A 72,089-nucleotide genomic window follows, 5' to 3' on the forward strand; every position below is an offset into this window, starting at 1 on the left:
AATTTCTTTCATTCAATCAGTAAGTACAAGTAATCTTCCCTACGTTGTATTTGGTGAGTTTGCTTGTTGGCTTCTCATGATATGATTATTAAAAATCGTGCCCCTCGGTTAACCCCCTTTCATAATTCTCCTTCATTACTGCTTCGGTTTGTAGGATAAGAGTTCACGCTGTATTGCATACTATCAAAGAGAGAGAGAGAGATAGCAAGGAGAGGAAAGACAGGGAGGTCAACCAGACGAGCGTCCGGTTTGCTACCCTACACCGGGGGAAGGGAAAGGGGGAACAGAAAGAGGAAAGCGGGATAGAGGGAACACTGTCTGTGCACACAGCAAAGTGCATACTATCAAAGTACAAAAAAGCGAGAATAATGTAAATTTATTGTTTTAGAAAAGAATTCGCACCTGAATTGACCAGAAATTATTAAGGGGTACATACTGTCTTAATATATATGACTGAAGAAAGGACATCTACATGAAAAATACAATGACTTCAGCTACAACGTGTCTATGAAGGTAAATCCATGCAATCAAACTGCTTTTAGTGCTGATGTTTGAGCTGGTAGGATATCAGAAAAGTGATAGATGTTTAAGCAGAATATTTCGACGGCTAGTATAGTGCAGCAGGACATTAACTGGAGCTCTCCTCGACTTGCACACAAATGCAAGCGCAGCACACACAGCACAGTTGGAAAGGCAGTTGCTCTTCGTGCGTTTGTTGGCAACCTGGTTCCTGCATAAGAGAAGGGGTTGGTAATAAGCATACAATGACGTTAAAAAAGGTCCATGAAAACTAGCTTAGGTACTGTATTCGTTGTCTTTAGTTTACATTTCGTAATAATACATTCGTTTAAGAATTTTGTGTTCTAGAGCGCGATATCTTTTTACATTAATTAGCTCATACTGTTTTTATTTATTTTTATTTGCAAGAAAACATTTTTCAGCTGGTCCCGACATACAGCGATCTAACACTTATATAATGAACCCTATAGAGAGCTGGGATGTTCGCAAGAAAGGTGTACGATATATATCTGCTACCACTTGCTAGCACTGTCTGTATTAGGAGCTGTCACTACACTGCTACACCTTTATTTATCGGAACAAAAAATATTGTGATGTAGAAAAAATCTACTCTGTTGTGTTGTTATTCTGTCTCTTTTATTCAAACAAAACATTACGCTAACCTGTGTATACGTGCAGGTATAATTCTGAATGCCATTTCATGGTTGGTGACTTCCTCGTTGAGCTCGGATCTTCATCGGGATGACAAGCTAATTAAACTGAATGGTTCGAAGCAAGGATTACGTAATTATTGCTTATGACTTTAAATTGCACCAACTGCACAAGGTCAGCGCGAAATTACAGTACATTTCTTATTTTCCTTAGCGCAACTAGCCGCGTCAAGTTAAAGAAAATTGCAAAAATTAAAGTGAAGTCACCTGCTCCTTTACAGAGATGCTCGCTTTGCTGCGGTGTGCTTCGCCGTCCTTGGATTAGCGTAGGCAGTGCTGATGATCTGCCCGAGTACAAACAGCGCCGACGGGGCGACTTACGGCGCTCGCGCAAGCAACACACGCACACAGGCAATACACGCACTAATAACAGGAATCTTCGTAGCTGTTTTCTTTTTACAAGTTCGAAATCCACCGCAGTTATGTATCGCGCCGTGCTTGAACTGATGCGGCTTTCTACGATGAGCCGCGAGAAACACGTGAATGCACTGACGCCGATAGTAGTTTCGGAGCGCTGGCACGAAGAATACCCGTGTGCAGGTCATAAATTGGCTAATGCACGGAGTAAGACGACAGTCACTGCACTAGCTCGCAGTCTTCTTGACAGGGTGACCGATCTGTCTCGACGCCGCAGTGAAACGATTTCGTTGCCGATGCGCTCCAGACGACAGCACCAGTTCCTAAAATGTAGCCCTTGAGAATGCGCAGCACGATTAACCCAAGAAGAGCTACGGAGGCAACTGGCGTCTATCGGAAAAAGCTGACGAGGCGAGCGACCGATCGCAAGGCAGCCATGTTTACGCACTAACTTCACTCGAGGAGCGATTCAAGGTAGCTGCGAGGCTACCTTGAGATTCTGGAGTAAAGCGCTCGAGCTTTCCTGCACTCAAGGCGCTTTTCAAGTGGAGGGCGATTTTTGAAATGAAAAACCGCCCTCAAGGAGCATTTCGAGTGGAGGGTCAAGTCGAGGTGCGTTTGTGAATACTGGGGTGAGTTGCTTGAGGGATTGGCTTTAACGCGTGACCCTGACATAACAGCTATTACAGAAACATGGTTGAGAGATGATATCGCGAGCGATGAAGTTTTTCCTTCTTCCTATAATGTCTTGCGAAATGACAGATTAACTAGAGGCGGGGGCGTTGCGCTATTGTTAAAGAAACCACTAAAGTACAAGCCCTTACCGTCACTTGAAGGGCATGAAAACGCTTGGTGTCGACTATTTCTTGGTAATACCGTCTTGTTAGTGGGCGTCATCTATAGGCCTCCTGGCAGCTCTGCTGAATTCTTTGAAAGCCTCGATAATTACCTAACAGCGTTAAGTAAGAAAGCGAGAATAATAATCACTGGTGACTTCAATTTGCCTGGTGTAGATTGGGAGGCAAGAATCCCAAGTTCCATGGATAGGATTCATGCAGAAAGTATGTTAGAAACAATGGCTAAGCTCGGTCTTATTCAGGTGGTCTCGTCTCCAACGCGAGTACGTGCGGCAAGTTCGACGACGTTGGATTTATTGTTTCTATCCGAGGGAACGTTTGATTATGAAAATGAATGTAAACATGAGTCAGCGTACACATGATTGAAGATGCCGATCTAGATCAGGCCTTAGGAGAACCAGGAGGTAGGAGTAAGGAGCGCCCATGACGTCAGCCAGCTTAAAACCTCGAAACCTTATTGTTTCACAAGAACACGTTTACAAATTTACAGCAGTTTGGCACCTTACGTTTCAACACTTTCGTTTATTAGACATGCATGATTTCATTGTCGGCATGTGGCCACTCATGCTCAGCATTCAAAGAGAACCACTACTAAATACAAAACTATATACGCTCTAAATGTTGTGGAGTCATCCTCGCATGCACTTTCATGCATTCCGAAGCAACTGCAATCACATAGAATTTACGATAATTGCACCGGCTCCAGTTCAATCGTTCTTCTCTGCACGCCCTGTCCGAGTCAATACGATTCGCTCATGCTCCCGCCTACTCGGAGTCAGCTCGACTGACTCAGAATCACAACACTGCGGCTCATTCAGGCTCGCTAAAACTCACATTTGTGGGTTCGCTTGAGCCAGTCAGACTCCTGAGTTCGCCTACTAATGGCTCAAAAGGCTGCAGGAGTGTGTGTGTGTGTGTGTGTGTGTGTGTGTGTGTGTGTGTGTGTGTGTGTGTGTGTGTGTGTGTGTGTGTGTGTGTGCGCGTGTGTGCGTGTGTGTGTGTGTGTGTGTGTGTGTGTGTGTGTGTGTGTGTGTGTGTGTGTGTGTGTGTGTGTGTGTGTGTATGTGTGTGTGTGTGTGTGTAGGTGTCGCCTATGCTGCTCATTTCCGTGTTGTGTAAGGCAGTGCAAAATTACGCAAATCTTCAAAATGATGGCGATATATCGTTTAAATTGTTTTCTCATTTTCTGGGCGTGCACGACTCGTAAGCTCGCCTTGTAGAGAGGTAAAGTGATAATGGTGCTCACCTCTACATTTCTTGCTTTAGCCTTTGTGACTCTCGGCTCTAGCGAAATTTCATGGCATCTTTTATCATGTTCAGTAGGCTCAACAGACTTTCGCTATCGCCTCAGTAGCATATGAAAAACCTTTATCGCTGTTGGAATAAAGCAGGTTCGTTGGTGAACAGCTTCATGCGTTCATTGCATGGCGCGTCACTTTGGCGAAAGCAGCACTGGATGATTTCCTCTCGTACGCCATCACCGTCCTAGGCTAGACGACAGAAATGGTATTGACTAGCAGCAAATAATGACATCCATTAATATTATATTAGGACTCACGAATATCACTTTGCCGCGTTTTTTTCCTCTCTTAGTATATTGCTTAAATACTACTGCCAAATGCACTATTAAAACGCACGGAGCAAGAACTTCGTAAAAGTGTAGCTCGTGAAGGAAAAAACTTAAACAAATTTTGCTGTTGATTCAGAACAGTAGGTGGACTGCAGCCTAATTGTTAGAATAAATAAGTGAGAACATTTCCAGCCCTATTAGTAGGACTTCCTATTCACGGTAGCGCCGTCGGCATTTTGCCCTCTAATGTCTGTCGTCCATCGCAACAGTTTTCGAGGGAAGTAAAGTGGATATGGAGGAACACCTTTAGGCACAATATCGCGCCACTTGCATGACGCAGTTAGAGGATAGGGAGCGGTAAGTTGAAAATGACGCGTCTTGCCTTGTGTCTGATTTTGCCATACCCTACCCTAGGTGCCATCTTGAGCTACTTATTCTCGGAGTTCTACTGCGGATGCTATCTATTTTCGTGCATTCACAGAAACTTCAGAATGCAGCAATTTGTTGCTCTTTTTTATTATCGAATGAATGTGTTCTTTTGGACGCGCTGCTTTATTGCCATATCTGCTACTGCTCCGTATGGCTAAGACTTATTTAGCAACACATTCTGCGTAGAGAAGTCCGCCACAATATAATAGCCACACTTCCCATTTGAACCGCATAAAACGGTATTTCAACAACACAGATTTACTAAAGAAAAGACATGATACTGATAGCATACTGCTGCTTTATATTTCTCGATGGTGACAACCAAAGCAAAGAGCAGTAAGCGTGAACTAACACTAAAACGGAGAATTCTTGGTTTCGTACAACATGGACCACATCACATTTTCTACAAAAAAAATTTGTAATATCCTGAGAACTTGGGCAAGTACAGCTCTACCACCAGAGCACACGCACCTCTCCCACACATACTTTGTTCGTCTGCGTCTGCATATATTCCAAAATTCGTTTCGTGATTACATGTTCACTGTATACACAGAAATCGTAAGTAAAACATTCTGGTAGAACCAACGTTGCATTGATATCTTTGTAATTTAAACATCCCTCAGCACATTGCATCAGTAACGGAGACATGCAAACATATAACATACAAGTAAGTATAACATATTTAAATAGTTACATGGTTTCTCCTTTTTACAATAGTCAGAAATAAATAGCCACGCCTTCTTTCTTCTTTTTTTGTTGCGTGGTATTTCTTATGGTAACTGCCTATGATTTATTCTGACAATGTGTGGTGCATATGTAATGAAACACTAAGAGTGGTTTGGTTTGGTTAATTTTGATGAGTTTTATGTCGGAATAGTAGTGGGACTTGCTCAGTCACGAAAATTGGCAAAGAACACGCTAACACGCAAAAAGCAGTTACTGAATGGCTAAATAAAAAAACGAGTAACGCGAAGAGTCTCTTAAATATAATTCACCACGCTATTAACCAATGGCTATGCTTTGGAAATGCCTGTGAGCTGACCTTATATGTTCTGGTTTTATGCAGGAAATAATTTTTCCTAGCGTATAACAAAGGTGCACCATACTTGGTCATCATAAGATAGTTATATGGTGCCGTCCGGTGCTACTTTCATTCGGCGCCTAGTAACACCTAGTGAAATCCAGTGTTCACGAAGCTGACAGCAAGCAATGAAAAACTGACAGATCGCAAGAATACGGGAAGAACCACAGAGAGCTATCTCTTAAAAATGACGTATAATGAGCATGGCGGCTGGAACTTGTGTTCAATCCAGAGTTCTGACGGCTTTCAAGAGGACAGAGCCGTCACACGAAGCTCCTCGGGAGGCACAAAATGCATACTGTGTCCCGTGTACGCCAGAGTGAAGTCACACTGCTGCACTGCATACACTGGGGAAGTAAAGCTTGTCACAGGGAGTACGCAGCGGGGAGTTCTGTTGCATTGCAGATATACTTCGGTAGAACGGATGGCGCTTGTACACTGATCTTCCTCTCGCAATCGCCGAGATTCCATCGCCTGGACCGCTTGGTCGTCTCTACTAGGCGAACTGCGATCCAAATCAAACCCCCCAGGATGACTGCAGATCCGCAGATTATGAAGAGCTTGTCATAGGCTCCGACGACGTCCCTGAAATAACCTGAAAAGAACGGAGTACTTTATTGCATTTTTAGGCCGTGTGCTCTAATATACAGCAAAAATCTCATTTTGCGCCTACTATATGAGGGGCGGATTCTAAAGCCAATGAATTAAATACATATGCCATGTGCATACTCTGTGTCTCCATGGAATACATTTCCAGATATTCTGGCTTGCGTGAAACCTTTAGCTTAGTCATCCCTACCACAGCCACTATGTTGTATTTTCGCATTCTTCTTTGCTAGCCGCACAGTGATTGAATGTATTAGTTCTATCACGTCAACGCCATTCCGTGTTCACGTGATCATGGATGGATGGATGGATGGATGGATGGATGGATGGATTAATTAAGGCTATGGGCGCCACCAAACTCTTTTTATTATTTTGCCTACTGTGCTACCTATCTTTTTTTAAAAAAGAAAGACACGCACACAAAGAATTCACAACATCGAAGTTTCTGAACCACGAATGGGAACTTCGTTTTTGTACGCCCCCGTTGTTTGTGGTCTTCTTTCTTTCCTGCTACAAAACCTCCAATCACCTCTGACTCAGCTGGTGCAACGCGCCGCCATCGTACAGTCCTAATCACAGGCCCCGCAGTCCTGTCATTCGATGATCATGACACCCCTTCATTATTGTGATAGGAATTATCTGAGCACTCCAGGCTCATTTTTTCCAACGTCCTGGCTGTGATGTTGTGTATAAAGTCCAAGCGTGATAACATCATCGTCGCGCGCCGTATGCTGTGTGTGCGAGTGAAAGCAGGAGAGGGTGAGTCGATGATGGAGGCTCGATCTCGCGTGCGCAAGGGAGGAAAGTAGGGAGAGTGCGCATCGTCGTCCGTCGCGCGCAAGGCAACGAGGGGGGGAGGCGCATGAAGGGGAGGCGTGTTCCACTGCGGCGGCTGCTGCGTATCGTGCGGCCGCACGGGCCCTCTCTTGAAAGCGATCTGCGATGACTACATAGTCCAGGTGCACCAAGGGATGATAGCTTCGTGGGCGCTACTTTCCCGCCGCTTAGTTCGCGTTGAAGCGCGAGGCAGCAAGAAGGTCAATTCACTCGCCTCTAATGCCGTGCTTCCTCACTCCAAAATTGTGACAGCGAAATTCCGCGGTCATCGAGGGAGACGATTTCATGCTTGATTGTGCGCTGGTGTATGTTAACTTATTCAGTGAGCGAATATTCACAAGCTTACACGGCAGAAAAAGTTACTGTCTTCACTTCGTATAGGTCTCTACTAAAATGCTATCGCAATCAATGCTTCGCCTTTCCCACGAAACTGCGACTTTTTGCAACCACCTCCAGGCATTGATGTGGAGACCATCGAGCAATCAATCGCGTCTGCCGCACGCATACCTCTCTACGTTAATTAACTTCGCTGCTCCTTGTTCCTCAGTCCATCACTCTCGCTCGACCAGCTGCTCCGCCGTAGAAATACCTGTCAACGTCACTGAATGCCTTTGTGATTTGAGTAAAGCTGTCGCGTTAAAGCTTGTGAGGACACATCGCGCACTGGTATCAGGATCTATCAATATACATTGCTTCGGAGATCTGGCCATCTAATAACGTACCAACGTGCAATTTACGTCCAGCAGAAGGATCTGTACAACGACAGCGCATTCATTTAGACGCGAAGTAATAACACAATGGTGCCTAAGTATTCAGCGCGTTTATTTTTGCCTCTGCAAAATTAAAAAAAGATATGGCTGTGGCAGATAGCACTGTTTTAATCCTTGAATTGAACTACTCGATAAAGCCGCCCTTACTTCTACGATAAATCCAAATGTTTAATTGCATAATTTACATTATTACACTAATTAAGTTTCTGAATTGTTTACTTCACCATGCTTGGTGTCTTTTATGTGATTTTCATGATGCAGCATAAACAATTACTTTTGAGTTTCTTATTTATGACCGGCTCATTTGCCTGCGTAAATGTCGTCACAAACGGCACTGCATGTGCGGAATATTGTAAGCCTTTTTACCAAATACCATGTTTAGGTCTACCGTACGTCAAAATGCGTTAGTCTGCGGAATTTGACTGGATTCGCAAATTTTGGAATTGAGGCATTACTGTCCAAATATACAGTATGCCTAATATTGAAATAAACCTGCTATGCAGAATAAATTAACGTAATAAAATACTGGGGTGATGTGATATAGTATCGTTCTTTGATTGCAGAACCGGAACAGGTAACCGAAGGAGCTAGGATCTATTTTTTACACCTCTCAATAAGTTCAGTTTCCCAGTACTTATAAAAAGAAGTGAATTGTAAGCAAGATGTCAAAATATGTTACGCCACAGGCTTTGGCTACCGTTGGTGTGGTATAAGGCAGAAACTATAGTACATCTGTTAAAAGCAGGATACTGTAAGAAAGAACAAAATTAAGCTTAAGGCATAGGACAAAAAGCACAACAAAGCCATATAAAAGCCTTAGAATAGAAGGGCGGGGGGGGGGAGAGCAAGGTGAACCAAATAGACGAGGGACAGTGGATGCGAAATAAACGCAATGGATATAAGCCTTCGAGGTATATGAGCATTTCGCATGATCTAACAGGAAGGGAATGATTAGGAGCTACATACGTGCAGCCGGGCCTCGAACACTCACCGATTATCAACGGCTTGAACAGCGACGTGACACCGGAGAATCCGGACACCATGCCGTAGGCCATGGAGACACGATCGATGCCCACGTATTCCGCCAGTAGCACCGAGAACAAGCAAATTGCAACGCCGATGCAGAAGGCGATCGCAGTGGCGAAGGCAAACACGGTGACGTAGCTCGAGGCCATGGGAAGCAGCACGAACAGCGACCCGAGGCACAGGAACGAGACAGTCAGTAGCGTCTGGCGACCGATGTAGCCCCTGTTGAGGAAAAACAGAGCGTATAAGCTTGAATTGTTCTATTTATCCTATCTTTCGAAATAAAATGAACTTCAAATTTCACTCCATGGACTTCCAGGGCTAGTCTTGCACACATACGCAAACACTAAACAGAGTGGACGTGAGGATCGTGCCGCGGTAGCTTAACTGGTAAAGCACCGAGCGTGTAATGCGGAGGATGTGAATTCGGTTCCTACCAACGACAAGTTAGCTCTTCGTCCACTTTCATTTCTCTTTGCCCTAGTCAGCTTCAGTTTATTTCTTTAATAAGTATAGATATACAGGCGTTCACAAGCCTACAGAAGGAGGTCCCAGAGCATGTGGCTGAAGGGGGACCTCCTGTCAGAAAATATACACATTAGAGTAAATACGCAGCATAAAACAGCTATACAGTAGTCACTAAGTGGAAGATTATACAAAGTAAATGTAGTACAAACTGCAAAATAATATAAGGTCAATAGCTAGTAGTAGAATTAAAACAGTAGTTTAAGGCATTCGCAACACAACAAACCCAAAAAATATTTATAAAGGCTACAAATGAAAAATAAACGAATGAAAAAGGAAAAACGGAAAGGAAATGAGCGGGAGTGAAGTGAATAGCTTAGATATGTGGATTATTTTGGCTATCTAGTAGAAAAGTAACTAATGCTTTCTTGAAGAAACCTAAAGACGAATAGTGCTTGCCATCTAGTGGGAGGCTGTTCCAAGTAGATAATACTGCTATATATCCAGATTGTTTTCCTTAATTAGTATGCATTAGTGACAATAAGAAATTGTTGTTAGCTGCAAATCTTGTGAGCTTCAAGGTAACCAAAGTAGCCTCAGAAAATATATGTACTGGTGGAGGATTACGTGTTACCTTAAATAACATTGCGGCTAATTTATATTTACCAAGATTTCTTTACTGAAAGTACTCTGTGGGTGAGAAGCGTATCAATAGCATTGCAGTAGAATGAGCTGAACGACAATATCCGGATGGCTTAATTCTGCAAATGCTGTAGTGGTGCTATATGAGTTGGATATGTGTTACCCTATGCTGTAATGCAATAATTGAGATGGCTGTGAATAAAAGAATAATACATGGTTAGCAATGGCTGAATAAACGTACACTCGCCAACTGAAAAAATTCAAAACACGGATTGACGTTTCGGCGCCCAATACGGGTGCCTTGTTCACAATGAGCGAATGCATGGTGGTCTTTATTATATATGCGTCGGAAGACGTAATGTGCTTGCGTACAACTCAGGGAGGGGTCCCCGTGTCCGGTTTATCGTGTTAGTAGTAGATTGTATGCAGAATGATTCAAGGAGCAATCGGGATGATAATTTTTTCTCTCTTTCGATGATAGAAGCCGAATTTCAGTTAATACTGTGTCCAGTCTTTTCATGGTGCTGTGCCAGGGCGCTGGAGACCGTGTGTCCTTTGGCTACATCATTGCGATGCTGCTGTAGCCTTCTTTTAAAGTTCCCCGTCTCGCCTACGTAGCACGCATGGCAGTCCTGGCAAGGAATTTTGTAGATGACACCCGGAAATTTTTCTTTTTCGAGGCGGTCTTTCACTCGGACGAGTTGTTGTTTTAGCTTTCTTGAAGGGACGTGGCAGATTTGTACATCATGATCTTTGAAAATTCTTGATAATGACTCGCTCACGCCACGTGCATAGGAGAGAGACGCGCGTTTTCTTGTTCTCATCGGCCTTACAGGGGGTTCAGCTGCACGCTTTTCTTCAGTCCTTATAATCTGGCCGGGGTAGCCATTGCTGACCAAATCCTGCGTCACTCTCTTCAGCTCAGCTCTGCGTGCGTCAGTAGTCGAGCATAATCGTAATGCACGGGTGAACAATGTGGAGGCAACAGATCGTTTTTGTCCAAGGGGGTGGGCCGAATCAAAGTGGAGATATGTCCCTGTGTGTGTAGGCTTTCGGTAAACACTCGTGGAAAGGCCGGATGCAGTGCGCAAGACTTCAACGTCAAGGAAGGCCAAGCGACCATTAACTTCTTCTTCAACGGTGAATTCTATTGTGCTTTGGAAAGAGTTCAGGTGCTGCAGAAAAGGTACGACGTCTTCGCGGCGGATAATAGAAAAACAGTCGTCGACATACCGCAGGAACAATTTCGGGGTGGGCTGAAACGTCGTGAGGGCTTTATCTTCGAGGGCTTCCAAAGCAATGTTGGCACATGACACTGACACCGATGCTCCCATTGCCGTTCCAAAGGCCTGCCTGTAGAATGATCCATTAAATGAAAAATATGTGTTGCGTAAGCAAAAATCCAAGAGGGGGCACACGTCGTCGACTTCGAATGGTGTGCGCAAAGGCAGAGATGTGTCGTTTTGTAATGCTGTTCGGCAGCAGTCAACAGCATAATCCACAGGTATGCGTGTGAACATAGACTTGACGTCAAAGGAAACCATGACGTCTTCGCTCCCTAAAGTCACGTTCCTGACCTTGTCGACAAAATCAGCGGAGTCCTTTACGTATGTCGGCGTTCGTCCAACGAGGGGTCGGAGCACACCATGAAGATAGGCAGAGAGACGGTGCAACGGAGAGCGAGTGTAGTCTACTATAGGCCGCAGCGGGACATTAGGTTTGTGAACCTTAGGCAGGCCGTATATTGCAGGAGCTGAGCCGTTGTGGCACAGCAGCTGGTTATACAGATGCTTCTTTTCGGGAGGCACAAACTTCAAAACGTCAGTCAGTAGCTTCTGAAGTTCTGACTCGGTCTTTTTTGTGGGGTCCCGGTTGACCTTTGAATACGTTGTCAGGTCCTGGAGATGTTCCGTCATCTTTGAAACGTAGTCATCCCGATTCATGACAACTGCGGCATTCCCCTTGTCCGCAGGCAAGATGACAATGGCTTTGTTATTTTGCAGTCTTTTCATGGCTACTTTATCGAGGTGGCTGATACTTGAGGTCCTAGCATTACGAAGCTTTCAAAGAGCCCCAACAGCGCGGGTACGTGCTTCGTTTTGCAGAGACGGCTCGACATGGCGTACTGCCTCCTCAACTGCACAAGCCATTTTTCGCATACTTGGCATGGTACCAATGTTGAAATTCAGGCCGCGGTTTAGTAGATGAAGCTCTGCGGTATCAAGGTCGTGCGACGACAAGTTGCAAACACCAGCTTGGTCGTCAGGGGCCGGACGTTTGTCCAGCAGAGACGAAAACTTCTTTTCCTGGCACCTTTCTCTTTTTTGTCGAGTCGCCGTAGCTGCTCCGTTAGAGTAGAGTAAAATTTCGTGGAATTCCGTGGGAACGGTGCGCTCAAGCGTGCGTTGGCTAAAGAAAACATCGTTCTCCAAGCGCTTTATGGTAGCCTTCGTTTCAAGGATGCGTGCTTGTAAAAGGAGCTTCTCGCAGCGTGAGATAGCATGCTTTCCAAACGGCGTACGAACCAAGACGGGTAGGTGAAGCGACTTCGGGATGATGCTGTGGGCTTTACAGCGCAGGTTGAATTGCAGGTGGCATTGAAAAGATGCCAACTTCGACTTGAGGGACGCAAACTGTCGAATCTTCGTTACGGCGGACCGTCCATGCTTTTCGCGAAGGGCAATGAAGTCTAGGGTTTGACGAAAACTCGTCTGGCGAGGAAATAAAATGGCTGAATAAACGTACACTCGCCAACTGAAAAAATTCAAAACACGGATTGACGTTTCGGCGCCCAATACGGGTGCCTTGTAGGCGAGACGGGGAACTTTAAAAGAAGGCTACAGCAGCATCGCAATGATGTAGCCAAAGGACACACGGTCTCCAACGCCCTGGCAGAGCACCATGAAAAGACTGGACACAGTATTAACTGGAATTCGGCTTCTATCATCGAAAGAGAGAAAAAATTATCATCCCGATTGCTCCTTCAATCATTCTGCATACAATCTACTACTAACACGATAAACCGGACACGGGGACCCCTCCCTGAGTTGTACGCAAGCGCATTACGTCTTCCGACGCATATATAATAAAGACCACCATGCATTCGCTCATTGTGAACAAGCACCCGTATTGGGCGCCGAAACGTCAATCCGTGTTTTGAATTTTTTCAGTTGGCGAGTGTACGTTTATTCAGCCATGTTATTTCCTCGCCAGACGAGTTTTCGTCAAACCCTAGACTTCATGGTTAGCAATGTTGGTTTGCTAAAATAATATCTAGATTTAAATAAAATTCTAATACCGGGATAAATTTCGGGCTTCAAATTGGCGACATGCTTCGATATTTTTAAGTTTGAGTCAAGAATTATACCAAGAAAAGAGGATTCATTAACTTCACTCATGCCAGATTGAATTATGGTGTCCAATGATTCGAATGAAAAAGCACAAAAGACGTTTTGGTAGGATTTATGCTTAGCGAGTTAAGCTGGCACGACGTTAAAATATCTTTTTCAGGTCAGTGTTTAGCTTAGTAATCAGAGAAGTTAGTGAACGATCGGTTGAAAGTAATGTGGTGTCGTCAGCGTAAAGGAAGGCCTCAGTTTCTAATAAACAACCGGGTAAATCATTTATATAGAGCAGGAATATATAGTAGTGGGCCAAGTACATACCCCTGCGGAACCCCTTTATTGGTTGTTCTGAAATTAGAAATTGAGGAACTCAAATACACAGCTTGTTCTCTATCTGTTAGGTAACTTTTTATAAGTGCTAATGCTGGGCCATGGACGCCTACTGCCCGTAGTTTAGCGACTAAGATGACGTGGCTTGTGGATACAAATGCATTGGATAGATCTATAAAAACTGATCCTGCTCAGAAACTGGCATCTATAGCGATTTTTATTTTATCAGTGAAAGAAAGTATAGCACAGTCAGTCGAGAATCGTACCCTAAACCCAAATTTATTCGGCGAAAGAATGTTAAATGTTGAGAAGTATCTGGTTAAGCGCTTTTCAATACATTTTCGATGACCTTGCTACAGAAAGGAAGAATAGTAATAGGGCGCTAATTATAAATGTAGGAGCGGTCACCTTGTCTAAATAGTGGAATTATTTCTGTATTTTTGCGAAACGTACCCATTAATTTCCCTGTGTTTTCTATGGCTTTATTGACTGGCACATCGTTGTAACTCAACTGAGAGTCAGCGCCAGAACCGAAAAAGGTCCAAAAAACGGTCACCATACATTTTGTACACGCATTCGGTAGGAAAATTACAATAACTTGCAGGACCACACATGACTAATACGGATGTCGCCCTTCTTGGGTAGCAGATCTGGCTCAGTACTGACCAGCCAGGGCCAGGAAGTACTGCGCGAAGCACAGCTTTCACGACATGCCCGAGTGGGTCCTCTAGTCGTGTCAGCATTTGCAATTGTGACGCGTCATCGCGCCAAATGTTAGTGTTGCTCTCTGAATCATGGGTGGAGGGCAACAATCTACTTCAAGTAGAACATACAGTGAATATGTTATGCTCCGCGATTCCGTTTTAAGCTCAGTATATCAGTCCACCTTGTAACTATGAATCAGTTCATTGAAGTTATCAGCATAGAAATATGGCCGCGAAGTGTCACGAACTGTGTATAGGCCAGGTCCCGTAGATCCGCGCACGCTCGACCAGTGCCTCTGAGCACTGACATACCAGGGTAATTTTTCGTTACAATAACCCTAAGTATGGTGGCTTCTTTCCGGTATATGTATTGCTAATGTATTTTCGTGCATGCATCAATGCCCAGTTCACTGATCGGTCGTAGATTGTCTGCAGACAGCGAAGGGCTTGCGTCATGGCGCGTTATCTTATTTTATGCACGAGGCCTTGCAATGCAGGGGTCGAACTCTACCGCAGATTCAGAATTCTCGTCCAAGAGGTAGCAACCAAACAATTCTGGATGGATATGAGCCGAAGTTGTCACATTGAGGCCAATGAAAATCACTGCTGCATTAACCCCACGAATCACCTACAGATAGCACTAACCACCAAAACTAGACGCAAAGAACTTGGTGGTGCGACCCACTGCCCCGTTCCAAAGGGGACGATCATAGCATCCATCCATCCATCCATATGCACATAGTTGCGGGGCGCCACCACCGCAAAACTCGTATGGAGCATTCAATCCCTGAAACACAAAAATCGTAATCTGTGGGAATCACAGGCGTCGACTACTACAGAGACAACAGGCCCTGCATCGACTTTCTCTGACTAAGATGATGAAGACCCCACGGTACGAACTTCCTTGGCATTTTAACAGGCAGTCTTCCGTATATACAGTGCTGGGTAGTATCGAAGATGCATGCGGGAGGCCCATAGCCGTATTCTTCTGCGCGGCTCGTCTAGCCACCCTTAATTTTTTACCCGGGAGCGCAAGTTTCGGACAGCAGGAGGCAGCGAGACAAGACAACGAGCGGACGATACGCGGCTCGGGGCTTCTTGGTAAGCGCTGTAAACTTGTTCCTTCCTCTTACTTTTTTTCACAAACGTTTTAAGTGCTCTTTAATTTCACTGCAAATATAGCAGGCACCTAGGCGCGTTCAAGGCCGAATGCGTGCGTGAGATTCGAAAAACTCGATGTTAGCACCACTGAGAGTTGACACTATATCGTGCAACCTACGACTAGGGCAGACAAATTGACGGATCTCTTAGGCATGCAGGGCCCTCTCGACTGTACTTTTCGGCGATAAGGTAGCCCTGCCACCTGCGGGATTATCCGACTGAGTTGTGTCGAATGCTCGGTTGCGATAGTCAAAAGTTCGAATCCTCGTTCTTTTTTTTATTAACGATGGGATGCCCGACTTCGATCTCCTACAGTGCAATACATCTGCAGGCTTGGAGTGAAGCCTTACACAGGCAAGAGATGCCGAGAGCAACTGGGGCTATAGTAATCCAGGTACAACCAGATTAGGAAGGCCCACTAAGCTTCAGCAAAGACACTCCCTCCCCAGAACAGGAATTGGCCTCCCTGGTGCAGTATTCGGCCAGCCCCTCCCTGATTATTCATACAATTAACACATCGCCCTCAGTCCCCAGCAGCTGCGGAGCACCTGACCAAGGCGGCGGTCAGACCTGTAATGCAGCAGAGGGGGCTAAGAATCTCGAGCCCGACAGGGCGCCAATGGAAACTGGCCCTGGCAATCGTCAACAGCCGAACTCTGTCGAGTGAGGCTAGCTTAGCCGGGTTCTTTGATGAACTATCAGATATTGTTTGAGATATCATTGGCCCTTGCTGGATTAGAACAACTGGTGCTGACTAACGGCCATGTCCTCTGATATGGAGGTCTCCCAGATGAGAAGAAATACGGGATAGGATTCCTAATCTAGAAGGACATATCGGGAAACATTGACTAATTCTACAGCATTAATGAGGGGGTGGCAGTAGTCGTAATCCATCTTAATAAGAGGCATAGCTTAAAGGTAGTACAAGCCTACGCTTCAAGATACAGACACGATAATGATAAAGTAGATCAGTTTTATGACGATGTTGAATTAGCGAATGATAAAAGTGGAAACTCAGTATAGTGTAGTAAGGGGCGACCGCCTTCAATCGCCTTCTCAGCTTTTGCTTCCGGCCAACTATTGCCGCTTCGTGTGCGCGCTTCGCTAGGTACGCACGACCTCGCGCGCTGCATACATGGGTGGTTGCCGATGACTAAGACGGTCTAATCTGTCTCGTGTATGCAGCACGTTGCAAATGGAGCGAAGTGTGGCTAGACTTTCGGAGGTCGCGAGTGGCAGCGCATGGCCGACGCGTGAGTGTGATTCACACCAGCCGCAGCGGGCAAACGACGCGTACAGTGCTCCGATGTGCGCGTCCCCAAGAACGGAGGTAAGGCGAGCGAGCACATCGAGGCACCCTAACGACGCGTGCTACTCTGGCGCCATCTCGTAGCCATCGTCGCCAAGTCCGTTTTGCGTAGCACTACGCTTTCGCCATACTCTCCTCCGCTTTCGGCCTCATGCCACGGCCGCTTGATAAAAAAGAAAGGTGCGGCCTGCCGCGTGCATCGAAAACGCTGTCATCCGCCGCGGCGCTACCAGTCGGGGTCTGTTGTCCGGGATCGACATACAAAATGCGTGAGGAACGCGCTTCGAATGCTGTCGCCCGTGGAAACCAACGCGTCCCGTACTTGTCCGGGATCGACATAGAAAATGCGTGAGAAACGCGCTTCGAATGCTGTCACCCGTGGAAACCAACGCTCCCGTCCCCGAGAGCTAGCGCCGTTCGGCCCAGCCAAGCGGCCGAGAATGCAACTACGGCTGAGACATTCGCTCCCATTGCAGCCCGCCTGACGTGGCAGGCCGCACCTTTTTTTTTTTTTTTTTTTTTTATCCAGATCCAGCGGCTGTGCCAAAGCCACCTAGCTAGGTGGCGTTGGCTGTGCTCACCGTTCTGTTGCAGCCTCCTCCTCCGCTCCTCTCCTCGCGCTATCTTCGCTCTCGCGTCTTTCATCAGTGGCTGCGCTCCGCGTTCGCTATGATACTTCGTTGTGCTCGTTCGCTCTGCTGACGAGGTAGGACGCCTACGCCCGCCGCAGGATAGCGCCTGACGAAGAGCTGCGATTTAAAAATGACCGGCTTGACACAGAAAGAACAACGCGCGTGCTCAACGGTGTTGGCACAGCGCACGAAGCGGCTAACAGTGCATATTAACACTTAGCATATTAGCAAAATAGCATAGCAGACATGCGGGACTGTTTACTGATACACTGCTACGGTACACACACAAGTAGACGACCCAGGCGCTGGTTCTCTACTCTGAATATTACGTCCCTTCCTGTGAATAGTAATGGCGGCGTTCTCTTTCTTTTCTGTTTCGTTATGAAAATCAACAAATTTTGCGAGCGACTTGTGAAGCATCCATTCACATTTCAAGCGCTAAGTTTTCCACATGCGCTACTCTATGTCTAAATTGTATGAAACGGGGCTTGTTACGCAGGTCAGAATTGCGCTGCAGTTGGCCTTTGAATGATGGCATGTAGCTAATATATGTGAGAGAGGAGAATTTATTAGGGGAAGTGCACAGGAGTCGTTGTTTTGCTAGCCTGCTGCTCTAATGAGATCGAAGATTAGAGAAAAAGATTACGCCGATCCCACGCACTGTGGGAATCGATAACAGCGAAGCTTTGTGTGGTGTTAGCTTCGATTGACGGTAATTAGCGGTGATGTTCACGGAGAATGTTTAATTTCTTCAACGTTCAGTCTAAAAATAGTGCGGTGAGTTGATCTTCGATGTTGCCTTGCGTGCACTACTGCTCTTTGTCTGCGTAGTACACAGAACACACAGGAGGAGGGCGGGTTGCTTGATGCGCTATTGTGTGCCATATTTCGTAACCTCTAAAAGGGTTGAGCATTGTCGTTGCCTCACATGGCACATCACATTGTGGCAGAAGTATCAACAGGAGAGGTATCAAGAATCAGCAACTTTAATTGAATTATGGAGCGATGAGTGCCATAACCACAATCGAATTATCAGGCACCCCATAGTGGCGGATTATGCATGAATTTTCACACCATGCCGTTCTCTTAACGTGCCCCTAATTCTAAGTGCGTGAGCATTTTTTTTATTTCACCCGCGCCGAAATGCGGCTTCGAGCAATGACCTCGAGCAATGACATATCCGCGAAGCTGCCACGAGGGCACAGAAGTGTTGATTCGACGTGCCACCACTTCCGTAGTGTCGCATAGACCCTGCGGTGCGTTTTGATTAATGCGGCTCGGCGTTTGCAGGCCCTGCATAAGTAGTTCGCTTCACATATTTGCATGGTGTTTCTTTTTCAAAAATAGCAGAAATGTACCGTACCGCACCTTGAACTTAGATTTATCTCGTTTTTCCTTAACCACTGTCGTGTCCAGTAGTAGCGTTTCCTGGCCTTCTCACGTCACCTTTTCTTTATCGCCACCCCCTTTTAGAGCGAAAAGTGGCAAGGCTGTTATTCCCTCGTTTCTCAACTGCCATCGCTTCTACCCATTCTCTACCTCCTCTCCCCCTGCTCCTGACCATTCTATTCAGTTTCCCTCTGGACTTGCACGTTGGTAGAAACGCGGTCACGGACAATTACAGCTGTCAAAAGACTATGGTAGCGAGGCCCTGGGAGCTCCGGAGGATATTTTGCGCATTCGACGCGGTGCAATATCAAATGAGTTTCTCGCGTCTCCTTTCTTCTCTGCCAGGCTCCTTCTATTATATAGACGCTCTAAACGACCCCAACGTGGCGTGCAAGCCAGCAGCAGCAGAAGCAGCACCGCGAAAGTTGAAGGAAGAGGCAAAGAAAGCTTCGATTTAAAACAGGTGATGGGGAGTGATGAAGACGAACCGTAGGATGAGGCTATATGCATGTTTGTGTTAGGCGCCAGTTCTAAGCCTGAAATCTAGGCTTGTGCTAGAGAACATTCTCAAAAAAAACTCAGTGCCCTTCCACTCTGTGAAGAAGGATGACCAGCCAAGCTGTGTATGTGGGCCCCTTAATGGCGAACTGCACCACCACGGCGGGTCGGCCCAGCATTGCACAATCTTCGGGATCGGCCGACGTATGTGAACTGCTTAACGCCTGCTTCATCTCCGTTGCGGGTCGGCCCGGCATTGCACTATCTTCGGGCTCGGCCTACATATGGGGAGTGATTAACGCCTGCTTCACCTCCTACGCGGGTTGGGCCGCTGTTGCACTAAATTCGGCATCGGCCCACGTATGGAGAGTGCTTAACGGCTGCCTCACCTACACCACGGGTCGGCCCGGCATTGCACTATGTTCGGGATTTGTCCACTTTTGTGGAGCGCTTAACGTCTGCTTCACCTCCGCCGTGGGTCGGTCCGGCATTGCAGTTTCTCTGCGGTTTTGGTCGGCCCACGTATGGAGAGTTTTTTGCTTACCACGCCAACGACATGAAAATTTCCTTGGACGGTAAAGGTATGCAGCTTCGCAGTAAAAGACCTCACGCTTCACTTTGTTAATATCACCTTTGGCAAACGCCTAAGGTGTGTCGTTCTTGAAAAAAAAAACGGCAGATCCCATACACTATGGGAATGAATGTTATGCGAAGCAGTGTGCGTGGAGCCTACCAAGTTAACGAAACGACCATGAGAGCACTGTGACGCAGGCAGCTGATTCATGACCTACATGGCACGCATGTCAAGGCATTCATGTCATGACCGATCATTTATGTTCGTCGTTGACTCTTGTCATTACACGCGTGTGGTATTTGATTCTCGTAAGGAGTATTATGCAAATTTTGGCACTTACCAAGCTAACTAAACAACCATGAGAGCACCAGTACGTAGACGGCTGGTATGTGGCCTAACCCCTCCCCCCCATGACACACATTTCATAATATTCATTATTCATGTCATGACCGATCAGTTATCTTCGTCGTACACTGTTCTGATACTATCCCTATTTTGGTACATACCAAGTTAACAAAGCGACCATGAGAGTACGAAGTCGTAGGTGGCTGTTTCATGATCTACATAATACGCATGTCATGACATTCATGTCATGACCGATCATTTATGTTGGCCATACGCTCTTGTCATAGTATGCCAACTTTGGCGCATACCAAGTTATCCAAACGACAATGAGAGCACAAAGACGTAGGCGGCTCTTTCATGAACTACATGACATGCATGTCATGATATTCATGTTATGACCCCTCGTTTATGTTCGTCATACACTCTTGTCATACTAGGCCAATTTTGGCGCATAACAAGTTAACTAAACTACAATGAGAGCACAAAGACGTAGGCGGCTGTTTCATGAACTACATGACATGCATGTCATGATATTCATGTTATGACCCCTCATTTATGTTCGTCATACACTCTTGTCATACTAGGCCAATTTTGGTACATACCAAGGTAACGAAACTACCATGACAGCATGAAAGCGTAGGCGGTTAGATAGATACAAACTGGCAAATATTCGCTCAGAAACGCTGCGCATTTAATGATGTACGGTGCCATCAACGTGGGGTATGGTCCAGCTCCAACAACAGAGGAATTTTCAAGCAGCACTTCCTGAAAGGTTAGGAAGAGCATAGCTTGAATATGTGTACAAGAGACTTACCTATCTGCTGCCAGAGGCAGCGTGAGACGGCCCACCAAGTCTGCAACCGAGCTCATGGAGAGCATGGTGATGGCTCGAGAAAAGCTGATGCCCTTGTCCGTAGCGAAGTCCACCAGAAGCGAGATGTAACACTCGAAGGCGAAGATGAAAGCGATGTACGAGTAGGCGACCAGGTAGAACATGGGGCAAGAGAACACCGTCAGCGCGTGCCGGAACGAGCCTAGTGCTGGTGCACTGCGAGCTTTCTTCTTTGGTCTGCAAAAACAAAGCCACAAGCTCTCATGGGCCGACGTCGGGACCCATACAAAAATGAGTTTAGACTGTCTATAGAGTGTCTATAGACTTCTTGTAGACGACTTTGCCTTTATATAGATTTGGTCTTGTTGATACAAAGTCTACAGACAGTCTGCTGACAAAATATGATAAGCTTTCTTTTTTTTTGTCTGCTCCCGGGTTTATAGAGGGTCTATAGAAAAAGACGATAAGATCGTTGTTCCGCTTTGCCTACTTTCGCTCTATAGACTAGCTATAGATGAAAGGCGATGCAGTCTCTCTTTACTTTTGTTCATTCTTTGTCCATAGACTGTCGTCAGACGAGCGTTGACAACCTGTTTGTGTCTTTTTGTCTACTTCTGCTCTGTAGACTACCTGTAGATAAAAATTGATAGAGTCTCTATTTATTGTTCATTCTGCGTCTATAGACTGTCTATAGAGGAGAGTCGATGCGGTGTGGATGTTTTTGTCTATTCCCAGTACATATATTTCCTTGCACACGCACACAAATATATATGTATTTGTGTACGTGTGTGAACGTGAATGTGTGCGTGTGTAAGGAAAATATTTGCTGGGAATAGACAAAAACATCAACACCACATCGACTATCCTCTATAGATAATATATACATATATATACCAGCTGACTCGTTAGGAAACTACCGTGCAATAGACAATGAATATTGTTCGTTTTTTCTGAAATTTTAACTCCGAAGCCAGCGTCCTTACACACAGTGTGTCCCAAATAACCGTCATGTACCAATCTATCTCCTTACCAACTGCATTACCTTGGTTCTGACAAACTACATGGGAAGAAGGAAGAAACTTCCGCAAACAAAGTTTCGTTCTTCCCACGTAGTTGGTCAGAACCCGGGTAATGTAGTTGGTAAGGAGACACTAAGATTATTTTTTGCGTTCGGCCTCATTACATAAATAGCTTAATATAATGATCTTCTGAATAATGTAATTAAATGAAAGTGTTAATGAGAAAATTGCAGAACAACGTGAGAAACTCCCGATAGAACTTTCTGTTGCTCTGTACGTGCTACACGAACGTGTTTTTCCGAGGGTGAAAGAAGCCCGCAAACACACGCAAAATTGTCGCGCCACTGGCCGCTCGAGGCACATTGCGTGTATTCACTGGCCCGCTGTATCTGGAGGTTCTCATGTTGCCCTACAATTTCTCACGGAGACTTTTCACCGTAATATAGTAATTGAAAAGTTCATTAATTTATTGAGACTAACTGTCTAATAACGGGGAATGCATAAATAATCTGAGTATCTCTAAGATACGGCAAACAACATTACTATGGTTCTGTCCAGATACAGAGCATTTGCATGTTATAAAGTTTGGCTCAAATTAGGTGAAACACCCTGTATACTTTGCAATTCTAATTATTGTTCACAGTTTCCTATATCATCGCCGATGAAGGCCATAGGGCGGGACGTCACCAAAGGTCATGTTAACTTGAGCGAACAGCCTGTATACCGATTGTGGCAAGGCATGAGATGAACTAGAAGACAGCTGATGCTGTAATGTTCTTAGTGCTTCAGGTTTACTTGTCGTCTATAGATTGACTATAGACAAAAGTCGTTAATCTCGGCCCAACCAATGTACGCTGCAACCAAGGGCAGGTGTCGGCGTATAGTACGAAGCTACGTCAGATATAACCACTGGAGTTGTGTACTGCCGAAATCGCTTTAGAGCCTATTTGTAGACATTAGTATACAAAGTGTATACCTCCGCATTCCTTGACCACATGATATCACCTCCGTAGTTGCTCTCGACAGTCCCAAGACAGTCTTCACAGTTCTCATATCATGACTTTTGCGGCCGTAGAATAAACAAACGCTGCTCCAATTGTGATAATAGATGTTATGAACGCCAAGTTTAGTTACAAGCGGATTCCAAACAAGCATCAAGCTAACAGCACAGAGACTCGTAATGTTCGTAGCTGACAACGCAGACATTGCGATCGTGCGATGAACCGATGTCGCGCATGTGGTGCGCGCGTTGTGTGTCATCGAATTCTCAGATGCTTTTCACGTTGTCCCCATATCTCGGCTGCATCACTAATATCGTTTGGTTTTTCGTTTACTGATATCCTGCACTATAAGCTCATCAAAGTTTCTCGTTCCCTTAAAATATCTGCCAAATCCTGAGTTCACCCAGTTCTTCGCAGGCGGTATGCCCGCACGGCCGAGTGTATGCATATGCTATTAGTGTATTGGTTGCTTTGACCTAAGATCGGAATTTGCACTAACATGTATGCAGGTATCCCATTTGGCGGCAGGCGAGCAGATATGCTAGAAATACACTGTACTACTCATCATCAACGGCGATAATGCAAGCGCCTGACGGGCCTTGTAACAGCTTTTACAAACAGTGCGTTCATACAAGTGTGCGTTCCAGTGCAATATGATAGTCCACAGCGTTTGTAATACAGCGCGCCGACGCCTTTCCTTCATCCATGGAAAAAACTGAAAGAACTTGGAACAGGCTTAAGCTTTGCCTTTAAGAGTGGAACGCCATAGCATTCAAAGATCCATGTCTGTTTGCCACGCTTCCAGGCAACTGCAGTGCATGTAACCGTAGTGTTTACCAGGAAACGTTCACGGGCGAGTGCTATGCACGAAGGCGGGCTTTCTAGTAGAAACGCGGCCTCTTGCTTGGGCCGTGATGCGACGGAGGCAAGCGCCATCTGGAATTGTTTCAAGGAAAGGGGCGCGCGGGTCCATGGCCACCGATATATTCGCGCGCCGGCGCGCGCAAATGGCATACGCCGTGGCCGGTCTATGTATGGTAGAAACGCTGGAAAATCGTTTGTTTGAGCTTTCGCATAACAGAATTATGTTCTCTCGTGTATTCAAATTACAATCCGATGCTATCATGTCTGCAGGTTGTGCCTAAATGGTACTTTATTACTTTCCTAGGTATTTTTGCTTGAGAAATTAAGTTCGTTCAGTAACTTCGTTGCGCGACATGGAGGGCCTGGGTATGAATGGTTTGAAAATCTTTTTTTCCGAAACATCGTGCGACGCCGACGCCGAATTTGCTGCGACACAAGGTCCTGTTCAAATGGAAAAGAAAAGCACTCCGTTTCGCGCGCATGGCACGCAGAGAGAGAGAAATAGAGAAAATGAAAAGGGAAAAGGCGCCAGAACTTCTCGGAGCGCGCACCCTCTCATCGACCTGAGCGCATGCGCAATGGCAGCAACGGCGGTGCGTCATCGGTCCGCGTCAATTTGAATTCTCAACGGCAGCTCATCGCTTGCTGCAGCGGTGTGTGGTGTCTGCCTGTACATTGGTGTCTATGTTGCGTGTCTTTGTGGCATCACTCGTTAACTACACTGAACGCTACGTTTAAGCAAATGTGTTTTCCGTCAATAGCTCATGATTAGATGAACGCATTTCGTAACGCGAACCGGGTACATGTAAGTGTCTGTTTGTCGTTTAAATGATTTGATAACGCCCTCTTCTTCACGCTTCTACTATGTGGAATGTTTTACGGCAAGCGATCGCTAAGTGCTATGGTTTTCATTACTGCTGCATTTAGTGCCACCGTCTCGTACAGACATGCGCTGTACAAAAAAAAACCGCCAGATTATTGATTTGGTGGTCTTTCTTTAATAGATAACGCACATATTATAAAAATACTTTAGTGCACATTGCACTTGTCCACCCTTATCAACACACCTAAGATATCGTAACATGTTTTTACTGATAAGTAACCTAATCTACAAACCTCATTTATGGAAATTCTACTGAAAGTGTAGCAAATAATGCATTGATCTCGTAGTATGACTCTTGCAGACTCTTCTAAGCGGAAATTAATTGCGATTCTTAACGTCGATTGTTCAAAAGCAGTCACTACTCTGAGCATGCACGTTGGCCCGGCCATATTGCATTAACACCCGAAAAGTGTGCACAGTCCAACCGGGTATCCTTTTTCCGCAATTATTATTATAGAAACGATTTGCGATTCTCGCAATTGTTTCTCATTTTGCTAAGTAGACTATGCGTCATATGAACCTGTCTTGAAAGGAAACGTATCGTTGCTGGCCCCTGTGACCATTACGGTTGTCTAACTGCTCATTATACTGTAACAAGATGAAACATTATAATGGTACTGATTCGTATTGGCATGTAATCTTTATTCAGAGGTAAATAAAGTTAACTAGAGACATAAGTGATGAGAGCAAATTATATATAAAGCTACTAATGAACCGGAAAAAGAATACTCATTAAATAACTTTCCCTCACATAGTTGCGTCTGCTATACGTGTGTGTCTTTCTGTGTCCTTGTCCTCCATGCTGTGCTTGTATTGCCATAAATAAGAACTTTGCCAAGCCCTTGTGAGTTTTACAAAACAAGAAATTCAATTCAGTATAATCTAATAGTGCATGTCAAGTGATCGACGTGTTATTCATTTTATCTATAAGTTATTGACTGGCAGTAACTTGGCAAGCGTTAAACCATAATATTTTTTCATTGGACTTAAGCTGCGGGTGTCATAGAACGCCAAGGAATTTTTATCAAAGCAGCCAGGGAAGACTTGAGGAAAGATCAGGGATTGCGTGAATGCTAACATAGGTAGGCTGTCTTCTTATATGCCATACAAGGTTTCCAAAGAATTTATCTATCAAACAGATTTTTGAAACGTTTCACCTCAGAAAAATTTGACACAAATTGGTACCATTTATTGAAAAAAAATGAAAGTGAAGCATACTGACATGATATTTGTTACTTATTTTTATGCACAACTAAATTTCCTGAACCTCGAAACTCTAGAAAAATTACTCATGTTTGAAAGCACCATAAATAATTTACTGTTATGGCATTCATTCGAACTGTAGTTTCAGTTTTGTATCCCAGAAGGTGAATATCTGTCGTGCCATGACACATAAAGTGCTCACATTGTATTTATCGTGTTCATGTAGTATACCTAACTTGCAACCGTGTCTTCATTCTCAAGAGGCCTCCTTATGTATAAGAAACTAAGAAGTGATCATATCAATACAATCACTCCATCTGCCTGCTAGTGAAGTTATGGCCGATGATGCATTTTTAGGAGTATGAGAAAAACATTTAAATGTGTATTAAGAAAAATAACAATCCTTTGCATGATGCTGGCAACACTCAAGTCACTCTTCGGAACATATCATTCTGCGCGAGCATATTTAATTACCAGCCAAGAAGCGTACAGATAGTACAACTGGGCAACGTTGTTTCAGCAATTAATAAAAGATCAATAGGGATAAGTACAATAATTTGTCATATATGAACTTGTCACAAAAGGAACATACTGTTGCTGCAGCACCAGCATCAGTTGTGACTGTTTAATTGTTCATCATGCCATAAAATGAAAAACAGTAAAGGAGTGCTGTATGTATTGATAAGCAGCCATCAGTTTTACTTCAACCGCATTGAGTATTGACTTAAGTGGTTCAAGCGAATATATTCAGCTGCTGAATGAGCATACGAAAATACGCAATTGTTACTTTTCTCTCACATTGTTGCATCTACTTAACTGCAGCACGCACTTGCGGCACCTTTGGAACATATGACACGAATGTCAAGGCCGTCCTCGCGACCTTGCTTGCCAAGGAGAAGTAGCCAGTAAATCTGTAAATAGTCTCTTTCGATTATGGCGTAAGACTTACATTTTCATAAAATTAATATTTTATATCACGCAATAAAAAGCGTTAATCCAATTCGATAGTCGCATATCGCATTCGCACGTGGCGGCCGCATTTTTGCGGAAGAATATTTTTCTTAAAATGGCACGCCCCTTTTGTCACTTAACGTCCATCGGAGTCACGGACAGCCTGCTCAATCGATCTCTGTGCGCGGAGCAGCATTTGCTAATACGTTCAACTTACATTCGAGGGCACAAAAAGTGCGGCGCGTTAGCTGGCAGTCACTTGGTAGTTTCTAAATTTCACACACTGTAAGGAAAGCTGGGAAAAAATTAAACAGGGCAGTTAGCATGGATGAAATATTCCGATGTTTCTGTTCAAGCGCTACAACTTCTGTTTTGAAGTATTTTCGCTGGACTTCTATTTAAAAAGCTTATTAGGCAATCTTTATTAATCACCCAGCTTGGCGGGGTGGGAAAAATATCATGACGTGCTCCTTACGGCTCAGAAGAATACTGCACCAATTCGACAGGCGTAGCGCCTGTGTTTGCTTTTTTAATAATTCGCTCAACTTAGCTGAAACTCCCTGTATAGATTAGCTACAGACTGCTCTACAGAAATTGTCCACAGGCAGTCTGTAGACCATAATTTGCACAAAGTGTAAGGGCACAAGTCCATAGAGAGACTAGACTGGTCCATAGGAATGCTCTATGGATAGCCCATAGACATTTCCTAGCCTTCAGTCCACAAACGTACAACTGTATAAGCCTATAAATACATTTGTCTATGACAGCCTGCAGACATTTTTCTACGAAAGTGAATTTTCATTAATCTATAGACAGTCTATAGTCAGTCTATAGACTCAGAGATATTGCAGACTAGTTTACAAACAGCGTAAGGCCATAATTACATAGACAGACTATAGACTCGTCTATAGAAATAGTTTTAATTAATCTTTACACATTTGCCTATATACATTTCATAGACTTCAGTCTACAAAAGTAGAACTGTATAAGCGTATACAGTTTTTTCTATGGACATTCTCCAGATATTTACCTACAAAATTGAATTTTCAATTCTCTGTAGACAGTCTATGGACTCAGACATCTTGTAGACTGACTAAAAAAAAGTGTAAGGCCATATGTACATCGACATACTATAGACTGCTTTATAAGAATAGTATATAGACATTCCATGGACTTCAGTCTACAAAAGTACAACTATATCGCCTATAAACTTTTGTCTACAGTCATTTTGCACAGATTTGTCTACAAACGTGAATTTTCAATAATCTAATAATTTATTTATTTAAATTACCTTTTTATTAATTATAAATTATATTAACTACAAATTATAAATAAATTGTTTATTTAATGCTTTAAATTAATTAATTTTATAGACTAGCCTACAAAAAGTGTAAGGACCTAAGTCCACGACCGTCTTAGACTAATCTAAAGAAATATCTATAGAAAGTCTATTCCTAGGCACATGTCTATAGACTATCTGTATACTTTCTACAAAAATTTTTTGTAAGGGGTGCTCACGTTAAGCGACAGAAACCGTGCGGGATTCTTTGTGAAAGCACATAGTCAAACAAAGAAGAAATTCACTTGATCTTCTGCAGCAATAAAAAACGACTTCATACCAATGCACTACACTCTAAAGAAAGTTTACACCCTTTGTGGTGTATATCTGGCGCACAACTATAATCATCATCTGCCTTGATGCGCTTTCTTTCTTGAAAACGCCGCGCCCGCTACTTTCCTGTCGGGAATGCTATGTCATGCTGATAACGCGCATGCCGTTCGTTACTGGAATATACCGGGCTCGCAGCGTGAAAGAAAGGAAACGCATCAAGGCAGATGCCGATTATTGGTGTGTGGCAGATATACACCCCAAACGGGGCAAGCTTTTCTTAGAGTGTATAGTAAAAGTCACGCATAAAAAAGTCACAGTTACGGCGGTGAAGCATCGATTGCGGTCGCAAATTCGTAGGCAGCTATACGAACTAAGGATAGTAGGTTTATCGGCCGTACAAATTTGCAAGCATGGTCTCATGCGCCCACAAGCAAACCTGAACACATATCACTCGATAACCGCGTATACTGGCTGTTAAGAGAGAGAGAGAGAAAGGGTGCAAAGAAAGGCAGGCAGCTTAACCAGAGGCTGTTCCGGTTGCCTACCCTACACGGCGGGAAGGCTTTGAGTCCTCATAATGGACGATTGCCCAATTAGTCCATCACTCTACACATCACTTGCCTCTCGGAAATATGGCACGGGCAGACACTGTCAATGCGTGCGAGCGTATCTTGACAGCTGCATATGCCGCACGTGGGGCTTTTGGCCATACCATTAAGGAAGGCACAAGAGTTTGTAAATCCTACGCTTAGGCACAGACGCTACAGCATGGTCTGTTCACGTCGTGGTAACTCAGGCGGTAGACGCATCTGTGTATCTGGAGTTAACGACCGCAAACGACACATGGTGAAAACATTCGAGTCCCACAGGAAAAAGGTAGATTACAGGGACATCAATCACCGGCCAGGCGCAGCGTCAGTGCGCGCAAATGAAATGAAGACACATTGAACACTTTCATGCGCAGATCAGGCGGCTTCGTTGGCGTGGTCATTCCCGTTGATGTTGCGGTGTCCTGGCAGCCATTGAAAGCTGTCAAAACAGCAGTGAAGAAGCTCGGCAGCAGCAGCGAGCGATTTTACCTTTCTTGTGATGCTCGCATCAGCGCGACCTAGGCAGCGAGAACGCAGCGGACACGAAGCTGTAAGCACTCGGCGCACTCTGTCCCAAGCGCAGATAGCTTTCAAGATAAGGCCCACGCAGCCGCCGCCAAAGCAGACGCCCCCCCCCCCCCCCCCCCCGCCCCCGCGTGCCTAACGCATTTTTTCCCCGCTTTCCTCGCGCGCGCAGGATTGAGCTACTATCATCTTCTAACCCTCGCAAACTTTCAATCAAACATACAGCATACGGCACGCGGCAACGTTGTTATCGCTCTTGGATTGTGCACGAAGCACCACGGCGACGACGACGGCAGAAATGCGCCTGGAGTGCCCATATAGTTGCTATAGCATTAGAAAGAGCAGCAGCTAGGCTTCTGTTCCATCGCGCAGTACGAGAAATGAGTCACGCAGGGTACAGTGAAGCACCTACTCATGGAGAAAAGCACTGACTCTTTGCGATCCCTTTTTTGTGTCTAATAAAATAATATAGTGCATATGCTGCAAGTAAGTCACTGTCTGTGTCAATACACTTCACATCGAGAGCATCCTTAGCTCCACAATCCTCAGCTACAGTAGTTTTTTTTTTTTTTGTAGTGAACCCACTTTGCTGGTGCGTTCACTACAGAAAAAAAGTCGCAGTGTTGCCCGAAAGACGGTGCACAAATTTAGACCGCAAGTTAGTAGACAGTTATACGAAATGAGGATAGTAGTTTTATCGGCCGTATAAACATAGAAACATTCGTTAGTAAATAAATTAACAAGCATGGTGTCAGCGCCCACGCACAAACACGAATACTTCACACTCGATGACCGTGGACGTACGCAACCAAAACACTGGCGAGAGGTACGAAAGAACCCAATACGTACGAGACACGATTCACAACTCCCGACGAGTCTTTGGGAGCGTCGCACATTGCTTGAGCATCCACGGCTATCTGGGCTGCTGCGGCTGCTGCTTTCGCTTGAACCTCCAGGCGCCTTTTTAACCAAGCCGGCTGCCTCAGGAAGAGGCTGAAGGCGACGGAGTTGAGGCTGATGGCACCGAACAGCAGCATGGCCGCCCGGAACCCGTACGTGTCCGTGAGCACCTCCAGCATCTTGGGGAATGCGAACGTCGCCATGGTGGAGCCAGCGAAGTTGATGCCCATGGCCAGACCCCTATAGCGGACGAAGTGCTCGTTGATAACCGTCGGAATTACGACGAACACCAAGCCGCTCCCAATCGCTGGAGTCAGGGCAAGCGGAGAGAAAGAAAGAGAGAAAAGAAAAGCACGAAAAGGTATCCCTAAACGGCGGCACTAAGGCGAAATATCTGCACTCCGAACACAAGGAATTTCACGGCGAGCCGCACAAACACCCGCGGCGGTGGCTGCGTACGATGAGTGAGCGAATATGTACAACCGGAAGTAAACAGTTGTATGAAGTTGTAATAGTAAATCAGGTTTCTGTAGGAACAAAGCGGCCATTCTTAAAATGGAACGAGGCATGGTAAACTGTGAAATGATTCAGCAAAGAAACGCGCCTGACGGCCTGCTCACGTCCCACACCAAGTCGCAGTTTGGGCAATGCCAGCAGGTTACTTCAGGTTACATCGTTGCCTATATTTAGTGGCAACGAAAGCTAGTTGCATTCTACCAAAATTAGAGAGTCAACCAAAAGAGGATAGCGATTTGTTTTTATTTTTATTTTTTTGCCACGAGACGCCAAAACACGCGCGCGTACAAGATCGATGACGTCAATGTGATGTACTGATGTCTACGTCTCGGCGCTATAACCTTGACAACGGAACATTCAGGTTGTGCGTTTGTTAACAATGACCAACTTCCTTCGCGAGAATGATGAAAAAAATGCATTAAAGTGAGACTTCACCAGCCTAACGAGATTTAGCACTCCTCCTCAGTGTCCCTTTGAGCAGTTCTTACTAAAATACTAGGGAGCACAGTAATACATTAAATCTTCGGAGAGACATCATTATTAGTGCAAGAAGACGTTAGAAAGTGTGTTGTTTCTCTTCTCGTGCGGAGAAGTCATCAATGCGGAATTACAAAATTATTATTGTGAGGCGTTCATTCCAAATGCGAAATTAAAGCCATCCATTGCTAAAGGCACTGTTGGATTCTCAGTGCTGATGCCCGTTGTTGCAAATGGGTCGCAAGCCCCAAGGGTAGCGTTGGCCTGGCGGCCTGGGGCACTGGAAGCATCCGAAGGTCCCGGCAAAGCATGAGTCAACTGGTAACAGAACAACTTGTTTATTCTAACATCGCAAAAGAGCGGCCGGTCAGGTCGACCGAAGTGGAGAGACGGGAGTGCACGTTGCTCAACAGAAGAAATCGGAGCCTCTCTCTCGGCGTCCGGGGGCAGCTGCTCTTATACTCTCGGAGTTGAGGGCAAGAAGGAACGTCTCGGGATGAGACCACGTGACTCTGGGCCCGGACAGGCTGAGAGACATGTTGAGACGAGTGTAGTGACGCATCGCCGAGCCGGCGCCGATCAGACCTCCTCGCTTCACACTTGGGGAGCTCCTCTCCCCGGCTGCTGCGCTTTGACAAGCGTGGCACACACACACGCACACACGAAGACACGTGGCACTGAAACACGCCTGGACGCGCTTGGCGGGGAGGCGTATCGGCGGCGCTGAACGGGCCAAAATGTCCGCCGCTTTGAACGAAGCCCCGGCGTCCGTTGCATCCGCGCCGGCTATACCGCGCGTCGTAGGCGAAACGTAACAGACCGCCCCGCCGGGGGAAGGAGATCCCGATGGTCAGGGGACTGCATCCGCTGTCCGGAGGGATGTCGCTTGATGATGCTCATAACCGAAGTCGGTCGTCCTTCGGCGTTTCCTGAGCGCAGCGCACAGAGAAGGCCTCGTTCTCTCGTTCAGGTTCACACAGGACACTGCAAAGTGACTTCGGGAGAGTTGACATTTTTGTTCTCGTTCCCGGCAAGCGTTAGAACTACGCCGAAAGTCAACCGCTCAGTCAGCAAGCACGGCACAACCCTCACTAAGCCCTGCCAGGCTCTTTCCCCTTTTATACTACTGCCTAGTTCCTTACAGTAGTTTAGCAGCACTCAGAACGCGTCCACAAATCGGAAAATTGCACTAGAAAGCACATCATCACTTTGAAACACTACACAAAAGCAATAGGTTAAAAATCCTGCCTCAGGAAGAAAAACATCAGTAACAAACAATTTTGAGGCTGATTCCCACGTTAGGGGCTTCGACTTAAGCCATCGGCGTTACCGTTGAGACTCCCCTTTTTGTAACGCACCTCAAAGGAATATTGTTGCAAAGCGAGGCTCCAGCGCAGGAGGCGGCCATTTTTGGGAGAGATGGTCTGCAGCCATTGGAGAGGGCAGTGATCCGTCTCAATGATAAACCTCGAGCCGGCTAGGTAGCATGACAATTTCTGAACGGCCCACACGATACACGCACACTCTTTCTCGGTGGCGCTGTACGCCTGCTCACGAGTGGTCAGCTTACGACTAGCATACAGGACGGGGTGTTCTACTTCTCCATTTTCCCGTTGGCACAGTACAACGCCCATGCCTCGCTCACTAGCATCGCACTGAACAACGAACCCTTTTGTGTAGTCGGGCGATCGTAGCACAGGCTGGCTTGTTAGGGCGCTCTTTAGGGCGCTAAAAGCTCTTTCCTTTGTCTCGTCCCAGACGACTGTTTGCGGCTCTGTCTTTCTTAGAGCATCCGTCAGGGGAGCCGCGATATCAGAGTACCTGGGGATGTACCTCTGATAGTAGCCGGCGACACCTAAGAACGACCGAATATCGGTCTTCGTGCGCGGTTGCGGGAAGTCTCGCACAGCGGCCACCTTTATGTCAGAGGGGCGGCGATGACCCCGACCAATCACGTGACCGAGGTAGACAACCTCGGCCTGTGCTAACTGGCACTTGGGAGCCTTGACTGTCAAGCCCGCATCGCGCAGGCGGGTTAGCACTGCCCGCAAGTGGGCCATATGCTCAGGCCAGGATGCGGAGAATATCGCTACGTCGTCTAGATACGGTAAAGCGAATTCTTGCTGTCCCCGCAACACTTTATCCATGAGGCTTGAAAAGCAGTATGGCGCGTTCTTCAAACCAAAACTCAAAACTTTAGGACGGAATGTCCCCATTGGTGAAATGAACGCCGCATACCTACTAGCCTCTTCTGTAAGTGGAACCTGCCAATAACCCCTGACAAGATCTAGGGTGGAAATAAACTGAGCGCTACTCACTCTCTCAAGGCGCTCCTCGATGTTAGGGATCGGATAAATTTGATCCTTAGTGATGGAATTAAGCCTGCGGTAGTCGACGCAAGGACGAGGTTCCTTGCCCGGTACCTCAACTAAAATCAAAGGGGAGGTATAATCACTCTCACCCGCCTCAATAACACCGAGCTGTAGCATTTCTTTACCTCAGCCTCCATGATATCGCTCTGGCGGGGTGACACCCGGTACGCCTTGGATCGTACTGGCTCTGGGGAGGTAAGTTCTATGTCATGAGTAAGGACAGAAGTCCTACCAGGCCTCTCAGAGAACAGACCTTGAAACTCTTGTAAGAGCTGGTGTAGTTCGGTTTTCTGCTCAGGCGACAGCGATGCTTTACTGATTAAGTCACTAATGACTTGATCGGTGTCTTTCCTGTTCGTCACTGAGCCTAGTCCCGGAAGCTCGACCGGAAGCTCTTCGGGAGCGTTTACCATCATACACACTACTGCTTCCCGTTGCTTATAGGGTTTGAGCAGATTACAGTGGTAAACTTGCTGTGCTTTCCGTTTTCCTGGCAGACTGACCACGTAGTTCACGTCCGACAGTTTTTGAACAATCCGTGCTGGGCCCTCCCACTGCACGTCGAGTTTGTTTTTTAGCGATGTGCGCAATATCATGACCTCATCGCCCACCTCAAAACGACGGGCCCTGGCTGTCCGATCATAATAAACCTTGGCCCTCTGCTGGGCCTTTGCCATTGCTTCACCTGACAACTCCTGTGCCCTTCTTAAGCGTTCGAGGAGCTTAAGCACGTACTCCACCACGACTGGGTCGTCGCCCCTGCCTTCCCACGATTCTCGAAGCATGCGAAGCGGAGATCGCAGCGAGCGACCGTACACCAGCTCAGCTGGCGAAAACCCCGTAGCCGCATGCGGCGCGGTCCGTAATGCAAACATTACCCCAGGCAGACACAGCTCCCAGTCAGTTTGATGTTCAAAACACAATGCTCTCAACACGCGCTTCATGACGGAGTGGAGCTTCTCAACGGAATTCGACTGGGGGTGGTGCACTGAGCTGTGTAACAGCTTTACCCCGCACCTTTCGAGAAAGGCTGTCGTCAAAGCGCTAGTAAACACTGTGCCCTGATCTGATTGGATTTCCGCAGGAAAACCAACTCGCGCAATTATGGACAGTAGTGCATTGACTATCTCAACTGAGCTGAGTTCCTTAAGCGGTACTGCTTCAGGGAACTTTGTCGCTGGGCAGATCACAGTCAAAATGTGCCTGTACCCCGTGGTTGTTACCGGCAGAGGTCCCACTGTATCAATAACGAGCCGTCTAAAAGGCTCCGTAATGATAGGTACCAACTTCAACGGCGCCCTCGATTTGTCCCCTGGTTTGCCCACCCGCTGACAGGTGTCACATGTCTTCACAAAGTGGTCTGCGTCCCGAAAACACCCTGGCCAATAGTACTCTTGCAAGAGACGGTCCTTAGTTTTCTTAACTCCTAGGTGTCCGGACCACGAACCCCCATGCGACAAGCGCAACAGATCCTGACGATAGCATTGAGGCACGATCAGCTGATCGAACTCCACTCCCCTGCGGTCTAGATACTTCCGGTACAGGACCCCACCTCTTTCCACAAAGCGAGCATTTTTCTTGGCGATACCTTCCTTGACAATGCAGCGTATGTTTTCTAGGCTGCCATCCTTCTTTAGCTCGGCTATCAAAGCCGACCGGCTGACTTTTAGCAACCTATTAAGTCCGTCTGACGTAGGCGCGATGAGCAAATCTGCAGATAGCTCTTCTAACTTTCCCGCATCGGGAATTTCCTCTCCAGTATCTGGTGCCTTTAACGCTACAGGCTCAATTTTATTCAGTTCGGGCGTGCTCTGAATATCAGCTTGCTGCGCCTCTGACCCTTTCTCATCGTTCGACAACGTCGGCCCCGCAACTACCGCCTTTGCAGCGAGCTCCCGAACCTTCGATCTGGTTAAGGCCTGAACGCTAGCCTCACCAAACAAAAGCCCCTTCTCGCGCAGGAGGTGATCGGACCTGTTCGAAAATAGGTACGGGTACTGGGGGGGGCAGCATAGATGACACTGCGGCCTCCGTCTCAAGCGCTCCGAAAGGTCCTTCAATAAGCACTTTTGCTACGGGCAGACACACGCTATGAGCTTCCACGGCTTGCTTGATCCATGCGCACTCGCCCGTGAACATATCGGGTTCTACGTAAGAGGGGTGAACTACATCCATCGTAGCTGCGGAATCGCGAAGCACTCGGCACTCTTTCCCGTTCACGAGGAGGTCTCGCATGTAAGGCTCGAGAAGCTTCATGTTCTCGTCAGTGCTGCATAATGACAAAAACACGACTTTTGTTTTTGTTTCTGGACACTGCGCCGAAAAGTGACCCGGCTTCTGACACGTATAACACACGCGCACTTGCCTCGTCTCGAACCGCTTTCTGCGTTCGGCTTCGGCTGCCGCCGTCTCCTTACGTTCGGTCGGACTGCTTTCACTCGCATCCGCACTACGTCTGTCCCCCTTTTCTCTCATGGGCGTGAACTTCGGCCTCTCAAACTTGGAGCCAAATTCACCCTTTTGACCGTCCTTAGCTCCACGAGCCCGACGCGTCACAAACTCTTCGGCTAGCTCAGCGGCTCTAGCCACCGTACTAACGTCTGGCCTATCCAAGACCCAGTACCGCACGTTCTCAGGTAACCGACTATAAAACTGTTCCAGCCCGAAACACTGCAGAACTTTCTCGTGATCACCCAACGCTTTCTCTTCTTTGAGCCACTCCTTCATGTTTGACATAAGCCTGTAGGCAAACTCTGTATATGACTCACTTTTACCTTTCTCATTTTCCCGAAACTTCCGACGGAACGCCTCCGCTGACAGCCTGTACTTTTTTAGCAGACTCGATTTCACTTTGTCGAAATCCTCTGCCTCTTCTCTATTCAAGCGAGCGACTACGTCGGCCGCCTCGCCGGGTAGCAAAGTGAGCAAGCGCTGTGGCCACGTTTCCCGAGAGAACCCCTGCTTCTCGCACGTTCGCTCAAAGTTAACCAGGAACAAACCAATGTCCTCTCCAAGCTTAAACGGCCGCATCAGGTCAGTCATTTTGAACAATACTGGTTCTCCTGCACCGTGTGCCTGACTTCCATTACGAGCGCGTTCCATCTCTACCTCGAGACGCTTCATTTCCAAAGCGTGTTGACGGTCGCGCTCTTCTTTTTTCTCTTGTTGCTCTCGCTCTATCTGTTCTTTACGTTCACGCTCTTCTTTTTCTTTCCGTTCTTTTCGTTCGCGCTCATCTTTCTCTTTCTGTTCTTTAAGTTCGCGCTCCTGTCTTTTTGCCCGCTCCTCAATGGTCTCAAGGCATTCCGACAGCTCGTCATCCTCAGCTTCTAACTCAAGAATAGCCCTCAGCAGTTCTGGTTTTCTGAGTTTGTCTGAGACATCAAGACCCAACTCTCTTGCAAGCTCCAGCAATTTCGGTTTGCGCAACGACTTCAAATCCATTCCTGCTCTGAACGCTGCTTTCTCTACTGCCTACTATTGTCTTGCCGCAAACTAACCCGGCAGCAACGACAACCACAATTACCAGCTCTGTTTCTGACACTAACAAAAGCCTGGCAAAACTCAGTAGAAGAAAGTCCCGCACTCACCAAACCTCGCAGCCAAGAATTCAGCGCAGTCGTTCCGCTGCAGGCAACCAGTCATCACACAGGGCTCGTTGCACTGCTCCCGGATGGTCGTTGTGCTGCTCAGCATACAGTCAACCGCATATCTTCGCTGCTGGCCTCCGTTGTCACGATCTCACCGCTGGCAACCAGCTGTTGGATTCTCAGTGCTGACGCCCGTTGTTGCAAATGGGTCGCAAGCCCCAAGGGTAGCGTTGGCCTGGCGGCCTGGGGCACTGGAAGCATCCGAAGGTCCCGGCAAAGCATGAGTCAACTGGTAACAGAACAACTTGTTTATTCTAACATCGCAAAAGAGCGGCCGGTCAGGTCGACCGAAGTGGAGAGACGGGAGTGCACGTTGCTCAACAGAAGAAATCGGAGCCTCTCTCTCGGCGTCCGGGGGCAGCTGCTCTTATACGCGGCGTGCACGCCGATGGCCGCGCCACTGGTGGCGGCCTTGCGCAGAACGCATGGGAGAGGAGCGAGCCGCGCGCCGTAGCACGCCGTAGTTTGTTGCGTCGCTGATAGTGCTTCTCCGGCTTATTTGTGTTTTCAGAGCAAAATAAGCAACACCCTTCGCATGTGTGGGATGTCCAAAGCTTCCGAAGAATGTCGAAGAAGAATTGTTGCAGGGTGGGGGGGCTCAAATACCGGCGAAAACGTGCCGGTGATACGGTTCTAATTATTCCCCGCAAAGCCTCATCAGCAGGAGCAACGGTGGCAATGGATCGTAGCTTCGGCGCGAAATTTCTTGTTCTCATCCTTTCCTTCGTCGCTTCGGTGTTTTTTCTTTTTTATTATTATTTTTTTACTCAATTGTAGTTAGACGGGTAAGCGACGAAGTTCGTCTGCAGTGCAACCTGCGGTTGAAAGGCATTTCGCTAAAGTTCGGAATGCCGTTTGCCGCTTATATTGTTTTCCGCTTCTTTATTGCGTTGGGCTAGCTAGGCAGCACGACTGCATGAGCGCATTGTTTTGCATGTTAAAGCTACAGAAGTTTGCAAGAACTGAAATTGTTAGTTTTATGTGGCCCGGTAAATCCTCGCACCAGCTGTCGCGCACTTCATGTTTTTACATTTATTTTATGCGTGGCTTCGCCCATGTTTAACTGTTGCTAGTTGCTTCATGCATAACTCTTGATTCTTTTGAGCTGCGAGGTTTTCACCCTGCCTCGTTTGTAAAGGGTATAAATCACGCTGTGTCTTATCGGAATGACACCAAGCAAGTGCTTCTTTAACAGCTTTATTCATTTCGCCCGAGGGCACCTTAGATATTGTGGTTTTTTGGGAAATGTGTTTAGAAAATAGGTAGCTCAGGGCGAGAATTGCTAATAGTTACTGCATATGGTATTTTTGTTCTATTTTTCGCTGATCCATTTTTCGCTGAGTAGTTCGCGTCACATCATCATACCTTGATGCTGTCTGAGCAGACTTAACACGCAGAGTGATTTGTTTGTTTCACAACGTAGTCGCTTCTTGCAAGTGAATTTTGCACTCAGCTGAATTATTTCTTATTATGATTACGCCGCATAGGACTAAACCCGGCCTTGCCGCCAGCGCTGTATCTAATTTGACTGGCGCTGCTCTGCCTTTAAATATATCATGTGGCCTTTCTCTCTAGTAACATTTAAAAAAAGTACTGCAATGTTAGTCACACTATAGCTTTGTACGTTTCCAAGCAGTTCCCTTAGGGAATTTAAAATTGCAAAAACTGCAGCGCGAACGGCAGTTCATCGGCGGTACAGCGCTAACACGCGCTTTTATTAACCCGTGCGTTTGGTGGCTTCGTTGACTATAGTGTACGCGTTTCTATCAATAAATTCGCAATTATTCTACTTCAGGCGACTTTCACTACACTTATTCGGCGGCGTCACATGTATTCATCGGCAGAAAAATCACAACGGTATATGCAGACATCGCACCGTGCGGATTTGTTATCTAAGTCTGCACTAACGACGGGTGCTTATTATTGAGGTACAGAAGCAGCATTACGGCAAGGGTAGAATTAAAGAAAAAAAAACGGTCGAGACATCGCATTAGTCAACAAAATTTGTCGGCTAGTTTACATGAGCTCCACTTCATGTAAATGGTCTTCATGGCGTTTGTCTGCGGGACGCACCTGGAGCGTATGTGGACCATGTTGCCCCAAACACCGGTAACACCTTGTTCATACCCGCTCCCACAGAGGTCTGCGTCTTCCCTACAGCTGTCACCGCAGAAGAAGCAGTCTGGAGCCCGAACCAAGGACAAATCGCAGCCGCGAACTTCAGTCACCCTTGCTGCAAAGCGTTGTCGTCTGCTACTGCTCCCACGCGTATTGTTGGAAGCGCCCGCTAGGTGGCTATCAGTGGCGCCTCTATAGGCGGTGCACGCGGCCTATACTCTCGGAGTTGAGGGCAAGAAGGAACGTCTCGGGATGAGACCACGTGACTCTGGGCCCGGACAGGCTGAGAGACATGTTGAGACGAGTGTAGTGACGCATCGCCGAGCCGGCGCCGATCAGACCTCCTCGCTTCACACTTGGGGAGCTCCTCTCCCCGGCTGCTGCGCTTTGACAAGCGTGGCACACACACACGCACACACGAAGACACGTGGCACTGAAACACGCCTGGACGCGCTTGGCGGGGAGGCGTATCGGCGGCGCTGAACGGGCCAAAATGTCCGCCGCTTTGAACGAAGCCCCGGCGTCCGTTGCATCCGCGCCGGCTATACCGCGCGTCGTAGGCGAAACGTAACAGCACATAGAGATGGAATCACCTGTGCCTCTAGTCATTAATCCGTCCGTTGCGGGCGACATTTCCGATGTCTATCGGTGGCTGCTGGTCTGGCGGTCATTTGGAAAAGAGAGCCACGAACTTGCATTGGAGCCATTAAAGATCACCGGCCTCCTCCTCACGAGCACAACTGCATTTCCAAAGGGTCATGGTTAAGCCATCCCCGCCGCTGGCCGACTACAAGACCAGCGTTCGACTACGTCTCCATAACGGCTTGCGTCATGCCACAAGCTTACTGGTGCCTGTGCTCGTTGTACGAGCGCACGTATACTTGGGAACTGCATTACGAGGCTAGCACCGCTTTTGGTATTTTCGTGTCGTGGCTATCCTATGCCTTTCCGTAATGGATAGGCATTTGGCTTCCATTAGTTGTGTTCTTAGAAAGCTTATCTTGGGCATTTCGCAACAGTTATGGCCTGCATTTTCATTGACAGTGCATCTGCCAAGCGACGTTGGCCATTAGTTTGACATCATTTGCGTTGTTCTCAAAGATATCGCATTTCATTCAATTCCCGCCCTCCTTTCAGTTCAGCAGTTGTAGCATGGGTCCTTCAACAACTCAATAAACAGCTAAATACGAAAGTTTACATACCTATGCGTTGTACAAATCATACTACCGTCCCATATATAGTTTTTGTATACCTTTGACCTCGTTATGGTAGTATGCGTGTAGGGGTGCGACCATGGGCCACGAACCATATGCGAATTATGGTCCGCTAGGACGACACGACAGAGCTGCAGAGTAAATGCGTTGCACCAATCTTCGTCAGCCCTGCGGGCATGCCTTCTTTGAAAGTATGTGTATAAAAATTTTAACCGTCAATTATGGCCACTTTTAATAGTGTGTCCGAAAAAAAAATAAAGATACGCTCTTTATCTCTACAGCACTTTTCAATTTTAATTGATGCCTCGGTTTAGCCATCCTGTATTACGCATAAAGTACTCCAGTGATTGTCACTCGAAGTGATACGCGACATGGCCGCTAAGACGAACACTACTAGTAACGAAGTGGACATCAGAAATAGCGCAGGCATAAAATGTCCACGTGAATGACGTGCTCCACGTCACGTACCCTAGTGCATCGTTTACGACTAATGTTCGACCACAAGCCTTCTGAAGTAGTAATTTTTCTTCTTTCGTCTATTAAATCCTACGATTCACTTCCTAACGGCACGTTACCTTAACTTTTTTAGCCGTTACGTTAGATACGATTAACACCCAAAGCACTTGCCCTTGGGCGATGCCCCGTTGCGACACATGGTTTGGCTTGGTTACGTGAATTAAAGCACCACGCTTGCAACCAGCCGGATGCCTTCAATTCTCCAATAGTTCACTACATTGTGCGGCTCCCAAGACATTGTTTTCACGAGGACTCAATGACGCACAGGAAAGGACACTGGAAGAGTTAATCCACGAAAAAGATTCATGTACAGCTCCCTCAGCACAGCCTGCATGAAAAAGTTTTATCGTAGAGCCATACTCAAGCAGAACTTTGAGACGGAGCACATTGTCCCGCCGGAATTCACGTGTAACCCCACAGTTTTTTTCAATGATGTTTATGAGGCGGTCCTTCGAGCGAAAAAGAGAAAGTTCGAAAATCATAACACTATGTGCAAGGCCTATTTGAAAACTGTACAACCTTGCTCCCAGAAAAAAAAAGAGCATCACCAGGTGTTTCTGCCTTCCTAATCTCTTCAAAGTGCGTTCAGACACTGAGTCTTAGGTTCTTTCACTTCTCAAAAGTCCTCCAACACCTCTTCGGAAAGTGCTGCTGGGGCAGCCGCTGCGTTTCACTTCATGCGTCACGGGATTTGAAGCTGCGTTCGTTTCGGATGCCTTACGACTTACGGGAACAACTACAAGCCGCATGTTTCCGCGAGCCGTTTGGTACGTGCCACTGGCAACGTGCCCGTTCTTTGCTAATCCTCCGGAATGGGCATATATCGCTATGATACATAAGGTACAGAATCCCTAAATGTTGCCCGATACGTGTCCTGCTTTTCTGTGCACAAACCTGTCATCCCCATACTTCTCTCAAGAAGGTTCGTACATCGGTGTCGTCAATACGACATCGCTGCGCATACGTCTCGCGCTGTACAACCGCTCGCGTTTAGGCATAGCTTGTAAACAACGCAGTGCATATACGCAAAAAAAAAAAGCACGACAAAAAGTTATAACCTTTACTTGAGGATCAATAAAAGCATTCCGTGAGATTACTCATTACGTGGGATGAAAGTAAACAAAATTGCACGTATCGCCTTTAGTTGTAAAGCATTTTATGAACTGATTGACTCAAGCTCTGCTTCACATAGATTTCAACATGTGCGCGAGCTCTGCACAGCTTTCTTTTTTTTTCAAATATCCATACATGCATTAATTACTTATTATTTGTTCCGGGGTGTTATGTAAGGCTGAGAAATTGTACGGCTGGTTGCGGTAAGAGATGTCTAAGTTTAGGCGAAAATCGAGCGTACAATATTAGCAGGTGCCCAAAGTGCTACAACTCACCGTGGAGTATTCCGAGACTCATGATGAGGTGTTCAATGCGCGTTGCAAAGAAACACAGCATGAGTCCCAACGCCGCTATCACGCCTCCCGTGATGGCCACGGGTCTGGCTGTGTACTTGTGCGCCACTGGACCAGAGATCAGTCCTGCGACAATACAAGGACGATAGGCATTCCCGAGTGACCGAAAAACGCAGCAAGGTGGCCACTTGTACTAACTGCTTGTCTGACATTATATCCGCTTACAAATAATGAAGGATGTTGGCACACGATACATACAGGGCATCCGCTGAACAACGTCCGACTTTTTTTAAGAAGGTAGCAAAAATATAAAAAGGTCAATGCAGGCTTCAAAAAATGCCGCTAAGATTGCGTATCAGCCCGCTCTATTGCGCTTATTGAGTGCGACACAGATGTTTTCAAAGGTTTCGGATTGAAGTGTATGCACACATAGATTTGGCCTTTTGCACTTCATATCTGCGCATTTAAAGAGCTGTCAATTGTTTGTCAGCGTCTGTTTTCCTTCGTTTCTATTTCAGGTTCTTAAGTCCCTCTTACTTTGCCCGTGAGATGATAATCAAGCATGATCACTCGGTGCTCACAAACGTATGTGCTCAAACTAAGGTCTATAAGCAAAGCAAGCAAACACGATTTCTATTTCACAGTGTGAAATCGAATAATCCAGCGTACGCTGGCCACGAACGCAACCGCTCTGTGTTCCACCTTTGCCTTCTTTATATGAGAAATACCGGCAGATTTTATCCTTCCCTACTTATACAAAAAACAACGCAACGAAAGTCACTCCCCTAACACAAGAAGCAAACGCCATGGTGGCTCATTGGCTATGGCATCGCGTCGCTGAGCACGAGGTCGTGGGTTTGTTTCCCGGCGCGGCGGCCGCATTCTATAGGATTTTGTGAAAGGCGAAAGGGCAGGCGCACCGTGATCCGCGTGCACGTTAAAGGAATCAACGCAGTAAAGACTATTCGGACACTTTCATTACGGTGTTTCTCGTAAACAATTGCGCAGTGTGCGAACGTTAAAGCAATGAATAATTTATTGTATCAAGCATAAGAAATGCTGAAAGTAAGGAGAGCTATCTGAGGCAGCGCTACATATTCCTTTCGAAAGAACTGAGCAATTTTGGCTCACCCAACTCAAAATCACGGCATGCCAGCGCTAATGTTTAGAGAATACACAGCGGAGTCCCGAATTATAAGGAATAAGTTAGGTCAATTTCATAAAGGTGCGAAGTTCATACCGCTACAGCTGTGGTGCATGACTGGTGCATATACATTTACGCATTGCATAATTAGGTAGCCGATAACAATTTAATTGGTGTATTAAGAATATAATCGATTGCGGTGACTAGTTACTGCCCCACGAAAGTAACTGCACAATTTCTAAAAAAATGCATCATGATTGTTAAAATAGAGCGAAGAGAACAAACTACTTTGGCTCACTCAGTGCATCTTCTGCAGCCCTTAAGGCGTTCTATATCTTCGCAAACAAATAATTTTCGCACTTATCGCAGTTCATCTTCTCTCGTTTGCCTGTGTAGGTATCCGCTGCGTTAATGAAAACTCACTATACGTGCATGCTTGAGGGTACGGCAGTGTTCTAACGTGCGAACACTTTGCTCAAAAGATCACGGCGGCTCAACGCCACGGTGCCCGCGTCTACGCTCAGCAATGAAGCACAGCGATTCGTTGCTGAGGTTCACTGGCTCAGCTGCCTCTCAGAAGGCGCTCCAGGCAGGGCCTGCGAGAAGCTGAAGAAAAATCGCAATAAGTGATTTCCTGGTGCCAGTGTCCCAGATGACCGTCGATTTAATTTGTCGGCAACAGCATCTGGTGGAGTGTTAAATGGAAGGATTACCTCGGCGTCTGCTTTCTAAATGTGTGGAAACGGTGAAATCGTGTTTCTGGGCGCAACCACTGCACCTTCGTTGCATTTAAAAAAACGTAAAATCCAGTCACCGCACTAAGCAGAGTGTTTCTTTAGATTGTCCATTTTGTTATAAAAATTCTTGAAAATTGCAAGATTTCTATAATCGATACCATCTACTTTACAACGTTGTAACACGACAAAGAAAAGCATTCATAATACTGTAAGCTGACCCTAAGAATCCATCTTAAACAAGCAAAATTGATGTTTTCTGCAGCTCTCTCAAATCTACCGCTGATTCGTGATTCGGACTTTTGCGAAACCCTCGTGAACGTCGTGACATATTCACGTAAGCTGCGAATTCATATATCGAAACGAATGCACTATACAGAGTGCGATATCTGTTTGTGGTGCCGTGTTACGTACTAGTAGACTTCGGGCTTCTACTTTTCTGAAACTCATCGATGTTTGGAAATTTCTGTAAGACATTCATTTCGCAAAACAAAGATTCTGCTCACTCTAGTCACTAGAATTTACCATTCTCTTCCTAATATGCAACGAATTTCGTTCGCATCCATCAACTGGTTCTCTTACAAACGTATTTCTGCATTTTATATGTATTTGAATAAGTGGCCTGGGAGTTGGCCCCGATCTAAAGCTTCCTCTTAAGATGGAAAACCATGTGCTGTCTGCTAGGGTTTGCATGTCTACTAAACACACGCATCCGCCACGCTTCTACGTGACGCGACCGCAGGCGTTCTACTGTAGCTCGGGTTAAATTCAAGCGCTGAAAACTTCATCGCCCGCTGCAGCTTGTGCTTTGAATAAAGTTTCTCATTACATGAAATTTGTTATTGCAAACGCTTATTTGAATTAGATAGCACACTATCGAGTAAAAAATTCATAGAAAAATCAAAAGTACCACAGCTGTTGCAAGTTACGAGTAATTTATTACATGCAATTTGTTACAGTAGTGCTGCATTAGGGGTGGTGCATTATACCAGTACACATAAAAATTTCATAAGCAATACTGTGTATATTTATGTGGTGGAGCTGTGCAGTGACTGTTATGAATACCCAACAAGCCAGATGGAAAAACCGACCTAGGGTCCGGCGAAAGGCTTTCGCCTACCGCCCCAACTATCAATGCGTTATCCCTCTTCCGTTCGTCAAAAGTAGATCAGTGCTGAAGCCAAAGCGCGCTTTGTCAGCCTAGCTATGCTGCCAAGGGTGCTGAGTTATTAGGGGTTTCACCTCACCTGCTAGCGATATAATGCCGGTCATGATGATGACTGCCCACGCGGCCTCGCTTCGGCTGGCGTGAAACGTGTGTAAGATGGCCACGTACAGGAAGCCAGCTGACCGGCGGGCGGCTACACCGAAGAACGTGGACAAACTGCAAGCCGCTGGAACGAGAAGTACAGAGACACAGCACGTGAAATCCACATCAAAAGAAGTAAGGCGACACCTGCCTTCTCACATCACCGATACGTATAGTCCTCCTTCATTAGGGTTTGTTGAAACCAGTCCTCGGAAGGCCCACGCAGTTTCTATGTATTGTATATACCGAAAACGGGCTTATATGTCCTTCCTTCGTATAAGACTTCGCGACCCGCAAGCCGTGCGGTGAAGCAGTGCCGCAACAACCAGCTTCTGCTATTCAAAATTTAGGATATCCCGCCAGCTTTGTAAATATCGGTGCACGCGAAACTTTCATGAGCCAGCAAAGCGAAATGGTGCATTTAAAAGAGGCGCTGTAGATTTAGTTGACTGAATGAACAAAGAACTTCTAATGTAGATCAAGGGTGATACGTACACCTGTGTATGATGAAAACGCATCAAAAACCGTGTTCGCAATTAAGTAGTGTATGTTTGTCGATGCATGAAAGTAGAAGCGCCCGGACTTTACCTTGACGTGTTCAATTTCATCTACTATGCCTGAAATCAGCTAACTATGTTATAAAGATCAGCCTGGAGGCAAAGAACGTCGCTCTAGGTTGTTATTTGTCTGTAAATGACGCAATCGTGCGCAAAAAAAAGCATACTTTATATGCTATATTTGTTCGAAAATCACTGTTATAAATCGAAAATAATAATATGCCTAGGCTTAACATTGCAGGACACCTGAAAGCACAAGTTTTATGGAAGTGCCAAATCCATTAGCAAACAAGAGCTGAGCACGGTTAACAAGGAAATCACTAATCCAACTGGCTATTCGGTTGATCTTTAGAAGAGCTAACTAAAATAAGAAAGCGGGTGTCTTCATAAGAAGGCTTTCGCGAACTCCAGAAATCTGCAGTCAGTTATTATTCCGCAATTAAGATATGTATATATATATATATATATATATATATATGTATATGTATATATATATAGAGAGAGATATTGTCAGTGAACGACCGTAACTCAGTTCTGCACAAAAATACCTTCCGGAAACCACGTTATGCGGGTGTGATTAAATAGTTGCTTTCTAGACAAGTAACAATTTTCAAGTACACGATATGCGCATTCATTTCGCGTGGTATGGACGTTGGAGGATTGAGGCGATAGTTATTTGGACCCGAACATGGACGCAGATTTATGCAGCCTCATCAATGGCACGTTAGCGCCCAGTGCTCAGGCTCTGAACTGGACTTATTCATTGTCACGTTTGACGCATATTTGCCACGTGTCATTACCTATTTAGTTCAAAGACAGCGCTAGCGTCGCGTCTTCCAGTTTGTGTCCGTAAGTTGCACTGCTACACAGTTAATGTATTCCAACTCGCCCAGTGAACTATTCCGAACTTATTCCCCTTTCTCAGTGCCGCCGGACGTCCTGCACGCAAGGTCAGAAGATCGAAACTGGGTATACGGTGTCCATTTATTCTTTCGGTTAAGCACTCGTTATGCTTCCGTTGTCGTTTACAACTCCCCCCCCCCCCCCCTTTCTCAGTATCAGTTTCACCGTGAACCGACAAGGGAAGACATAACATAAACGTCGTCGACACCACTATGCGATTGGAAGCCGGATGTGCAAACCACTCAGCTTGCCGCACGGCATTCCCACGAGCGGTGTTTTGCGCACCACGCATACTTGAGTGGGGCGTTGTCTATGCAAGCACGTCGGAGGCCACCGCACATGCTACCGAAACACACGAAGACGTTTTGCTCATGTCAGCAAAGTTGTTGCCGAGAACACAGCTGTGTCGGCTGCGACAACCGGCTTCTGTCGCCGAAATTGTGTTCAGTGATTGAATCGTTTCTGAGTGTTCTCATTTCGTGATAATCACGCATGTAGGAAAGACGTTTTTTTTTTGTTTACTTTAAAAGAGCACTTCCGACCAGTTCAGAGGAAGCACCGTGGACGACATGCCGTAATCGTAGGCCTCCTTTCAGAGGAGGTGTGGCACCAGTTATCTGACACGATTATTAACGCGTTTTCTTGCTTACTGTCGTACCGAAAAATCTCATATGACAAATATGCCACCCATCCAATTTTCTCCTATGGATACACACACAGACAGACATATATATATGTGTGTGTGTGTGTGTGTGTGTGTGTGTGTGTGTGTGTGTGTGTGTGTGTGTGTGTGTGTGTGTGTGTGTGTGTGTGTGTATCGTACATTAATTGCTATGGTGCATATACATCATAAAAATGTGCTAGGATGGGTATAATCAGTCCATTGTAGATTGCATTGGAAGCAACTGGCTTGTGTGCAGCGTTTTGTTGTACCACATGCTGTATAGTTGTACATAACATCAAATAAAAATTTTATTTCAACTCTCAACTGCAGCTTCACTAAGCCCGGCCCCCTATGGTACAATTCGACAGTGTGCAGCAGTAATATAGGTGCATAACAACATAAGTCGGGCGCTTTAAAGAAAATGTGAAGAAAAAAGAAATAATAACATATAAGAAAAGAGAGGTACATACGAAATAATTTCAGAAAATAAGCTGTGACCATGCAGCTCAAAAGAAAATGAAAACAAAATTGAATACATCAGACACATCAAACTCGATGATCACCATATATGGCCCTTCCCAGTGCGAAGTTGTTCACTACGAGTTCACCGTCTTAATTCAGTGGTTGTGGATTCCTCATCAGCATTCAGATTATCCATACCCGGAGGATTCGGGATTTGACCAGTTGGAGCATTCGATGGATACTTGACTGAGCGATGGCGTTTCTCAATTGGCTCAGCGACATCTGGTCTAGGAAAAACACCGCAAAGTTATGCTGCATAATTAATTTTGCCGGGCTTTTTGTTTGTAATTTCACCGCGTGGTTTCTTTAAGCTTACCACGTATGTGAACCCCACCGCTATTGAGCTGGCACGCTGCATACGCAATAAACGCGAAAACCGCTTCACATAATGCTGAACACTGTGAACAAAAAAATTCACCCTTGATTACGATACTCACTAATGCAAATTTCGAACGTTGCTATTTAGGCACTTTGAGTTGGCAACATATTATTGCAAATAATTTGATTCTGAATGACAGGGCGCTCTCAGCGATGGCGCTGAGCTTGTGCTCAGACAGCTCGTTTAGCAGCAGCGGCAGAGGAAACACTTCCGCCGGTGGCGTCACTCATTGTTCAGAAAGAAAAGCTGAACACAAGAACGCGTGGTTCGCGCATAGCGCATTCTCTAGAGGCGCCGGCGCTGCAAGCAAAGCGGCGCATGCGCACTGGGTCAGAAGCCCATGCCGGCGCTTAGTTTCCGCCCTCGCCGCATACCTGGTCGCGCCGGCACTCCGCTTTCCTTCTCGACCTTTCTGCCATAACTTCGTCCGTTTTCAGCCTCATTGTTGCACTGCACCCTCCTCTCTGCTTTCCTCCTCACGCCTTTCGTTCACGCATGGCCCTCCGCGTTCGCTTTCATCTTACGCCGAGGCTGACGATCGCCACGGGAACGGGTGCCTGAGAGATGCGTTTAAAAAAAATTACAGGGTCTCTTAAGATCTTTCTTAAGAGGTGAACGGCGAAAGCCTACTCTTCCTCCTCTTATCATTCGCCTCTTTCTCCTTGCCTCTTCTCTTCCTCTTTCCTTTAGTCATTACTACTCAGCACTAAGCACTTTTAAACGTTTGTAATCAAATGTGGTCATTACCAGCCGTCGTCAGATATGTTGGTCGTATCTTCGTCATCAGCAGTCATTTCAAGTCATTTCAGTTATTATTAGTCCTTACTGTCATTACTAAGCATTTTTAGCCATTTCTAATAAATTTTAGTCGTTACAATTCGTCGTTAGACACATTGGTCATTTCGTAGTCGTTACTAGTCATTACGAATGGCTTCAGTCATTATTAGTCATTACTGCTCACTAGTAAGCATGTTTAGGCATTTGTAATCAATTGTAGTCATTACAAGCCGTCGTTAGACATATTGGTCATTTCGTAGTTATTAGTAGTCATTTCAGCCATTAATGCTCATCACTAGTTATTTATAATCATTTCTAATCAATTGTGATCATTACAAGCCGTCGTTAGACATAGTGGTCGTTTCGGAGTCATTAGTAGTCATTACAAGTCATTAGTTGTCATTATTAGTCATTACTAGTCATTAATAACCTCTAACAATCTCTATTATAATATTATCATTCACTGTCACTATCAATCATTTTTCATTCTGCTTTTCATCTGTCTTTAATCTGTCTTAAAATAGCGTGATGACACTTCGGCGGACACTCCAGCTTCAGGTCTGCTGACACAAACTTCACCATTAGCCTATAAAGGTTTTCGCCTTAAAAAAGAACATCAATTGCTAACACGTAACTTGCAGTAAGCTTGAGCTAGCCGCTGCGCGAACCAGGGAATTTCGGCAGGCATTCGGTGAAAGGCACGCCTCAGTGACGTGAAGTTAAAGAAATATACGGCATACGTTGGCGATCTGGGCCTCGCATCCTTGTTTATCGCAGCTTGGGCCCCTTTTAAATCATGACTGTACTAGGAATAAAGACCACAAAGTATTGAGTTAGCCGTAAGATGCATGTGAATTTGCCTCGTCTGCCCGACTCTTCGCACCACTGAAGCGTGCTTGGCGTCCTCAAGGACCATCTGGCAGCTAATTTACTTTTCGCTTTTGTGCACTAACACTCACAACACCACTCTGAAGTAATGGGACGCCTAACGTCCGTGTTTCTTGTTTTGTTTAGATGAGTTAAGCAGCTTGATTACAAGAGAAATAACGTTCTTGCTGACCCACTGTGCGTACAGGGACGTACATATTTGGCGTAAAGGGTTTGAAATGATACATTTTATAAACTTGTGTCGCCGCCTGCCGGCAGCTGCAGAAAGTATCCATTCAGAGAGGGCTTCCGCATGTTGCCCGCTACATTGGAACCCGCATTATGTCGCGTAGCCTTCCTATTATTTATCTATTGTTATTTATTTCTCTGTTGATCTGTTATTTCTTATTTTTCTCGCGCAGAGACAGGCCATTCCTTTCTCTCTGGTCACATTCTTAGATTTATGATGCGCGCACAGTTAGTAGCTGCGTGAGCCGCACGCCTTTCCTAGCACCAAACTAACGTTAACACTGCAAGCTTTTTTGCCTCTCAATTTCATTCGATTGCCTGCTTACCTATTTCAAGCGCAATTGAATCAAAGCATTATGAAATTTGCAAGGGACGGGTTAAGGAACTTCCGCAGCGCCTTTCACGCGGCAGTGAAGGCCATCGTGGGATAGGGATACCAAATGCGTATTTGCAAATGCAAATGCAACGCAACATGTGTCGAAGCCTTGTATTTACCTTACAACGCAATTATCGGCGATTGTAAAATATGACTTACTTGCTGTGTATCTCATTCGACTAGACAATAATTTATATGCACCATTTCTTTTAATCAGTAATTCGTAATTCTTGCTTCATTGCGCCGTGTTATGTCGTAGGCAAGCTAGATTTTTTGAAGGCTTCAGTGGTGGAAGCTGACTCGCTGATTCTATAGCTCGTCAGCGCAACTTGCATGGCGGTCACCGCTAAGAAAGTGTCTCCTATATGCTGATATGATCGCATAATGCTGCATGGGATTGTGTGAATGTCTGCATGAATTGCGTGCTTCAGGAATTTTGCGGATTTCCATGGGGACAACCGTATCGCCATCGATAGATGTGGTCGTCAAGAGGTTGTGTCGCTAGAACGCGTCAAGCCAGCACACAAGGACAGTGACGACGCTGCGGTGTCTCCGCCAAGGGAGCACCCACCTATCGCCAGAGTCTCTATCTGCAGCGCCAGCTCCCGATGTTCTCATGCGACGTGCGCACAGCGAACGATGCTCAAGAGCCCCTACTCGCCTGGACCTTTCCTTCGGCAACTCACTAGGCGGGGAGTGGTATAGTGGCCGCGAGCAGGCCACAACGGGGAACTGGTTTCTCTCTGCCCCCTCCCGTCTCCATTCTCCACCGATGGAGATGAAAGGGGAGGTCGAGCTGAAGGCGGGCTGAAGCAAAATAAAAGCAGTTGCCAGTTGGGATTCACCCCGTGGAGTCGTCTCTATTCCCCACGCGTACTCGCGTCCCAACATATGCTTGGCATGTGGTACGGTTTCGGTCACACGCGAACGAGCGAACGTGAACGAAATTACCACGAGATTCGCTCTCTTACGCCACATGGAATTTCGCAATTCCACTCGCCGCCATCCATGCTCCGTGTTTTCATTTCGCCATTATTTATATTGCCTCTCCCGCTTACAATTTGCACTTCTTATCGCGCTTCTGTGGACTATCATGTCGCTTTCTCTGGCTCATTACTTGCAGCTTATAGCTCGTCTCCTTGTCTACAGCTTGCGTGCGTGAATGGAAGAAGACGGTATCAGCATCTGACGGCGCAGGGACGCCACAACTGCAAACGACGTTCAGTATATACGTCCTTAGAAATGGCAGAATATTGGTCACGTGAGTATTCTAGGCTCTAGGAAGGGTCTTAAAACTTGTTTCACATTAAAGGCGCACCACGGTTGTAAAATTTGCAAAGCGTTCAGTGGTCTACGGCGTACCACACCGTGTACCCCGAGCCCCTTCCTCCCGCTTGCCTGAACTTCCTGCCCCTGCACGTATTCTACGTCAGTCAAAGCAGTACTGTGTGCACACACTCTTGCTCTCACCTCCACTCAACCACTTGGGCAACCGGCCGGAGTTCTGCGAGATTAACGTGACAAATCATCAAAACAGAATTCGATACGTATTGAAACACGAATGCAATACGTAATCGTGAACGTTGGCTGGTGCCTGCACAGAGTCGCTCCTCACCAATAAAAAGAGCGGACGTATTGATATATTATCGCTTTGATGAAACGAGCTTCGCCAACATTTCCTACACTATGATGTTACATTACATTTCCACATTTTCGCCCTCGTTGAACTGAACTCTTAAAAAGAAGCATATCGTACGGGGTGATCAATTTTATATTTTATGAACTTTTTAAATATTGTGACTGTTGCAGATAACGCAATTCTAGTCCTTCAGCTGGATTGTTCAGAGAGGCGCACATTACTTGCACAAAAATATAAATGCATGTTCAAATCATTAACGACGTTTTACTAATTAACTTCTTAAATAAGTACTATACGACCCATATTGTAATTTGCGAATTGTAGCCGGTGGAATTGTGAGGCGTACCCACTTGGAAAGCATTTCTAGAATGACACCAGTTTGCAGATATGCGCAATCAAACTAGCCGTAAAAATGAGCTTTTGTCCCATTACTAACAAGACTCTCTTTTATCCATTGAAGCACTAAAGGAGCTGGAACGCCGATGTTTTTCACCAGACACTTCCGGAAATAATATCTTTGAAGTGGTGTCATCTTGCAAATTCATTTCAATTGGATGCGATCGCAAACTCACCAGCTACACTTCGTAAATTGTAGTATGTGACGTAAAGTAAATAGTTAAGAAGTGAATTAGTCAATGTTGGTTAAGTAGTTGAACATCTGTTTCGATTTCTCGTGCTATCTTCGAATAATCCAGCTATACGACAAGAAATATACTATCTGCGATAGGCCATATTTAAAAATTCCGTGAAACTTAACAGTTACCATTCTGTATACTTGGCTTGTTGCTTTTTCGTACGATTTGTACCAAGTGGATGCTTAACGTCTTTTTTTTATTTATTGCTTTCTTCTGTGAGTACCCACAGTGTTCTGAAACATTTGTATGTGTTCGAGAATTAGTGTCATTAGTAAAATATATGAGCAATTAACCTTTCTTTATATTATCCGGCGTTGCAACAATTACAATTGGCAAGCATTATGCATATTTATTTCATGTTTTTCAAAGAATGTTGGCCGGCGCTGGCTGTCCAGCTTGATTTTAGCAAGGTAGGGGCCCGTCAAGTCGTTTACAGGTTATTTGCCCTGCCTGCTCCTAATGTATTTACGGAATCTCAAGGGAAAAAATATCGAGCATTACTCTGCGTTTTCGCGATCCAGTAACCTGTGTGGAAACCTTACATTTTCTGCGCCGAATTCACAAACCTTTTCGTTCGTAAGTGCTCTTTGCGACTGGTTGACTGCCTTCGCTGAGAATATGAGGTGGGCGAACGCAAAAATTTTCACATCGGAGTCGAATACAAATACTAATACAGAAGGTCGAATCAAATATTGAATAGTCAAACGCCAACACAAATATTTAGAGCAGGAATATTTTTGTGTGTAATTAAGTACCACGTTTGTACTGATTAGTGAAAACAAGACAGCTTGCTATCACGGACAATTAGGATGAGTTTTAAACACAATGTGACTAACTGTGAATAAGGCAAGTGCACAAGTAGCCTCTCAACATCTTTAGACCTTGGTCGCCAGCGATTTTTTTCAAGAATGAATTGCTACTGTATGACTAGCTGTCTTAAGATTCTGAATGAGTGGTTGTTAAAAGAGTTACGAAAGTTCTCCCTAAAAACGAAACAAAAAAACCTGCTGAAGGACTTGTGTACCGTAGGCACATGCAAAAGGACACGTCCCTAGAAGAACATCACTGGTTGTGGCGTAAAGCACTAACCTGCTACGTTACTAGACTGCAAGAAACACTAAATTGCAGATTACAAGCAATAAATCGCAGGTTTTCATATAGTAGGCTTCCGTGGCGAAACCGAAAACACACCTTGCAGTACCTACTTTGTTACGGCATCGCTTGCAAAATTTTTCTCCATGGTTTACTTCTGGCAATTTTAAATACTTTGTTTGATCCCAGAGAAGAGTAACTATACTTTATTAGTCTGTCGTCAAATATTTGGATAGTTTCGATATTCCAAGATACGGACTAGTTCATCTTGGAATACAATATGAATAGTTAGTGTGTAATATTCTATTCTATTCGAGAGCTGACTTCAAATATTCGCTTACCCCTACTAATAATATGTCCAGTATTAGAATTGGCCGGACTTCGTTGTTGCAGTGAATTCTAGCGGGAAAAGACTTCGTGAATACGGGCCTTTGTGTTTTATTGCGACAGTAGCGAACCGCTCTAAATTGGTTTAGCCACGTCCGTCCCCATGTCCGTCCATTCCGCTACGCTAACGACGACTAACGACGAGAGTTGTCATCATCGATGACACCTAACAACATTTATCCTCCTTAGGTCACGACTGCTATAACGCAAAACTCTCTCATTCCCATTTTATTTCGATCTCCTGACGTCAAATTTACCCAACCACCGACGCGACCATCGGGCGGTGAGTCACAGAGTTCTTTGAACAGCCTAATCAAATGCTATCATGGTTTATAAAATGTATCTTTTGTTTGTTTTCAAAGCAGATAGCATTGCCTATTTTGACAAGTTTTGCTTATCTAATTAACAGACAAGAGGCGAAAGCACGCAGCAGTGGAGGGGGTCCCGGCGAGGCCGAGATAGTGCACTCAAAGTAGATAACAGCCTGAGGCGAGGGGTGGCGGCGTCTGCGATTGTTCCGCTTTCCCTGGCCACGCTGGCGGTGGCTCGTAGAAAAGTGCAGCGGCGCGGAACTGGAAGGTTAAAAATGCCGCTAAAACGGATGCCTAGCGGAGAAGAGCTGGTAAAGCGATGTCGGATACATGGCTAAAGGGCTCAATAACGTTATGCTGCCATGCAAAAATATTTAAATGCGCTACGCACCGTTGACGAAGCTCTCAGCACACGCCCCACACTGCCCCTTTCACAGGAGGAGGAGGAATAAACTTTTATTGTAGAACCAGCACTTTATGATGGCCGGGCCTAAGCCTCCCACGAAGGGACGTCGAGGGCTTGCCTCGCCGCCGCCTCGCGGGCGTGCTGGGTCGCCCAGGTTTGGTCGTCGAGGGCGGAGCTCCGCAGAGCCTCATGCAACCTCGACGAGAGAGTCGTGGTGTTAGTCTGGGTGTACTGTGCTGGGCACTCCCATAGCATATGCGGAAGTGTAGTCGGGTGAGTTCCACAGCACCGGCAGTTGGGGGTAGTGTAGACGTCCGGAAATATAAGGTTGAGGCGGGCGGGTGAAGGGTACGTGTTTGTTTGTAATAGACGCAGGGTGGTAGCCTGCGCCCGGCTGAACTTTGGGTGAGGCGGGGGGAAGATTCGGCGACTGAGGTAAAATGCCTTCACGAGATCGTTATAAGTTGTCATACTGTCCCTGGTGCCACTCATCTCCAGTGACTCCGGCGCGGTTGACTAGGCCTCGCGCAATGGAGTGGGTGACCTCGTTGAGATTGGGGAGGTGTGGGTGGACAGGGCCGGCATGGGCCGGGATCCATGTTAGGGAGATTATGCTGTCTTTAGAGTGTGGTGCCTGGCAGAGGATGCGAAGAGCTTGGGGAGAAATACGGCCTTTGCTGAAGTTAGTAACCGCTGAGCGAGAGTCACACACTATGGTGTGACAGGTGGGATCTGAAGCGGCTAAGGCGATGGCCACCTCTTCAGCCGTCTCCGCAGTGGGGGTAGTGACGCTGCAGGCGTGGTGTAGGACTCCATCGCGTGTGGCGACGGCCACAAATCTTGTGCCATGGAAGTATTGGGCTGCATCAACAAATGTGACGCCAGGTACGTGGGCAAGGGCTTTTATGATAGCTCCGGCCCGAGCTTGGCGCCGGGCCCTGTTATATTCAGGGTGCATATTTCTAGGGATAGGGTCTATGTAGATCCAGCTACGGATGTCGTTCGGGATCGGTTGTTTGGGGCCCTGTTGCTGATGGTAGGTGAAGCCAAGCGTGGACAGAATAAAGCGCCCCGTTTCAGTAAGGGTGAGCCGTTCAAGCTGAGAGCGTTGTTGGGCTTCAATGAGTTCGGAAAGGTGATTGTGAACTCCCAGTTGGTTGAAGAGTTCAGTGCTGGTGCAATGTGGGAGACCAAGTGCTTGCTTGTAGATCCCTCGTATGAGGGTGTCGATCTTGTTTTGCTCAGCCCGGTACCAGTTGAGGTACGCAGCAACGTAGGTAATGTGGCATATGACAAAGGATTGGACGAGTCGGAGAAGGCTTTCTTCTTTGAGTCCTCCGCGTCGGTTAGATATACGTTTAAGAAGTCGTAGGGTGTTTTGAGATTGGGCACAGATCTTGTTGAGAGCCAAGGCGTTGGAGCCGTTGGTAGAGATGGTGAGACCGAGAACCCGGATACTAGGGACGTGTGGGATAGGACTGCCATCTTGAAGGCGTAGGGTGATGGCGTCACAGGGTCGGTGATCAGATTGGTGTTTGGGAGGGCGACACCGCTGAATGGGCTTGTATAGCAGAAGCTCCGATTTAGCGGGCGAACAGCGCAGTCCGGTCCCTTGGAGATAGACTTCAACCGTGTCAATCGCCGTTTGGAGGGCTGATTCCACTTGACCATCACTGCCTCGGTACGACCAGATGGTGATGTCGTCGGCGTAGATGGTATGGTTGATATTGTCGACTTGCTGTAGTTGCTTGGCAAGGCCAATCATGACTAAGTTAAAGAGCATGGGAGAGATAACTGAACCTTGCGGGTGCCTTTGCTGCCAAGGGGAAGCTGGTCTGATCGTAAATCCCCGGCCGAGAGGGTAGCCGTGCGATTGGAGAGAAAGTCACGGATGTAATTGTAGGCTCGCTCTCCCAGGTGGAGGTTGGAGACCTGGTCAAGGATAGCTGCATGGGAAATGTTATCAAAGGCTTGAGTGAGGTCGAGTCTGAGAATAGCTTTCATGTTACGGGAACGATCGTTTAGCACTTGATGTTTGAGCTGCAACATAGCGTCTTGAGTAGAAAGGTGAGGGCGAAATCCAATGATGGTGTGGGGATAGAGAGAGTTGTCCTCGAGGTGACTGTTGATGCGTGCTAAGAAGGCGTGTTCCATCACCTTGCCTACGCATGAAGTGGGGGAGATGGGCCTTAAGTTATTGAGGCTAGATGGTTTGCCAGGCTTTGGGATCAGGATAACGTTGGCAGTCTTCCAGGCGGCTGGAAGGGCACCACTGCGCCAGCAATCGTTGATGTAGTCAGTCAGATGGGACACGGACTCGTCATCGAGATTGCGAAGGGTTTTGTTAGTCACCCCGTCTGGCCCTGGAGCAGAACGACCGTTAAGCTTGCGTAGAGCGGCATGTATTTCAGATACGCTGAAATCGGCGTCTAGTGTAGGGTTGGGGCTACCGATGTAATTGCTGTGTGGACTGACTTGTCCCCTGGAGATATATCTGGTGCAGAGGTAGTCAAGCACCTGTTGTGGACCTTGCTTAAGGGTCTCCGTATAAAGGAGCTTCTGCAGCCGATCCTGTTGGGTGGTGCGGGTGGTGGTATTATCAAGCAGATGTTTGAGGAGTTTCCACGAGGAAGGGCGATGAAGTTGTCCATCCACCGTGTTACACAGCTCAGTCCATTGTTGCCGGCTGAGGGTTTGACAATGCTCCTCGATGGCTGTGTTCAGTTTGGAAATCTTACTTCTGAGGCGACGGTTTAGGCGCTGCCCCTTCCATCGAGCTAGGATGGAGGCTTTAGCCTCCAGAAGATGGGCGAGGCGGCTATCCATGCGTTCAACTGAGGCATCTGTAGTTACCACCCGAGTCGCCGTTTGAACATCAGTGCGTAGCGCTTGCATCCAGGTGTTAATGTCGGTAATGCCTTCTGCTGAGGTAGAACCTATGCGTATTTTTCGAAAAACATCCCAGTCGGTGATGGTGAATTCTTTAGTGGGGGCAGGGGCGGCAGCGAGTTGGGGTAGAGAGAGAGCAAGAATATAATGGTCGCTGCCCAGGTCTTGCTGGGTATTGGTCCAGTGTGCATTGTTGATATGTTTGATGAAGGTGAGGTCGGGGGTAGAGTCCCGGGTAGTGGAAGTACCGAGGCGTGTAGGAAAGGAGGGATCCGTGATGAGCGTAAGGCCTAAGTCGTGGTAATCTTGCCAGAGGTTGCGAGCTGCAGCTTCCGTGCGAACGTAGCCCCAACCTGTATGGGCGAGGTTGAAGTCACCGCCAATGAGTAGGGGGTGCGTTCCAGCTACGTGAAGAGCCTTCTTAAAGAGGGTGAGGAAGCGACACCTTGCTTTATCCTTGGGGCTATTGTAAATGTTCAGAAGGAAGATGCATTCTTTCCGTTTACGATTGGGAATTAATTCGAGGAATAGATGTTCGATGTGAGGACTATTGAGATCATGTTCAATAACAGGAATACGATGCCGTACTAGGGTGGAGACCCGGCGAAGAGGGTGGGTGGTATGGAAGGTTTGATAACCGGGGAGCGTGGTCGGGGCGTTATTGGTTTCTTGAAGTAGGATAGCATCCGGGCGGCGGGTATGTTGGCGTAGGTATTGATTGAGTACCGGTTGTTTATGGTGAAAACCTCGGCAGTTCCACTGCCAAATGAGGGCGTCTTGATTAGTGTGAGCCATGATGGGAGATGGTGGATGTCGCCATCGGCGTCCCGGAAGGGTCGCAGACGGGGGCGACATGGCTAGGAGGCGTGAGAATATGAGTTTCCAGGTTGGTCACGCGTTGGACAATACCAATGAATGCTTGCTGAATGGAGTCCAGTGCATGTTGGAAAGTGCTAATAGTTGTTTGAAGTGAGATGAGCATGTCTTTAACTTCAGAGCGGACCTGGCCCGTGGCTCCATCTTGCAGGGCTCTCTTCTTAGGGGCGGGAGTCGAGGGGGCCTCCTGGCTAGGGGCAGGGACGTTCTGTGCGATAGGTGTAGGGGCTGGTGTTTGGGACTGTTTGAGGTCTCTAACCTCCTGCGAGAGTTTAGTTAGGAGATCGCGTAGGATGGCGTTCTCGCGCTTAAGCTGAGCTATTTCTGGGTTTTCTGGTGAAAGAGGAGGGTAGGTGACTTGTGTGTTGGCGATCTTACGACCCTCTCGCGAGGCGCCCATGAGAGCGTCTGCGAAGCTCACCTTGCTGTTGTTGGTAGATGAGATGCGTGAAGCCGATGCAGACCGGGATCTTGAGCGTTGTTGCCTGGATCGAGATGGAGTTCTGGAGCGGGAACGGCTCCCCCTTGACGGTGTGCGGGAGCGTGGCCTGGTTCTGGTGCTGACGGTGGAGGGGCCGGCTTGTTTATAGGTGGCTTGGCTGGTTGTTCGTCGTTCTCCGATACGCTTGCGGATGACGTACGGGGTTTTATATCGAGCGGCACAGCTTTTGTCCGCGGTGAGATGGGGACCACCACAGAGCGAGCACTTAGGGTTACAGTTATGGTCGGCGGGGGGGTTGCGGACACCGCAGCCCCGGCATATCTTGTTATTTGGGTAGGGACAAACGTCCATACGGTGTCCGAGGCGGCCACACTGGTAACAAATGTCAATTTGCTTCCGATATAGCGAACATGGGAGTAACGTGGAGCCGTAGCGGACCTGGTAAGGCACATCCAGTCCGTCAAAAGCGATGATCACTGTTGTAGTAGATGCGATGCGCTTGGCTGCCAAGGCTGTTGGGTTTCGGGCAGTGACAATTTTGTTGTGGATCTGCTGGGGAGTCTCCGTGAGTGGGATCCCACGGATGACCCCCTTTGTCGTGTGCTCAGCTGCGGTTTCGTATGCATTGACCTCGTGGTTGACGCCGTTCACATGGATAGAGCGGATGCGAGCGTACCGGTCTGCATGGTCCGGGTGAGGTGTGCTGACGACAACGATGTTTTGTTGCGTATTCGGGCAGACAGTGTCTTCTGAGCTTTCTTCGTCCGTGAGGTTGGCTGCCTGGAGAATGGCGGCGGCTACCACGGGACTGCCGATCTTGGCTATATGAAGGGCGCCCTTGGGGCGGATGACAATCTTAATATCCTCCGTCGGAAGCGGCGGCATGCGGCCCGCCTTCAAAACTTGAGCTTTAACGGGCTGCCTCGCCCGAGAGCGGGGCCGGCTACTTGGGGCTTGACATGATTCATCTTTCGGGGTCAAGTTGTCCGTGCCGCGTTTTGAGTGGCGGGATCGTGCAGTGAGCCAGCCAGACTGGGCGGTCACTTCTGGCGAAATATCCTGGCCGGCGACCTGGATCTCCATAGCGAAGGCAGAGGTGCGGGATCACTCTGGTGGAAGATGTAAACGCCGCGCGCCGAGGCGCGACACACCGCCGAGACCCAGCCGGTGCAGTCGGAGGCTGAACGACCGGCCAGCTAGGCTTAGCGCGGCGGCGACGTGGCGGGTGGAGAAAAGGTGCGTTCCCCGGAAAATGGAAAGTCCCACCTGAAAGCGAGGTGTCCACAGAGTCCGGAGAACTTCAAGAATCGTTTGGTGAAAACTGTAGGTGGCTAATCACACAGGAATATGCGATAACATTTGAGAAAGCCGGAGCCGACATATATGGGCCCGTGCGTCTCCGTTCACCGCCAAGCGACGAAAACACGTCGCATCGCACATGGTTTCGAGATGGGCGCTATAACGTAAAGTTATTCCAAACTTTTCTATTCTAATTCTACAATCAGCCCTCCGCGAGTGGTCACAAAATTTTTTGGGCCACCCCCCCTTCGCCTCTCCTGTCACGCGACGTCACGAAAACCGCGATAACTCCCCATCGGATATGACGTGTACGCACTGATTATGCATGATTGGATCGAACAATCGAAAAATTGTTATTTCTGATTCGACGCATTTTCGCCATTAGACCTCGGATATTGGTTAAAATTTTTAGGGCTGCACGAACTTTACCTGTTTGTCACGCAACCTCACAAAACCGCGAAAGCTCACAGCGTCAAAGTGACATGTACGCGTTCAATATGTATTAATGTGACGAACAAAAATCATTTTTCTTTTCTGAATAGCTGCACGCTACCCCGTTCGGAAAGGAATAAAAGATGGCTGCTGCCAATCACTCAGGCACTGGCTGGCTACTCGCATCTGCCGGAGAGCATGGGTTTATATGGGCACAATAAAACTTTTTGCGTGACCGTGTAACGCTTTCGAGCACTTTTGGCCCGTTTACGACCTCGCTCTGCCAACTCTTCTTTGCTCAGGACCTGTCTTAGAAGCATTCTTAACCTTCCGTTGGATCCAGCCACCACAAGCTAAGTAAGGGAAAGCAGACCAATCGCAGAGGCCGGCACCACCCTCTTCATCCGGTTATCAATTTTCAGTGCACTTGCTCAGCCCTATCCAATCCCTCTCGAATTTAACGTGCTCCTCGCCTCTTGTCAGCCAATTAGATAAGGCAAGCCGATCAATGTAGGCAAAGTTATTCGTTTTTAAGACTAACAAAAGCGACCTCCTATTAATGAGGAGTGCGTTTGATTACTCTCTTCAGACAACCCTGCGGGTCACCGCCCGATGCTTGCGTCGACGGTTACGCAAATTTGACGTCAGAAGATTGGAATAACAACATATTGGAATTGTTTTACGTTATAGGGCCCATACAGTTCGCGCGGCTGTGCCATGCGCAGCCGCTGCTGGAGCACGTTTCATCACTGTTCATAATGGCTTGACGCGGATGGCTAAGGCGCAATAAAGCGATGACAGCTGATAATGACTGGAACGTCATGAGCTCACTTGGTGCCGCCACCAACAGTACGTTGCTTGCGTTATCAATGCACCTTGCGCCGCTGTCCGCACCAGTTCGTGTGGCCGCAGCGCTGTCGTTTGTACAGGAGGATCACGTTTCATAACACTGATAACGGCACGAGGCTGCGTAGACATAAGCAAGTGGCACAATACTTACGCATACTTAGACAACTCCCAGATGAGTTTCTGCGTGAATTTTTATATCTCCATTATATGGATACACCAAGCGAATTTTCACCGTAGCCGTTGGCATGAGGCTCCGTATATATTTGGGTCTATGTATGCTATATGCCATGCCATGCTTTCTTTTCGAACGCTGCCCTTAGCTGCCCGTTCCTGCATTGAACGTCGGCGTGACTCGGCATCGCTCGGCCTCCCGCGGCGTATCCGAGCGAACGAGCACAGCCAAGTATAAAAGTGAACGCTAGGCGCAGCGGGTGATGAATTACGGCGATAGTGAAGAGAGCACAATGAGAAAAGCGGAGAAGGAGGCTACAGTGAAAGTTTCAGGCAAAGGGCGAAGGATGAGAGTATGGCGAATGGGTGAGGAGGAAAGCGTAATGCCGTGCAAGACGGGCGCTGCGGTGATGACCGCTACGAGATGGCGCCAGAGTAGCGCGCCGTCGTCTGTTCACCGATGGCATGCGGTGAGCACATCGACCGATACTGCACATGAAAACAAAGCACTGCATGAGCGGAGGTCTGTCTGCGGTGGTCGCTGTGAATCGCGCCCGCGTGTCACCCACGCGCTGCCTCTCGTTGTCTCCCGTTTAGTGAGGCAGTCGCGCCACTCTTCTCTCTCTTTTCAATGTGGAGCACGAGACAGATCGTCCGCGCCAACCAATATATCGCCAAATGAAAAGACGTGTATACTTGCGCTAAAATTTCCCATTAGGGAGCATGGTATTCCTGGGTGCATTTCATTATTATTATTATTATTATTATTATTATTATTATTATTATTATTATTATTATTATTATTATTATAACCAGGAGAAACATGTATCACAAATCTGAGTGGCTGTCTTCTAGACATTACCTTAGGCGAGAACCCAGCATTATTAAAGCGAAGCTTTTTTTGCTTCTTCCTTCGACTTTACTGCTACTGCTGCTGCTGCTACTGCTACTGCTCTGGTCCTGGACGCCACTAACGCCGGCAATAGTAGGGCGCGGTTGGCACGCACATTACTAACGCCGGCCTTGTCGGGACGGGGTTGAGACGTAGCCACGTCACTAAGAACATAAAATGCATACCATGTTGGTGTTTTCTATCATGACATTTGTTTATAAGCTGTCGTTCTCAAACTTCCGAAGAATAACCTTGTAAAGAATACAAGACAAGTTGTGAGCCACCAGGAGAGCCTGCGTGGTTCAGAACGATTATCCGCCAAGCGACGCCTGGCACCGAGAGCGGATTTTCTGGAATACGCTATCGCCTTAGTACATGACCGGAGAAGCTCGTGTCAGCATTTGTGCCGCGTCGTATGTGTACAATGTCCTCTGGACACCGTAATTACGCGTCACCTCCACCCACAAAAGCAGTGCACGAGCTGTCGCGCTTGTCACCGGGCTCACCCGCAACAACAACGGCAGTGGAGGGAGGAGGTGGGTAGAATGGTAGAGAGGGAAAAAAAGAGAGAAGGCAGTTTTGCGAGTTACACCACTACTACCCAGAATGGCACGAAGCGTGCACTTAGTGCCCAGGAGACGGAGGCGCGCATGAAGGGTCGATCGAGGCAAGAGCTACAAACACAAGTGGAGCAGGTAACGTAGCATTTCATGTCACGACTTTCGTATGCCGTCAATATATCGCCACCAAATAATGTCAGTGAACCGAAACAGCAGACAAAGCTCACTTATATCGATTCCCACAGTGCGTAGAATCTGCATATTCTTTTCGAGATCCCCTTTTTTTTTCATAGCAAGTGGCGTGCATTGAAGCGTTTTACGCGTTTCCTAACACAGAAAGAGATTGAATCAGACATGTAAATAAGGACCATTCTCTGTTGCTGGCGCTTCTGCCTCGCCTGCCATATCTTGGTAAACTCATCTTCGCCGGCAAGCAGTGAACTGGTATATGCAGCAGCACCAAAAACAGTGGGTCCACGGCGGCTTCGCGTTTTCTAGAGCTAGGATGTAGTGAGTTCGTGATCTCCAAATTGCAATATATATATATATATATATATATATATAGTGATGCCACGGTTGCACCACTTCTATTATTTGCGTGCCATTTCAATGCAAGCAACATTACGTCGTGCCGTTTGGGTATATCTGTACCTCGAACACAATTGTTATGTTGCCCCAAAAGTATACGGCATCTATACAATACAAAAGGACGTGCTGCATCGATTCTGGACAGGAGGAGAACGCGCTGTCCGTGGACCACGGCAAGGACAGTCTTATCACGGTGCTATGTTTTGACGGATAAAACTTCGACATGTAACTTAATAAAGAACTCCTCAATCGCTGTTTTAATGCATAAGGACTCTTCGGCGAGTACCCCAGAAAAACCTGTCCGTCATGCCAAAGATTTAATGTCTCGTATTTGCGAAGACATTTACTCGTTATAATAGTGTAAATGTGGATGATTGGTAGCTTTATGAGTGATAGGGATGAATCGAAACCAGAAAAGAATTGATTAGAAAGAATATTCCTATGATCAGATATATGCATACACATAGGTATAGCAGGGCTCCATAGAAAATGCACAGGAAAGCCTATAGTAGGTTTGGGCGAGCTGAAACTTGGGGTTGAGCCAACTTAAAATTTTGGACTGTACAAATTGAAATTTGGGGGTGTCTCAAGCTGCAATTTGGGGGCGGGTCAACTTTAAATTCAGGGGTGCGCCAGCCTAAAATTTGGGTGTGGGCGAACTCGAAATTTAGGGGTAAGCCTAGCTAAAATATGGTGGTGGGCCGAGTGAAATTTGGGGATGGGTCAACTTATTCTTGGGGGTGGACCAATTTAAGTAGAATATTTCGGAAGACACTTGAAAACGGTAGACTCCAGCTGGCTATATGCCATACCATGTAATTTTATCAGTCGGTTGTACTGCTACACTATTCAATCTCGAAAGTTGGCCATGCCATGTTTGACATTCTTGACAAAATTATTGCTCAGAATATTGAGAATGACAGCCCGCAAACAAAGGTCATCAAACATAACAATGACAACACATGCCTTCTATCTTAAATCTTTTAAGACTATAAAATATGAAAATTACATGGCAGTTTCAGGCCTCAAACCTGAAACTGATGCACTTTACTGGAGCGGCCTTTGCTTACTTGCTTTTCCTAGCTTATGCGCCTCTACCCATAGCCTTTCCGGTGGCAATTCATGCTTAGGCTTTAGCAGACAGTTGTCAGATTTTCGCGCCGCATCCGGCCCCATCGATGCAATCGTACCCATAGAGCCGGAACACCGGCATCGCGCGCGCTTCGACGGAGCAGAGCGGTCGAAAGAGAACACCAGCTGCCACAGCAGCGCGTGAGGCCTTGCATGAAGGGATAATGCATCGCGGTCTAGCCATGTCACCCTCGCTGTCACTCTCACAAGGCTGCGTTATGCGCACATTGCTTGTCCAAGCGTCTCAACGGGCTCGCTTACCCGAGAGAGAGAGAGAGAGAGTAAACTTTATTCAAGAACCCCGGTCCGGGTTCGACCGCTTTGTTCTAGTTGTCTGCCAAGCCGAGCGTCGTGATGAGCTCGATCATGGCACGTACGTAGTCGGAGGAGGAGTCCGCCAGCCACTCCTCAAGTGTCGTAGGTCTACGGGTGGGTGAGAGTCTGGCAAGGCTAGCCTGAACAGCGAGACGGCTCCCCGGACAATCCCACAGAATGTGAGCATTATCCGGGAACCCGCCACATTCCGTGCAAGCAGGTTTACAAGGCAAACCTTGTATGTAGTGCTGGAAGTGTGGGGACAAGAGAGAGTGCGTCTGTGCACGCCTCCATAGTAACGCCTCTCTTCGCTTCATGTGTGTGTCCGCTTGTGGATACTTCACGGAGTTGTTTAGTAAATCGTCAAGTTTTTCGCGCCTTTCCGGTCGTGCGAAGGCATATTGCTCATTCAGACTCAGTGGGTCCGGCAACCACAGAGGAGGGTCCGGGAGATTTGCGCGGGATGTGGCATGTGCCACTTCGTTCCCTCTGATCCCTGTGTGACTCGGAATCCACTGAATCCGCACTCTGATGTTAGGGTGTGCGTTGAGGTGCGTTGTTAATGCTGAGTGTAGTGCCGCGGAAACGTTTCTGGCTGCGAGTGCTCTGCATGCAGCCTGGCTATCTGTTCGCATGAGCAGATTTCGATCGTATGGATTTGGCATGGTCGCGGCCTCCACGACAGCTGTAAGTTCCGCTTGATGTTGTGATGTAATATTGCAATGTAGGCCCCATGAAAAAGGTATAGAGTCAGTTTCCACCCCTGTGCGGACTACGGTCTAGCGTGTCCCACGGGGATATTGTTGTTCCCTGTCTGGCCATTGTGGGACATCGTAGCCTAGATCACGCATAAATGCCCGTCCCTGTCTAGATAGCTTCAGGCCACTAAATTGTGCCTCTTGGTGGAGTTGTTCCACCTCATCCAGTTTAGGCAGCACTGCCGTCTCATCGACTCGGTTGGATCGCGAACATGCAGGGGTGCCTAGAATAACTCTCGTTATCTGCCGGAGCATGGTTTCATGTTTGCCTTTTTGTGTTTTAGTGACTTGTAAGTATGAATATTGGTACATTATTCGAGGTATAGCCAGGGTCATGGTGAGTCTACTGAGTTGGTGCTCTTTGATACCTCTCACCCTTTGTGTTGTTCTTGTAAGTAGCCTCTTGACTTCATGGAGCTGCTAAATTGTTTGCCGCACCCAAATGTCCGCCTTACCATTGTCCTGCAGCCAAAAGCCTAGGACCTTGATATGCGTTTTTCTCGGGACAATATCTTCGTTCACTTGTAGTGTTATTAGTTTTCGCTCCACTTCTGCCTGCGGTTCACTATGTGCTCGCACTTGGCACTGGACAGGGCGAGGCCCCTTTCTTGAAGGTACAGCGCCGTGGCATTAATACCTGTTTTCAGTGTCTCTTGAATTTCAGCTGGAGATCCTCTGCTGGCCCAGAGCGCAATATCGTCCGCATAAATTGTAAAGTGAAGGTCTTCTACACGCCTCAAGAGAGTTGGCAGCTTGCTTAATGCTATCGAGAATAGTGTGGCTGAAAGAATCGACCCTTGGGGTACACCTCTTGTCAGGTACCTTTTTTCGGACTCTTCTTCGTTTACCTTCACGGTAACCGTGCGGTTTGTAAGAATCTCTTTTACGTAGTAGTAAAGCTTTTGACCTGGTTGCATGGTTTGCAGTCCTTCAAGTACCGCTTGGTGAGTAACGTTATCAAATTCTCCTTTGATATCCAACCCCACTACGGCTCTGAGTTGGCTGCTGCTCTGTGCTCTGTATATTTCTTGTATGGCAAGCATCGCATCCTGTGTGCACATGTGCTTACGCAAACCAATGATTCGAGGATCGACAGAAGTGCAACATTCCTGCTGCGATAGGAGTCGTGTAAGGGCCATTCGTTCCATGATCTTTCCCGGACATGACGTTAAAGAAATGGGTCGCAGGTGGCCAATGGCGCTTGGGGTCTTATTGGGCTTTGGTATTGGGATCACAGTAGCCATTTTCCAGGTCTCCAGTATGTCACCGCTTTCCGAAGCTTGGTTTATGATAGCCAGGAGCTGTTCCAGTTGTGTGTCTGGAATATTGCGTAGCATCTTGTTTGTGATGCCGTCCGGTCCTGGTGCCGTGTGTCTTTGGCTTGGATTGATGGCTGCTTTAAGCTCCCCAATTGTAAATGGCTAGTCTGAAGGTACCTCGCCGCAATCTTGTGTGGATGGTAGTTGTCGCTGATCTTTCCGTAAGGTGGCCGAAGGGAAGAAATGGTTGGCTATTTGTTCTGCCAGATCGTGCGCTCCGATTTCCTCCCTCAGTTGGATTGCCTCCAGGTGGTTCTTTCTCCTGGGTTGCCCAAGAAGCACCCGAAAAAGCGACCAGGCTCGGCTTGTGTGCATGTTGTTTCCGGCTTGCTCGCATATGTGCATTCAGTTGTCAGTTGCGAGTTTGTCGGCGTATTCTTGCGCCTCCTTGGTGATGCTATCTATACGGGCTTTTAAGCGCTTGTTCAGCTTGTTCTTTCGCCATTTTCTGAGTAGCTTGTGCCTATTGTCCCATAGATTAAGTAGGTGTCTGTCTATTTGCGGGTGGTCTTCAGTTCTTTGTACTGTCCTGGTTGTGCCCTCGTGCACGGTGCGTAGTGTTTTCGCCCATTCTTCCGGGTTATCAGAACGCGCTCCTTGGAGAAGACTCCTGAAAGCATCCCAGTCTGTGATATTTGTGGCTGTAATGCCATTTCTTTTAGTCGTGCATAGCTTCTGTGGTATGGGAATGATTATTTCTATGATGCTGTGATCACTACCCAATGTTTCCCCGGTATTTTTCCGCTCCACTTCCTTAGCTGTCCGGCCCCAGGTCAGGTCTGGGTTTGTGTCTTTCCACTGAATTTCCAATACGAGGGGGAGTTTCTATGTCATTCAGAAGCGATAGGTGGGCATCACTTGCGTTTCGTAGGAGCTGCCTTCCATTTGGTGTACTATGATTGTAGCCCCACGCCTCATAGTGGCTGTTGAAGTCGCTTACCCATAGCAAGTCCTTCATGCCATGCTCTTTGAGCAAGCTCGTCCATGCTTTGCGATAAGTCCCTCCTTTAGGAGTACGGTAGGTGTTAATAATGGTTAAGTCGCATCGTTTGAAGAAGCGGCATTTAACCAATAAGCTTTTCTCTTCCCCGTTGTTCATATGACTGAGGTCCTCGTGTAAGGCCATATGTTGGTTCGCCACCAGTGTCACCGTCATTGTAGGATACCTAATCGGATCAACATCGGTTCGCCTTTGGGACCAGTGTGTAATACTTGGATTGTTGTAGGCCGTATAACCCGGTAGGGAGATCGGTGCATTGGTCTCCTGAAGAGTTATTACGTCCGGCTTATGCGCAGTGTGTGTGAGGTATTGTATTAGAGTTCTTTTTACGGCATATTCCTCTACAATTGCATTGCCATATGGTAACAGCCGTTTCGTGTCGTGAGTTACGTTTGCTGTCATTAATCTCCATAACTGCTAGAATGGCCTTGTTTATAGGGGTGCGCTTCCTCCCTTGCGGGCAGTCGTTTTCTACAGTTTCGTTGTAAAGTTTCCACGCTTTGCGTTAGCGCGGCAAGTTGTTGTGTAATAGCAACGTGTTGTTTTCGCATTTCCGCTACTATTCTGTCGCATTCTGCATCTTCTTTTCTCAAATCTACTTGTTCGTTTCGAATTTCTGCTATTTCTTTGAGAATGTAGGCAAGCATGCTGTCATTGATTGTTTCGTGGGTTGGGTTTCGCTGTGTTCCTGTATGCAGCTTTCCTGACCATGATTCTTGTCGTGCATGCGACTGAGTGGGGTTATGAGGAGGGTTAGTTTTGTTTTTGTCGTCAGTACGACCCTGAGGAGCAGGAGCTGGAGGACTTACCTCTGCCCGTGGCCTCCATGCTCCTTTGACTTCTGCACCGCCTTGTTGAGGTTTCTTGTTTGCCTTGTTCTTGGCGTTGTTCGTTGGTGGTGCAGTGCCCTTGTGTGGTTGTCGCCTACTGAGGTTAGGTAGGCTGCCGTAGTTTTCGGAGCGCCTCAGCACGTTCTCAGGTGTTGGTTCTCTTAGGCAGTCGAAGCGATTCTGTGTCGTCAGCGTTGGGTAGTTGGTGTCGTTTTTAGGTGGTGGCTTATTGCGGTATGCTTTCGGGTGTCGATTGCTCGTGTTTTCTTTCCTTGACGTGTGTTGCTTGCGTTTTTCGGACGCCAATCTGGCCATGCGCTCTGCTTGTTGTTTCTTTGGGCAATCGGGATCTCTTGCCCCATGAGGCCCGCCGCAGTTCGCACACTTCATTTCGCACTCGTGCAGTGTTCTGTCCGGTCTTTGGTCCGGTGGGAATTGAAGCCCGCATTGTTCACACCGCACAAAATTCCGCGCAGTGGGGGCAGACGTCGGCTCGATGCCCAATGGCGAAGCATGTCGTACACTGGACCGCCTTGGGACGGAATGGTTGTATTTTGGTGACTGATCTCCCAAGTAGTGCTCTCTTGGGTAGCTCTGGTCCATTGACAGTGATGAGTATAGCTGTTGATCGGCCCAGTCTTCTCGCTGCTAGAAGTTCCCGATCTTCAAGCGTTATGACTTTTGTCAGTTCGTCGTCCGGGACGTCAAGTGGGAGCCCTTTAACTACACCCCTTGCGTTATCCGGCTCATGCGCCACGCATGCTGTTATTTTGTGTTGTTCCCCTCCGAACTGCAATGCCTTGAGTGCGGCGACCTTCTGCGTCGCAGATTCCCGCCGGCTTTCCGCAACTACAAGTTTCTGCAGCTGTCTAACTTGGGTAGTGACGTCCCGAGATTCGGTTGTCGTAAGTCCAGCTGCTGCCGTGATGGCAGCGTTCAGATGGTAGGGCATGGCTTCTGTTAAGTTGATTTTAGTCCTCAGCCGCAGAATGACGATCTTGGGCTTGGCGTGGCGCATCAAGGTTGGAATAGTGATGAATTCTTTCTCACCGTTTTGATCGTGCGGTTCCATGGTTGCCTCTTCGTCCATGACGCTTCAGGCGTCGACGTGCCCAGCCGCCGGCGAGGCTCCGGCGGTTAGAGTTAGCGACTCCTTTCACACGTAGTCTTCGAGGGAGCAGCCGTAGAGCTTCGAAAAAACCATTCAACTCACCCCAAATTGTGTCCTGAGGTGCCGGTCCATTACGCGTTGCTTTGAGCCGAAAATGGCACCAACGCTGTTGATATTTCGGGTGTTTCAGGTGATTTCAACGAAGCCGTTCCGTCGCGCGTCTTGTCGCCTCGAGCCGGCGTCCGCGTTCCTCTGCCCGCGAGGTGTTCATAATTCGAAGGACGTTCAGCAGCGCACATTTGGACGTTGGGCCACTCCAAAATCTCTAATTGGCCCAAACCCAAATTTCAATTTGACCGAGCCCTAAATTTAGGTAGGTCCCCCCCCCCCAAAATTTCTATTAGGCCACCTCCCAACTTCAAACTGACCCACTCCTGAATTTAAGATGGCCCACATGCGAATTTCAAGGTGGTCCAAAGTACCCGCCGTGGTTGCTCAGTGGCACGTAAAGCCCATATCTTTTTTAAGTTGGTCCAAATGCGAATTTCAAGTTGGCCCACCCCCCAACTCGAATTGGCCACGACAAATTTTTAGTTGACCCACCCCCAGGCTTCCATTTGGCCTATCCCCAAATTTATATTGGCCCACCCCAAATTTAACTTGGCGTACCCCCACATTTCAACTAGACCCGCCCAGAAATTTACGTTGACCCAACCAGAAATTTCAAATTGGCCCACCCAAAAGGTTCACTTGGTCCACTCATAAATTTCAGCTGTCTCACCCACAGAGGTCAACCTGGCCCAACCCCAAATTTATTTGGGCTCATGCGCAAATTTCAAGTTTGCCCACCCCTAAATTTGAAGTTGGCTTGC

General features: G+C 47.0%; 1 protein-coding gene across 1 annotated transcript; it reads right to left on the reverse strand.

Annotated features, from left to right (window-relative positions):
• Window positions 1-5,053: 5,053 nt before the first annotated feature.
• LOC126524154 (monocarboxylate transporter 12-like) lies at window positions 5,054-31,589 on the reverse strand. The gene is made up of 4 exons (XM_055067082.2): window positions 30,485-31,589; window positions 20,970-21,224; window positions 8,728-8,984; window positions 5,054-6,118 (listed from the first exon to the last, which is right to left on the reverse strand). Exons 1-4 carry the CDS (start codon window positions 30,763-30,765, stop codon window positions 5,889-5,891), a joined length of 1,023 nt encoding a protein of 340 aa, XP_054923057.2. The 5' UTR covers window positions 30,766-31,589; the 3' UTR covers window positions 5,054-5,888.
• Window positions 31,590-72,089: the final 40,500 nt, after the last annotated feature.

This window comes from Dermacentor andersoni, chromosome 3 (assembly GCF_023375885.2).
Source record: "Dermacentor andersoni chromosome 3, qqDerAnde1_hic_scaffold, whole genome shotgun sequence".
Lineage (NCBI taxonomy): Eukaryota > Metazoa > Arthropoda > Arachnida > Ixodida > Ixodidae > Dermacentor > Dermacentor andersoni.

Excerpts from the sequence above, each read along its gene's own strand:
- LOC126524154 (XM_055067082.2), bottom strand. The coding sequence starts at position 30,765 with ATGGGCATCAACTTCGCTGGCTCCACCATGGCGACGTTCGCATTCCCC. Across the intron at positions 21,225-30,484 it reads GGAGTTGTGAATCGTGTCTC|ACCAAAGAAGAAAGCTCGCA; the intron begins GTACGTATTGGG and ends TTGTTTTTGCAG. Across the intron at positions 6,119-8,727 it reads GTTCAAGCCGTTGATAATCG|GTTATTTCAGGGACGTCGTC; the intron begins GTGAGTGTTCGA and ends CGTTCTTTTCAG.